General features: G+C 37.2%; 1 protein-coding gene across 5 annotated transcripts; it reads right to left on the reverse strand.

Moving 5' to 3' along the window:
- Window positions 1–10,140: 10,140 nt before the first annotated feature.
- Window positions 10,141–60,696, reverse strand: HACE1 (HECT domain and ankyrin repeat containing E3 ubiquitin protein ligase 1). Of its 5 annotated transcripts, none has more exons than XM_032101338.1 (24): window positions 60,511–60,696; window positions 56,053–56,107; window positions 54,882–54,971; window positions 52,987–53,091; window positions 51,609–51,684; window positions 51,177–51,308; window positions 49,942–50,024; window positions 47,539–47,635; window positions 44,796–44,897; window positions 43,082–43,188; window positions 38,988–39,234; window positions 33,733–34,070; window positions 32,575–32,643; window positions 31,841–31,928; window positions 29,843–29,954; window positions 29,663–29,760; window positions 29,391–29,478; window positions 28,142–28,291; window positions 23,094–23,290; window positions 18,317–18,448; window positions 17,504–17,602; window positions 17,128–17,198; window positions 11,493–11,606; window positions 10,141–11,045 (listed from the first exon to the last, which is right to left on the reverse strand). In XM_032101338.1, exons 1-24 carry the CDS (start codon window positions 60,584–60,586, stop codon window positions 10,943–10,945), a joined length of 2,829 nt encoding a protein of 942 aa, XP_031957229.1. In that variant the 5' UTR covers window positions 60,587–60,696; the 3' UTR covers window positions 10,141–10,942. The 5 variants fall into 5 exon arrangements, with proteins under 5 accessions (XP_031957229.1, XP_031957233.1, XP_031957230.1 ...); XM_032101339.1 differs by having other exon boundaries at window positions 10,144–11,045; window positions 39,084–39,234; XM_032101342.1 differs by lacking the exons at window positions 38,988–39,234; window positions 43,082–43,188; window positions 44,796–44,897.
- Between the last annotated feature and the right edge of the window lie 252 nt (window positions 60,697–60,948).

The raw sequence follows: 60,948 nt of genomic DNA on the forward strand, positions 1-60,948 counted from the left end.
AATAAATAAAAGCCATAATTTAAAGCCACTTTCTTCCAAGCCCCAACATTACAGCAAAATAACAGAAATTGGTTACCTACAAAGAAACTAAACACAAGATTTTAAATTAAAGTGAAGCAGATGGTTAACTTTTTTATCTTTTTATAGCAATTGGATTTTCTTTAAAAAATTTTTCATAGTCAAACAATCTCCAGGCGCTAATAAAACGCTTATTGATTCTTAGTATATACACTTACTCTACAAGATGTCCTAACCCACAGTTTCCATTATTTTTAACAGAAACAGATACCCTTTCCATAAGTTAGTGCCCCTTTGTTTCACGGGAGACAAATTTACAGTAAGTAAATATCTCTGCATTAAATTTACTATGCTTAAGTTAAAATTAATAACCACAGGTGACAAAATAAATTAATTTTATGGTCAGCAATAGAGCTGCAGGGTGGGTAGTGGTAGGAGGCAGCAGAATGTAACTGCAGCATCGATAAAGTTTATGGCCTTTGCTTTCCAAGAACAATCCCACAGCCTCCATAAGGTTTAGATAGACTTGCCCCACAGGCTTATTTGAATCTTCCCTACTGCTGACCATTACCATCTCACCGAGTGCAACAAACAGCACTGGTCAGTGCTTAGATCAGAAATACTGCCTGCATTAAATTTTTTTAATGCCTGCAGTAAATACAGAGAACTGTTACACTTCGACATATTAGGAGTTGTATTAGGCAGAGTGTTCAAAGCCACATGACCACCACTCAATTCATATCAGCTTTGCAGTCAAACCCAAATCCAGGTAGTACAAGGAATCACCTTGACTTACCAGCTTTGAGGTAAGATGGATTCAAGGCAATTCAATTGCACTTACATGCAATTTATGTTAAAAAAATAAAACCACAAGAACACCAAACCAAAAAAACCACCTGTGCTTGCTATGGATTTATTCTCTCTCTGTAGTAATTAGATTTTTCTCACAAAATGAAAGTCAAAATACTTACCACAAAGCTTTTTCTTTGGGAGAGGCTGTGGGGTGGGACGGATGGTGTTACCTTTTAAGTTCAGCTGGGAAACATGGTGTAATGACTGAATACTACTAAGACCACAGCAAGATTGGAGCAAGAAGTGCTCCAGTCATTATAAGTGACTGCTGCTTCAAGTTTAATTTTAGCTGTACTTTATTAACTGTTCAGAGTATTAAACTTTCCTGTTTTCAATCCTATGACAAGGGTCTTGGAGTCTCCTTCGACATCACCAGGATCTTCCTGGCTGCATTTTCTAATATGTGCCAACCTTTAAAACACCTGTCCTAATAATCAAGAGCTGTTCATAAAAACTGGAAATAGCTGTGAAAGCTAAAGGAGAATTAATTTTAAACATTTTTCAAGGCTGATACAGGCATTTGCTTGGTGTATGTGCAGGGAGAGCAGTCTCATACACACACAAAACAAGCAATAGGAGCCAGCTGAGGGGGCTATGGTGGAGCCCATCTCAGACTACTGGTTCCTTTGGTGGCATGAAGTAAATAAGATTTGATGCAGAGCAAAAATATAACTAAAATGTTTCCACAAAACAGAGCTCTTTCTTTTTGACCTGTTTTCTTTGTAACAAATGGAAAGATAATTCTGTCAATAGAAAAGCAGGGAAAGATGAGAGAGGGAGGAAGGAGGAGAGAGAAAAGAAAAAGCAACAGAGGGAGAAGGGCAGCTGCAGCCACCGAGGCTGGAAAGAGGGAGCACATCCCAGAGCTGGCAAGCCTCAGGTGAGGATTGCAGCAGCCCTCCTGCAGTTTCTGCAAACAATTAGAAATGAAAGGAGTCTGTTCTTGTCGATGCATCCAAAGGGGCCTCGACAGTTCTTACAGTCCCTTTGTTTGCCCATCAGGCTTCTCCCTCAAGACATTAATTTTATCCTGTTTTAAGTAAAGCTGTTTTACTGACACATTTGAGTGATGTTTGCAGTCCCAGCTCTGAAACAAAGAAATTATGCATTTAGCAGCCTCTGCACACCACATTTCTGTGGAAACGTCTTCCCCAGTTTGCCCTAGGTACCCTGTGATAAGTAGCAGAAGAAATGTCTTATCAAGACACTGATGTTTTCCCTGGAGACTGCTGATCAGAGCCTTTTCCTACCACAACTGAGATCCAGCAATAAAGAGGAAATACGGTCTTAGGACAACATAAGCAGAAACACATGCTCCTCTAAAATTCAGAATTTTAAGAACTTCCCAAGACTATATGTGAAAATACATAGTGCAGGACAGATGTTAACTTTTGTATTTCAAGATGGTCTTATACATGGAGAAAGAGAATCTAAAGAGAGTAAAAGGTTCCTTAAAGGTAAGTGTCCTCATTTGTGTTACCTGAATTCAGTAAAGATTTAGATAAACCACTGCTCACAACATAAATTTAGCAGTTTGGCAATAAAAAAAAGTCAAAAATGGGAGGAAATTACAAAGCATGTTATTCAAAGGTCAAACTACCATAGACAGCTGTCTACAAGAAAAAGGCTAACATACAAATACTAAATTCATTAGAGGAAAGAGGAATTAAACTAATTAACTCTGTATTAAATACTATTCATTAGAGGCATATTGTATGATCCTCCCATTCCAGTAACTTATACCAATATACAAGCAAGAGACCATTTTCTTGAACAAGTCATTGATAAAAATTATGCTTTTGCCCAAAAGTTAAAAGCCTTTGGAATCTCAGCAAAGGTTTCTGAATAAAGACCTCCCCTTACCCACCAAGTTACATGAGTATAATGAACAGGTTATCCCACATTTGGCCTTTGGCAGCTGGAAGACCTGGTATTCTACACAGACGGAAATCAGATAAAAATGTCAAAATAATTAAGTTCCCTTACTTAAGCAGGTTCAGACATACTGAACTAGTACAGCTTTATGGTCCAGGATCAGAGCAAGTAGCTGTCCTAAGGCAGCAAAATCAATGGAAATATTTTAGATACTTGGCACTCCTTTTTTTTTTAGGGATGGTAGAAGTTGATGTTTGGCATAAATCACCACATGTGTCACCTTCAAAATTGGAGACCTTCAGACCCTGCAGATTCTTTGCTGGTTTACTGCTTTCTATCCTGCCTTCCACTTGCTCAGAAGCCTTCCTGATGCTGTGAAGTTTGATTTGACTGAAGGGGAGGATAATTGCATGAAATTTAAAGATCTAATATTCCACAGGCACAGGGAAAATGAGGTATGTTTTTAAAAAGTAGCATCTCTGTAGAGCTGGAGGATAACACTCTGGATGAAGAGACCAGCACATTTCTGGAAAAATCAGGGAACTCATGTTCCTTGTTCCCCCAATTGCTGGGTTTTTCTTTAAGTGCCACCTACTTTGAACACAGACCTAAAGTCTTTTCATGTACGCAACTGCTCATCTGACAAAGATACAAATGCACAGGGCTTTCTTGTATTAAACCAAAAATCATATCCATAGAAAATACATATTGAAGGTCCAGATTAGAGTCAGAGTCTCTATCTACATAAGACAAAAAAATGCAGAGACTAAGTATAGATTGCATTAGTGAGAGCTTGTACGTATAGGAAAAAGGTAGGATTGACACAAGATGGACTTTTGGGATAAGTTCAACTTTAGGTGGTTAGTCTTGGGACAGAAGTTGCCAGGTGATGTTGAATGGATACAGAAAAAGACTCAAATAAGAGGAGTATGACGCTCACCATCAAGGCTTCTGAAAATTAAATTCACTTCTGCTTCAAGGAGAAAGTAAGATTTGCCATAGGATAACTCCTACTGTTTAAAGCAACTTTTCAACTTTGTCAGAAACTGGAAAGCAACGCTTAGATCCTTATTTATCTGAAAGTCAAGGAATCAGCATTAAACCATGGGGATTTCCCACCTTATCAGAAGCACCTCTCCATTCAGACCATCAGTGTCTGGGTGTAAAAGCCTCCAGCATCAAGGCTACGAAGGCTGACAAGATGGTGCTTCTAGGGCAAGCACCCGAGTCACACTTGTATGGAGCATCCCCACCAGTTCACTTGTTATCAGACATGACTGCTTTCCAGACAGACCACAGGAATGAACATATTCCCCCACACTTTACCAAGCGTATTGTCAAGGTGACAGGGGAGGACAAGACACTGAAGCAGAAGCAAGCCTTGGAGAGAGTTTGGTTGATCCCAAGCCCTTCTCTTACCATTTTCAAAATTAGTGACTGGTGAGGACTAAACAGCATTTTCAAGATAGCGAGGTTTCCTAAACACAAGTTTATGACAGCCATCTGCTCCAGTTTGCTCCAGCTGCCAGAAGGGCTCAGCAGGATGGGCGAGACAGAAGAGCAAGCACACTCCTGAGACCCCACTCAAGGACGGTCCCCAAGGAACAGAACTAAACTCTGGGTAAAAATACGAACACTACATCTGGACACTTCCACATATCCCTGCCAAACTCATCTGCTCTGCACGGCATCACAGAGACACACAAAGGCTGTCTCCTTCCCTCAGAAGTTTGCAGTCTAACACCAATAGCACGGCCTACGTAGAGAGACATGAAGGGATTCACTAAGGTTACAAAGGGGGTCAGTGGCAGATGCAGACATCAAACATGAGCCACGGCAGTCTCCCTGTCATCTGCCTGTCCATTGAACTTTGCTGTCTGTTAAGTACAAAGATACATGACAGAGCAAAAGCCCCTGGTGAACTCACATCAAACCAGTCAAGACTGAGTAACCGAGAAGCTTGGTACTGGAAACAAGACAGAGAAAGAAGCAGAAACAAAACTCACAGGCCAGCAGGACAAGACACGGCCAAAGGTTTGGGGTTTTTTGTTCTGTGAAAGACAGTAAGAAAAACCTTTTCTTCACACACACAAAGTGCACATTGATATGAGCTGTAATTACACACTGCTGGACTTTTAGACAGTTTTAACCAAAGTATTAATGCACCTTATAGAAAGCATAGCTCTACATTAAAGTTTATCACAGTTGTTCACTCATACATTTCTGTAATTTCAGTCCATTTCTCTGGTAGCGTTACCAGTGAAGATACAGGAAATTGTCACACAATACACAGAAACTGTAATGAATGGCAAAGACTGAAAGCATGTTTGCCTGGTCTAAGACAGTTCTTAAATTGCCACAATCCAGTCAATACTGAAGATGGAGATTCTAAATACGGTACAAAAAAAACACTTCCACAAAGAATCACAACCTAAACAAAGACATACAGAGACTATTTCCAAAACAAACATGCAATATAAGTAAGGTGCATTTCAAAATTATGTCAAGGTGCTAAGGACCAAAAGCACAGATATGACTATCAACTCCATGTCCTGCCTATGGAGTTTACATTTGGAGTTTTCCTAAACTGGAGACATATTTCAGCAGCTATTCATGCCACTGTGCTCAATGGGGAGCATCTCACCTGCACAGAAGGGAGCCCCTTTTCACATTCAATTTGAAGTGGTGCCCTTTCAGCAGAAGCTTAACTTGCTTTAGCAAACACTGCCAAAAAAATCTACCTTAAGGCATGGGGGCAGGGGGGTATACCAAAATGATAATTCAGCAGTAGGCTCATTCTGAGCTAGCATCAAACAGAAAAAAGAAAATCCACCATTCTCCAGCAACCCTCCTGGCTGAGCCCAACCAGTCTTCCCAGTCTCAGTGGCAGCAGACTGCAGCCTTCAGACCAGGCAGGGAAGAAAAAAAGATCACAGCTCCAGGAGGCCCCGGCACTTTTCCCATCCGCCAGCTGAATGACATATCTGTTCTCAAAACACTCCTGTTATTCCACATTTATACTCAGGACACGACTCACCTCTTTCCTGAAGATACTTTTCGCTTTCAGAAGTGTGCCTCTACCATTTATTTTCTCTTTTCTCTTGCTTATGGTCCTACACCTAAGAGCATCACTAATATGTCCCACAAATCAGGGGTAAAGCACAGTAATTGTCTCCAGGCCACCTCTCCAGACCTAATCTAATACAAAATTTAGATACCCCATAGTACAATTCCATCTTCTAGCTGACATACACCAAAAAGCCATACTGTTGGCACATCCACAGGCATCCAAATACCAATCAATAGCTGCATCACTTTGTAGAAATAAAGACAGCAATTAGAAGAATTAATCTAAAATAGTGCTTATACATTCACCTAAATATGTCAGAATAAACTTACCAGCACAAGATGTCTATTAGATACCTGTGAAATCTTCGCCCTGTGCATGTTAACTAGTATCACTCTTCAAGTATTCAGTTTTCTTTCCAATCCATGTAATTTGTAGACCAAAGGTGTTTTTATATACTGGACAGCACTAGGGTTCAGTTTCCTTTTACCAGGGGTTATAAATTTGACAAGACAGCAACAATTGCTTTTTAATCTAAGCAAACTGGTATGTCAGAGGCAATCAGTATGGCAAAGCTATCCCAGGAGTATCCTAATAATCCCAATGAATCACTTGGCATTGTATGAAACTGAATAGTTGAACTCTTGGTGCAGAATGTCACAAGCACTTAAAGCAGCAAGCATATACAGCTACAAACAGTGAGCTCAGAGACACTTCCCTTCATAGTGTTTGCACTCCTGCTCAACTTCTGTACTTCTGGCATTAACCAGTTTCTAACCATATTAGTGTATTTTATTTTTTTTAAACTATTTCCCATGGAAAAAACCTGATACACATTTAGGGATGTTATTTGCTATTCCTACCAATACTTATATGTTATAGTCAGAGAAAAAGAGCAGGAAAACTCTGGGTACAAAACTGGGAGGGCTCTGATATATGAGAAAATCTATTGATATAAGGTAATTAATAAAATAAGGAGACCAGTGTTTCTGATGAGAGACTTTTTAACATTGATTGACACACAAATGACACTGATTTCAGAGGAAATATTTAAATGGACCAGTGTAGCCCTCCTTAGTGTTTCGAGCCTAATTTGGAGCATTTCAAACATATTAAGTAAGCATTTAAAAAATAATGTTCTCCACTAAATTATATGCCACATATGGAAAGACATGCAATAATAATGCCACTTTTAAACCCAAATTAAAGGTGCATACTATCTTAATTCAATTTTTCTTAATATATTCTATTAGTTTAAATTACATGCAGATTTTTAAAACTGAAACTAGAAATATTGCTTTACACACATAATTAGAAATGCTTCAATCTATCTAACTGCATAGAGCTACTTTCAAATGAAACTAGCCAGTAACCTTAGATTAGCCTTAGAATTAACCTAAGTCAGTAACCTTGTACTGGGCTTCCTTATGTGGTGATTCCTACTGCCTCTAAACAACATCTAGTCCCACAGAAGTACATTAGTTCTCTTACCGTCCTTAGAGTGCAAAACTGCTGTTGAATTGACAAGTGTGTCTATAAAACATGTATCACAGTCTCTAGTCTATCAGCTATATGACTATCTATAGTAAGTCGGGATAAAAACAGATGTTCTGACTTGAAAAGCACTTATCTTTACAACGCCAGAATCCCTGAGGAGGTTTAATCTAGTTGATTTAAAGCTTTGGTTCTTAGCATCAGTTTAGTAGTTGGCTGATTTTACTTCTTAACTAGACAAATGCTCTTCCATGGACATGCTAAAAATTCTCAGTAATAATAGCTGCATATACAAACTACTGATTTGCCCATAAATTCTAAAGCATAGGTGATCCTAATATTTTTTTCTACTCTACACATGAAAGTCTCCAAGTCTCTGGAAAATTCAGGCCAACCACCTTCCTCCTCTCATTCCATTTTCAATCTTATTTGACTATGGAACATACAGTAGAAGTCATTAAGCTGCATTTCACAGTTTACGGTTTTAATGGTTTCGCAACATTAGATGCACAACACATTTTCAAGCATCAAAAACTATAGACTTTGCTATCTAACATTTCATAAAGATAATAAAAGCTAATGAGCATTCATGATCTATGATGTGACAAGACATCTGTTCTGTTCTGAGATAAACACTCACCCCGCCTTGTTCTGGCACAGTGGGAGACAACAAATATAAACCAATTAATCATTTTAAACTATAAGCTATATTAAGTTATAGTTTCTCCACAGGCTTTTCATACCCTGTTGCTAACAGGACACAGGTGTCCTAAAAACACTCTTTCAACGCAGTAATTATATCCCGCTAACTTCCCATGGTCAGCTGCAGACAACAACACTGTTCAGTTTCAGCAGAAAAAACCCCTGTTCAAAACAAGCAATAACAAGGTTGATGTTATACCAAGAGTCCAGTATCAAGAGCTCTCTTCCCATTATCTACATATTTACATCATGTTTTCTTATTACAGGAGGATTTTAGAGGAATTTCATTCTGATCCATTATGAGGGTAAGGAGTGTAAATGTTGCAAGAAATCCTACAAGACACGTCATAGGGGACACGAGTAACATGGGCACGGAGGCGGCAAGAATAATCTGCTTTACCATTGTGAGGCTGAAACAGGGAGATCTGTCATAGCAAACTGTTGAGAAAATTAAAACTCTGCTCTCCTTTACATTTCAAAACCAGCTGCCAAGCATTTTAGGTGAACTGTTTGAGACCAAATTCAGCTTCTTGTCACCTATAGTATAATATAGAAGTGGAAAAAAACCAAACCAATTCTTTTTTGTCTTCATTCAGCCTTGCAGTATGACTTATTTTGAACACTGCAGGAGCATGCAAGGTTTTGGCATCCTGGAAACTGCTGTATGTTACTGTAAATAAAACATGTGAAACGGAAAAAAAAAAAAATCACAGATTGCATAGCAGTTAACAAACAACATTATTCACAGTAAAAGCTTAAAGGTAAAAATCCCAGTTTAAATAAAGAAAACAAATACCCAATGCCTGACAAATACCTCGTACTGCTCAAAACACTGTCCTCCTATTGACCTACCTTGCAGAAGCTTGTAATAAAATAAGCAATAGAACCAGGGAACGAAGCACAGCCCAGCTGTGCAGGAAAGCAAAGTACTTTTGCTAAACTGAAGGATCCAAGGTAACTGAGATTTAATGTTAACACCCCACACAGCTTCAAATATCTAACCTATGTAAGTAGCCTAAGCCGCCTGCCAGAGAGAAACAGCATCTCCTCACTGACTGAAGCAACAGTCAAGCAGCTTTCCCTGGACTGTCCTGCTGGAAGTCTGCTCCTTCCACTAACTAAGAACTGGTATTCTCCTCATGTTGCAGCCACAGACTCTGCCTCAGAATTTAAACCAACATTTATACAACATGTGCACCAACAGAACCAAAAAGGAAATGAAGCTAGTAAGTTCATGCATAAAGCTTAGTCCAGAGGAAAATTACTGTGGCAAGACTGAATCAGATGACCCAGGGATTTCTCTCTCACTTCCCCAGAGAGGTTATGTATGCTTTAGATTAAAATAAATAAAATCTGAAAAAAACCAGCACTAAATAAGCAGCCTAGACGAATCAGCTGGTGAACTTAGGCTACACATATATTAGCACTTAGTGTAGGAAAACATGAAGGGATCAGCAGGAAATAGTTTCTGCTGTGGACCTGAATCTTAAAATTTGCATGTTTGGTGGGTTTCCTATGACCAAATTAATTTCAGATCACCTCTTCAGATCATTTAAGCCTTGCAGACATAAATTTGATGTTCATCCATTAGCATTTGGTACATTTTTGGATCAATTTTTCTAATTAGTTTCATCTGGACAGAATCCAGTTTGCATTCTCTGAAGCAAACGCATGACAAGCAGGGATGACCAGATTAATTTACAAAGAAAAAACACACCCTCAATTGAAAAAACATACCACACACAAAAAACCATTCCTAGCCTGAATCAAAACAGTAACGTAGTCCTACCCCAGGGTCCCCAGACAAACAGTTATGCAACAGCATCACAGACCCCAAAACGTGCAGCTACTTACAAAATGCTGCTGAGCTCTTGCTGTTAATTTTGGATATTATTAGTGTATCATATTCTAATTCTATATAAAATTTGACATGAGATTGTATCATAGTTTTGTCAGTTAACCTCATAAGCTTAATTTCCTTTCTAGTGCATCTATTTATGTCCATCCATGGACTGACAATGAGTTCTCAAATACTGCTTCCATGACAACTTAAATTATAGAAAGATTAATAAAATCCTGATAGAAAAAAGAATAATCTGCCCACAAAAACACACGAACTTGTCACATTCCGATTCTGGTTAAAATATTAAAATTTAATTAATACCTTTTGAACATACAATTATGTCAAGGAAAGAGTAAAGCCATTCAAACAATGGATATAGATCTTAAACAATATTTACAAATTTTAAACTGCAAGTTGACTATAAAGTCACAAATACTTTAAATATTTAGTAGAATATAGTGTAAATTCTAATATAAACTAGATAAATTCTATCTGCTATTTTTTTCAGTCATAACAGTCTAATCTTTACATACTATATACATTAGAATACTAAAAAGTTATAAAATTTTCTTTCTGTTACAATGCAAAGAAATGGAAAATACATCAGCTCTGTCTTACTGTACAATATTCCAATTGAACTTTCAGTAGTGGTCTGCAAAAATAAATGGCACTTTCACATGCAACAAGGCATAAAGTACAACTCTTCATTTGCAGTATTCCCTCTGAGTGCAAAGTAAACTGAAATGCAAATGTTATTCAGCCAAGTAGCTGGAAATCAAATGTAAACTGTGGAGATTCTGACAAACTTTCTCAGATTGAAGTAAAAAAAAAAAAAAAAGCATGTAAACTGATGTCCATACAGATCTGTAATTTTAAAAAATGAAAATACAGTATACTATGAAGTTTGTTATGACAGTATCAAAGCTACCTTGACAACACAATAATGGAGGCAAAGCTGATGATCCTGTGCCAATTCTGAAGCCCAGCCCTGCCAGTGGGCTGCAGCATCTGTTTTTCTATTGACAGTTTTCAAAATTACTTCTGCCACTCAAAATTGCACATTAACAGTCAGATGAGTTTTCTAGACGTCATTACGCCATTGTGTAACCATAGCTTCCACAGTGCAATGCCACAAGAAGCCTGTCTTTCAGGATTTCTTTACTTGGATATTCAGGTAACTTGAGCATGTTGATACTGAAAAGAAAAAAAAAAAAAAGGACACCACAGTTCAGCAAAAAAAATCAACAGTAAAGATTTCTGATTAAAACTCCTGAAGAGATCACATTTATGGAAGAAAACAAGCCTGTGCTAACTTACAGTACCACTGAGCATTTGAATATATTGCAGGAAATTAAGTTGTTTTTTCACTTCAGTAAGTTGTAATACAATAATTTAACTTTAATATTCCTTTATTAATTTTGCTACCTTTAATTACACAAACTCAAGTCACAAACAATGAGCAAACATAATGTAACATCATTTGGGACAAAACCCATCACTTTCATGTTGGAGAGTGAATACTGCAGGAACTGTTTGAATTTCCTTTGGACCTTTTAATATTCAAAAGACCTGTACTTTTGACTGTGACTGACATGAAAAAGCCCTGGTTTTAAGATATTTTAATTAGAATAGTTAACATACCATGTGCTTGATGTTGGTAAAAGATTTGCAGTGTATGGTACAGCAGCAATAGTAAAATTTTGCAATCCACTGCCACCCATTATATGAGCAAAGCCACCATGAGGCACCCTGGAACTGATAAAACGTACAGAAATTAGAGCAGTGCAATAATGTTGTAAGGCAACAAATTGTAATTTTTACACTGAAAATATCTCTTACTTAGAATAATTTGACAGTTACTAATACTTTTACTAAAGTTCCCTTTTTCTTACTGATGTCAAAATTCTCATTGTTTAAAAGCTTTTAATTACAAGACTGAATAACGTATTAGTCTACTTACATTAGGCATCATATTGTTTGACTGACATTTAAGACAATTCTGCCTGCAAGAGGGACTCATTTCTATAACCAGTTTTTGTAGCAGAATGTTCATAGAATCATAGAATATTCTGAGATGGAAAGGACCCACAAGGATAGAAATCTGACTCCTAACTCTGCAGGGATCACACCCTGTGCCTGAGAGCATTGAAAGCCCTTCTTGAACTCAGGCTGCTGCTCTGACCACTTCCCCGGGGAGCCTGTTCCAGTGCCCAGCCTTCTGGGGAAAGAGCCTTTCCCTAACATCCAACCTAAAACCTCCCTGACACAGCTTCAAGTAATTCATTTGAGTCCTGTCTCTGGTCACTAGAGAAGAGATCAGAGCCTGCTCCTCCACTTCCCCTCCTGAGGAAGCTGTAGACTGCAATGAGGTCTCCGAGGTCCCCCCTCAGTCTCCTCTTCTCCAGACTGAGCAGACCAAGTGTCCTCAGCCACTCCTCATACGGCTTCCCCTCTAGACCCTTCACCATCTTCATGGCCTCTCTGGACACTTTCTAACAGATTTATATCCTTCTTATATTGTGGCATTATCTCAGTTAAGACAAACATGTCTATTTACGTTTAAGAAATACTACATCCCAAAACAGTTTATTCTCTGACTACTATCTGTGGGACAAATGACTGAAGTGTCCTTGACATGCCTGTACATTTACTACTTCAGACCGAATATTTCAAGTAACTAATAAAACCATTACATCAGTCACACTATAGACCAGTGACAATCTATGGCAAAACCAGAACACACTAAAAAAATCTCTAGCATCTTCAGGAATGCAATCTCACTTAATCATATTACTCAATTTTTTTTCTTTACCAACATACTATTCAAAGATTACTCCAGGTGCAAATGGGCAATAGCCCACTGTGCAGACTCCCTTTCTGTCATTCTAAAAGAACAAATAGAATAAAATTCAGATATTCAAATATTTTCATAACAACAACTTAGCTGACATACGCTACAAGATAACATCTTCCTAGCACAGCCCTTGCACCAAAAAACCCTCAACCCCCTCCCAAACCCCACTATAATGAAAGGACAAAGGAAGTCGGATGCATTTGGAACAATGCCACCATTAGGGAGAGAGTGATCATCCTTTCTCTGCACCTGGGGAGAAATATCCAGCTCCAAGCTCCCCACTGTAGGAGGGACAAGGACATAATGCAGCAAGCTGAGTAAGAGCTACAAAGATTGTAAGGGATTGGAACACCTGACACAAGACAAAAGCAAGCTGGGATTGTTCAGCCTGGAGAAGTGGAAGCTCAGAGTAATCTGATCAATCCGTTTAACTACTTGAAGGAAGGGATAAGTAAGATGAAGCAGTGGTTCCCAGTTACAGGATAGGAGGCAATGGGCAAAAATTGAAGTCTAAGAAATTTCCATTTAAACATAAGAAACACTTTTTTACTGTGAAGTCGTCCAACACTGGTACAAGTTGCCCAGAGAAGTTGAGAGGTCAGCATTCCAGGAGACAGTCAAAACCTATCTGGACAAGGTCTTGAGTATCCAGCTGCAGCTTACCCTGCTCTGAATACCATGCTGGTCTAGACAACCTGACATTATATCAGCTAGTTAGAGCACGGTACTAATAATGCCAAGGTTGATCCCTGTACGGGCCATTCACTTAAGAGTTTGACTTGATGATCCTTGTGCACCCCTTCCAGCTCAGAATATTCTGTGAAAGTCTTAATCTCCAGAGGTCCCTTTCAATCTCAGCTGTTCTGTGATTTTGTAGCTAGCGAAGAAAGAATCTGATAAAACAAAATAAACCTTCCAAAAAAAATGTAACAGCTGTTAGAATTCTGGATTACAGGTAGCTATACTAACAACAATGCTCCCATATTCCCCAAATCAAATGACTGTAAAAGACAGGAGCTTTTGGAATAAGTGGAACAGAAGAAGTAATGTTTCCACTCACAGTAAAACTACTCAGCAAAAATGCAAAAGCGTAATGGTTGCTACTGCTGAATGTGAAGGAGCTGGGACACAACTCACAGTAATACCTTTTAAACACACCTTTTAGAACTAGCTGTAGTATCCAACACATAAATCTGTATTATCTAGCTTAACAGCAATGTTGAGCATATAGTTCTAACACTGCTACACAAAGTAACCACTATGGAGAGAAGTGGTTTGTAGCATATTATTTCTGACACAAATGGAATTATGCTTACAGCAACAATTCAGAACTGCTGTAAAGATTGTGCATCAGTAGTCTTATACCACGGTTTTGGCTCACATTCCAATACAGTGCTGCCTCCCCTGCAATGACTTTTTTTTTCCCCTCTGATAAACATCCCACATTCAAATCAGCAATGAAACAGAGACCTAACTGCTGAAAATTTCTTTCAGTCCAGTATTATCTAAAAGTTTTTTCAACGTAACTTACTATAATACTTCCCATACAACAGGACAAAATTGTAAAGTAGGGTCAAGGCTTTGAACATTTAAAAGGAAGAGATTGCTGCCAACTTAAGCCTCCAAGAATGAGTTTTCTCTCCAAGCAAAACACTGCCAATATAGTAAAGAAAACCTTCCAAATAGATGCAAAAAATACCACAATAGCTGTGAACAAGAGCAACAATAAAATTTCATAGCTGTGGAAATTTCTATGTTTACATCTGAATCATGACTTTTCTACCTATTTTTTCACTGACAGGTTTTGCATAAATTTGCTTGGAATGAAAACACTGTAGAGGAGATTTTAAGCTTGATTCCTTATGTTTTCTTATACTTCTGTAACAGCAGCCATATATATCTTCCACATTTAACAACTATGCTGAATTTTCCTTAAAAGAATATAAGCATATTGCTTATTGCTCAACAAAAACCACAGTCCCCAAAGAAGTTGTATACAATCTTTACAGCTGTAGAATATAAATAAAGTAGAATTTATCATATAGAATCTATCAAGCTTCCAGCTGTTCACCAAAAACCCCATCAGAAGTTGCCAGTGGAGAATTAACAATAAATTAGCCAAATTCTATTATAAATGCCAAACAGACCAAGAGAGGGAAAAATAAGAAAAGCTTGTAGAATTGGCAATATCATCTCAAGCAGCTGTCAGCTGAGAAAGAGTAAATGGGATCATAAGTGAACTTTCAGATCCCCAGCCTGAGCCACTAGAACATTTAGGCTTTTTCTTGAGTGTGCTAAGACCTCCAAATATGTTCAAACTTTGCTCACGACAATTACTTTAGTGTTAAAAGACATCTCAAAATTGGTATTAATGACAAATGCAATGTTATTTCTACTGAAACTACCAAAGCAAGACTTCATAAGAGAAAAGGAGAAAGAGATGTAAAAATGGGGGAAGAAGACAAGAGGCAAAGTTTAAGAAATATTTAGAGACGTCAGAGAAACACTGAAGACATAGTCATTAATCTGTTTAATTCACTAGATTAATTTCATAGTCTTTGATTGGAAAGAAAGAACAGTTCCACTTCACACACACACAAAAAAAATCAAGTAAGTGAAAGTATAGAAGAGATTAAAGGGAAATAGAGAAAGAAAAAAAAAAAAGAACTTTTAATGCAGACTGCCAACCAGTACCCATAGAAACAAATTGTTCACTAAGGCCAGAAAAAAACATAGTTTGAAATTAGGTATACTTATAATGTAAAATTTTACTTAAGATACCCAACTACTACGGCCCAACTACTGTACTAGGCTAACTCGTGTTTTAGCTCACAGAAAAGTCAGCATCTAAATCTTCCATTTAAAAGAAAGTAGGACTGTCTGGGGATTTATGTGCGAAAATGCCAGCTGCATATCACTGTTAGAGGTAACTTTCAAAAGTTAAATATGTATGGAAAAATACATCTATTGCATTTCAAACACTGAAGAAAAAACAAAGGGTTCCTCCTAGCTGATACAGAAAAAACAATCCTAAGCAGATTGTTTTTAAATTCCAGCCCGGAGTTCTTAAATCCACACCAACAACTTCTTTCTTACTAACAAGAAAATAGGTAAGAACAAGACAGTAGGTGATGGTGATTTGTGACCAAAACGAATGATGCTGACGCACGTATTAATCAGGCAGTGTAATTGTTTACTTGATAGAAAGTGCCCCTTAGAATCCAGTAGATTATCCCAAATGCCGTGAAAATAGTGAATGCCACTTCAGTATAATTTGGAATGTTTTAAGAATCATTTGAAACATGACCTTACATCTTAAAGATCCTTATTTGCTGTCTAGGTTTAGAAATGGACTAATCCACTAAAAACGAAAGACCAGCAGCTGGCATGCCACATATGTGCAGTTACAACTGCAGGAATCATTTCTTCAGAGGACAAAAAGATCAACATGCATACAACTAGCTTCTTAAATTGTCCATGATCCTTAAAACCAAGAAAATTCATAATAAATCAAGTGAAACTAATAGAAGTTGTAGATCAGGCCATTTGATGATACATCCGTGACTGTGACTCTGAAATTCCTTAATATAAAAGGTAGTTTTGATGATCTTAATTTGTATTTTATCATTGCTTAACCACAAAACTTATACACAAGAGGTCAACTACTCTACTGATCCTAGAATATTAAGGGAATATCAAACTAAGAAGATGGCGTGATCTCTGCCTGCTACCAGAAAAAGACTGGATCACACAGCTCAGGTGTCACATTTACGTCCATAGATCCACTTCGTGAAATGTCTGTACCCACAAGCTCAGCAGCTCACCCAGCTCACACGGGCATTTATCGCTAAAACATTCCCTCACTGGCCCCAAACCATAAGGGAAATAAAAGTGGCTTTCCCTAGAGAACAAATAGAATTTAGGACAGAAAACCTATATAAAGCAAACAGGTTACATTACACAGGTTGCATAAGGTTACGTCTTTATTTATCTTGACACACGGCACTAATGTTAAATTCAACTCAGCTTGAGGAGAAGAATATTCTGTGTATGCTGACTGAAGTGATACCTCATTATCTCATATATTATAGCCTCAGATGATTACCGGAAAAGCCAAGAGTCACATAAATATGCAACAGGAACAAGAATATAAAGCTCAGTTAAATTCACTATGGCCTTGTCAAGAACTGCCTGGACAGCAACAAAGGCCTCTTGCAAAGTGGTCAAGTACAATAAATATGTAATCAATCATTTTGCTGGCAACACAGAAAGCAAAAGTATTAACACACACTTTGTCTACTTTGATCAACGTATAGAACACCCAGTATGCAAAACAGTTTCTAGATGATCTTTTATGGTCTCTCAAGTCTCTTATTTCAGAGTATCTACACAATGTATTTGTTTTACAGAAGAGTCTCTCACCTGCCAGTAACAAACTGTAATAGTAACACTCTCTCTTCCTGAGTTAGTTCTTCCACCACTTCCCAGAACCACTAAATGACAAAAAAGTTAGTTTGTATTTTCCATTAAATACTTGTAGTACTTGAAAATATACTGGTAAAACAATAAATGGAATATATGTGAGTTTGCTAATAAATTATGGAAATGTTTGGATCAAATTCATACATAATTAAGTTACTTAATGCAGAAATATAGTATAAAAAAAACCTCCACATTTCAGCCAAAATAAGCTTCCACAAACACACACAGATAATGACAACAACAAACCCACATTTTTTTTATTAAAATTAAATAGTCTACATTATTAAAAAACAAACAAACGAATAAATAATTTTACCTGAATAACCTGGTCTCCTCTCTCATAGCCACTGGTGTATTCTGTATTTTTTAACCAGTCATTTACATCAATTTCTGGCATACCAGACAACAAAAGCTCCTTCAGGAGAAGAATATAGATTGTGATTAGTCCTCCTGACTAACCACTAATTTCAAGAGGTTATGCTATATTAAAAAGTAATGTTTTAAGCAGTAGAAAGCTTACAGTGTTTTTTCAGTTTACTACAACCTTATGGAACCCACAACTAAATTTTAATACATGGAGATTCTTGAATTTGGGTAACTTCATGTGATCTGTTTAGTTTACATATGCAGTATCAAGAGAGAAAAATTATTGCCAAAGAACCCAAAAGAGAAAACCTCTGAGTCTTGCCATGACTTCAGAGAAAATGTGAGATGTGTTGGTTACAGAAGATCAAACCACCACTAAAGACTTACTGGAATTTGATTCTGTGACTCAGAAAAAGTAAAGGCAATAGACAGCATCTCCTTACTTTCAAAGGACTTCTGTCCTCCTCAAGGAAAATATGCCAAGGCTTAAAGGCCACAACATGCTGATTCCATACTGAAATTACAATTTAAGGCATTTATCACTGCCATGTGAAGTTTCAGGAAGATGGTAATTCTAGGTAATTAGAAAAAGCAGGAATACACATAATGAGATCCTCACTGATAGATGGCCAGGAAGCAAACCCAATGTGAAAGCTACAAAATCTTTATTTTGTGGTTACTGAGCTTTACTTCTACATCATTTACACTCCTGATGAAGTATGCTGAACAAAGTGTTTAAAAATACATAGGCATTTCTGCTTACCAGTTCATATTCATCAAAAAGTTGGATCAAAGATGGTGGAATGAACATATGGAAGCCTTGTAAAAAGGCATTTATCTGAGGCTGAATGGCTCTTGTCATTCTGAGCTCTGTCACAAGCTGGACATACTCAGCCTGCAATGTAGAAAACAATATTAAGATAGACCTCAGCAAAACCACACAGTGCTGGAACAAACACACACACATAAATGGAGTCCTCAATGCATTACAAATCTCTTCCACTGTAAGGTAGTAATAGTCCCTTTGCCCTTTTCACATGGAAGCAACCCAAAATAAGCCCCTTCTGCTCTTCCACCTTCTTTCCTAAGGCAATTTCAAAACAGAATTGTTTGAAATGTTACATAAAGCAGTCAAAAAACAGGGACTCAGACCAAGATAAAGGAAGTAAATAAAACTTAATTTGTCATGCCCACATCTAATGCAAACACCATTAAGCTCAGCTAAGGGCATAAACACACCAATGTTTGTAAGCAAAAATACTCTATTTAAGCAAACTAACATTACTCAGGAAAAAGGGTTAACTTCTGAAGGAATATTTGTGAGCCCAAAAGCTTCTTGCTTTCCCCCCCATCTCTGGAAGTCTAACAGAGTACATAACAAAGCTTGCAGAAGTAATCAGTCTTAATAAGAATTTCAATTTTTTTAAAGAAAGTCTGGAAAAAATCTCCTTAGTTTTTAAAAAATAAAAACATGAGAAAACAATTTCTGCCATAGCCAGGGAACAGACTATATCATGCTTTAGAGATTTGGGGGCTCTGTTCCCTTTAAGAGATGAAGCCTACGAGGTGTTAATGGAAGAAGGCTTTTAGAAACAAGTGCCTTTTAGAAGGGAAAAGTGCCTACATTAAAACTCTATAAACATGTCTCATCTACCCTGACAAAATTACACAAAATTAATAAAGTTTCTTTACTCAAGAAAAAAGTTTTCTACTTGAAAACAAAATTTATTCCTAGATTATTTAAGGTACTCAGTTTAAAGAAATGCTTTGACTTTGTAATCATGACTTTTAATAAGAAAATCATGAAATGTATCTCCCAATTAAACCATCTCAACTATCAGCTTCCTCCAAGAAAATAATCTTACAAAAATACTACTTTGATTTTTAATTTTAGAAAACTTCAACCTAAACTTTTAGGCTCTGAACCTGCACAAAAGCAACCCAGCATTTTTTCTTTCCTTCCTTTCAGAAAAACAGAATGAAGTACGAAACATTTCAAAACAGGATACTTTTCAAAGGCAGTTCTTTACATTCACAGATGTACAGAGGGGTTGTCATCTGCTTTGCAGTTGAAATATACTTTTAAATGCATTATCACCATTTTATTAGAGTGAGAGAACAATTAATTTGTGAAGTGGTCTGAAGAAGAGGAACATGACCTAATAATATCTTCAACTGCAGCACTGCTCCCAAAAATCTACTTTCAGCCTAGTAATCTCCCCAGGCTGCTTCTACTATCAGTGGAGCTGAAGACATCTCCCTTCTCTAAGGACTGAGGGGGAGCCAAAGGAGATTAACTGCACTAGACAAAAGTCAGTCTCTGTGAATACAGAAGGAATCAAGAAATTTTTGCAGTATCAGGATTCAAAATAATGTTAACACTGGTTGTCTGCAATGATCAGAAATGCGTATTTTACATCTCTTAAACTGCTCTTATGTAAATTAGGCTACCCAAAAAAACAGAGTTGTGGAAAGAAAAATTCACAATCTTATTTCAAAAAATCTATTTTAAAAAAAAATTACTTATTTTTTGCATGACAAAAATACCACATCGAACACTTTAATTATGAGAAAAAGCAGTTGCTGTACTTTAGGTGCAACAAGAAATGTTTAAAACAGCCTGGAACAGCCGAGCATCCTGGCTATCAGCACTGGCGCATGATGAAAGACCTGTAGCGCAGAATTTACATAATACAAGTCAGTAAACAACCTGGTCAATTTGTTTTGCTTTCTGTGCACTTCATTTGCATTTTATTCCCCTCTGAAGCCTTAGGAGCACATCACAAAACAGAAATAGCTACATCATTTCAGATCTACACATGCATTCCTACATAGTACAAAAAGTTATGATCCAGTCTTCTTTAAGGAAGGGAGATTTGATTGAAGACACATTAAATGGGCATCATAAACATAATTACAAAGTCTAGTTTGGGTGAGGGGTTGTTCTGTATTTTCCTTTGAGGTAAATAAAGCAGAGATCATGCTTCCTCGATTTCACAATCCCATATACTGTGAGACAAGGATCAGTGGTTATGACAATTCTCAGATTCAAAGAGCAGCTCCATTTTAAAGCTGCCTGGAAAAAAAAAAAACCCTAGTATTTTACTGCCAAACAGAATGGCCAGCTCACAGACAGGTTCTGGGAGGACAGAGAAAGCCATAGGATTGTGGAAATCTGCACCATTTTATATATAACATATAGTCAAACTTTGACTAGCCCTAATTTTATTTTTTTCCTAAAAAGTAGAAAGCTGCAAAACGATACACAGCAAAGAACAAAGATAAATTCAGGACAAAGGCTGACTTTTCCCTTTGAAGTCCCTCCATTACCATGACAAAAGGCAGTTGAACCACAGCTGTAACTGTATTTCAGCTGGGCTACATGGACACAGCAATTGCAAGACATGAATATTTGCATCATCGAGTTGTCCCACAACCATTCACCTATCACACAGTAGATGTAAAAAAAGAAAATCACCCCATTCAAAGAAAATAACATTTTACAAATAGATCTTACTACTGGTGCATTTACTCTGTTTCAGTTTTCAATGAGAGAAGGGGACTGTGGTGGTTTCTGTGCAGGGAGGGGCAAGCATGTGTTTTATTTTGGTTTTGGCATGGGGGATTTCTTGTGTATGTCTTTGTTGTTTAGGTTTTTTAAGGGATAAAAATTCATTCATAATTTATTTTTAACAGGTAATTTGCTAGTGTGCATACACAGCAAATTCTTTTAGAAGCTGAATTTTCTTCTCTCAGAGGTGCAACAAATACAGTCAGTTTTGAACAGTGATCTATTATTCCTTGGGTTAAGGCAGAAAAAAAAAATATATCACTTTCAGGAAAAAAAGTATTTTTTTTATAAAGTAACACAGACACATTCCTATTTAAACTGATAGAACAGCTAAGCTAAAACATACTGCAAAACTATGTCGCATTACAGGAACTGAGAAAAATCCCCAAAAACCACTAAAATACATATCTACAATTTTCAACAACTTGGCCACTGTCAACAACTTTGCCATACTACAGATGGTTTTTGACTTCACATTTTACAACTTCAAATTCAAAAAATCCACTAACATTAACAGCTTCAAAGCTACCACCAGAGTCACCTGTTTCTTACCACCTTTCAAATTAAAGCTACACGAACTCTCCTCCCCTCCTGCCATGCTGAGGAAGGCTTGACGAGACAGAATGAAGGCATCTCCTCTACACATTTTCAACCACCCTTTTTATAATGTGCCCCAGCTCTAAAGTTAACAGAGCAAATTAAGCTACTAATGAGTAGTACCCTCATGTGGACAAACTTCTAATTTTATGCTAATTTATAAGAGGTATTAAACAGTTCTTATGAAACTAAAATTTAAGTTAAATAGGTCTTTTTTTATATACTGGGAAGCTAAGACTGACCAGATAGAACAGTCATCATCCTTGCTTTCTCCAGCGGGTAATAGGGAAATTAAACATCCACTACCTTCACAATTAGACTTGTTTTACCATCTGTATTCTTTCACAAATGAAAGAAAATTCACAAATTATTGCAGGAATCAGTGCAGAATCAGGCTAACAATACGTATTCCTGCTATTGGAATGACACTCTGCCTTAATGAAAATGAGGATTAAGGCTTCAAGAATCCAGTGCCAATTGCTCCAACACAAACTGCAAAGTCCTTGCAACAAAGGCTGACACCACGCGGCCGTTCCCCAGTGCAGCAGCTGCCGACACCGCTGCTGAAGCCAAACGCCTACTGAGGACAGAGAACGGGCTCGGCCAGCCCAACACAAATGAAAATCAAAACACAAAGCAGACATCAGGACCAAAAGTCAGTGCTACAAAAAACTGCACGTCTACCCGTGACACTCCTGCAGTTACTCAAACCTGTTTTGTCAGGAACTGCAGGATTCAATCAGACTTGGGTTTATCCTAATTTCTAGACCATTTTCAAAATCTGGCTGTGTTTTCCCAAATTTCTTTATTTGAACTAATGCTGCAAAGAAATCGGGGCCTTTTCAACCTGTTACTATTAAAGTAAATTTAAAAGGTAGGTTATTTCCATAAACACCAAGTGACTTGCAAATGGATGAAAAAGTTTCCTGCAGACTTTTACTCAGTCCATTATCTGCATGTTAATTAGAGCAAACCAATGCCATAGACTGGCCTAGCAAGCAGCACACTTGGCAACATTACCTATAATTCTATGTTTAGCAATTGCTACTGTTCCACTTTCTTGGTATATATACCCAAGACACAACTTTAGGAGTATTTGTAACTTTTAAAATAAATCCTTCATTTGAACTTGATCCTATTTCCTTTCCACAGTTCTGTCAGAAAGAACCTCAAACCTGAACAGTTTTAAAGGTTTTAAGTACTACTATTTCTACAACATGCAAAGCTAGAAAAAGGGGAAAGAGTGCTGGCAACTGTAATTTTTTTGTATTTTCTTCAAAATAGGTATACCATTTATTCTTCCAGTTATTCAGAAAGTCAGTCTAGTGGCTTTTCCTATACTACCATCTTCTGAATAAACCTGTATACTCACCTTGTTTTCCTGTGTAACAAGTATACTTGCACCCCCAGGCTTCAGTGGCACTTCTTCCATTGCTCCAAACACATCGGTCTCAACAGAGAAGGTCAGCTCTAAACCCAGATCACTGATGTCATTATCTAAAATCCACTGCAAGTTCTTTGCATACTCTGGATCAATAGATGCTACATCCTGATAATTTACAGGTATGCCTAGGAAAAAAAAACCCAGAGAGACAAAACTGCTCAAATAAATAGGATAAAGCAAAAAGAGTTCTAACTTAATACGTGGTAGAAGACTGCCCTCTAGAGAAAAACCAGAATAATGCAGTAATAGGAAAAGGGAAAAAGGGATGTACTAACTACAGCAGAACTGCACTCACTCAGTTTTTAAAATACTACAGAATCAAGTTTCCTCCCTATGTTTTTCCTCCTAGTGAAGAAAATTACATACCACTCAGGAAAAAACACAGTTTTAGTTCACTAATGGATTTCAGTAAAAGCATCTACCCATTCTGAACATAAAATGTTAAATGTTTCCTACAAACTCTTAAAGTTCTCTACCTAACTTTTAGAAACCCAAACACTGTATTTCTCTATAACAGTATCTTTTCCCCCAGAGCATTACTTGCAGGAGGAGACGACCTCCCTGTACCCAGAAAACTCTATTACTCTTCAGTGTTCTTCTTTTGAACTGTCTTTGAAATGAGATCTATTATATAGTTAAAAACAATTATTATAGGAATTTTGTATTTCAAACTGAACTTGCAAATACTTTAGAAGCATGAAAAGGAGAGTTGCTAGAAGTCTGACTTTTATCCAGGTACAGAAATTGACTAATTACAAATCCCTTCCCAGACATGGCACTCAAGCACATTTGAGCAAATGGGCCCAGAACTACGTGACCTTAGTTTATGCAAGAGAGCTACCCTCTTCACTACCCAAGAAAGCAGACCTCGATTATTTTAACTCTGTCATGTTCGATATTTTAACTCTACCAAGACAGATACAATTACCTGGGAAACGGGACAGGGGGTGAGGGTAGCAGTAGGTTTAGAGAAAAGCAAGTTATTGGTAAGTACTGTCTGCTTCACCGTGCAGTGCCGTAAGAGTGCCCATTAGTAGAAGCCTTAGCACACTATGGATTGTGGATGCAGTACCCCAGAGTAACACAAAATTCAAAGGTTAGCAGCCACTGCAAAACATCCAACTGTAAAAAATGTTAAGAGTATTTCCCTGGAAGAGCTGATGGTGTGTACACAAGCTGTAAGGCATTGCTTTTCAAATAAAATCAAGCAACACTCCAGTTTAAGAGAGGGGTAGGTAACTTACTAATTAAATATCACTGTCATCTCTCTGAAAACAAAAAAATCTAGTAGCTGTCTAGTAGTTTCCAGAGGACTTTCACTTTTGCCAACTAGCAAGCATATGGGCATTTGAAATATGAAATGTGGAAATAATGATGTCTCTGAGGGATATAAACAAAATGTGGGAAAAGAAGACTGAAAAGTAGGAATCAGAGACTCCTTTAGAGAAGAAACTTAACTGGAGTGTTGTGATAAGAGTACACTCATAGTCAGCATGTTGTGAGACCAAAGCACTAAGCTCAGTCATTTGGTTGACAGATATTTTACCAATAAACACACTCAATCAGGCAGTTATAAAAAAACTTCATCAGATTTATCAGGACAAAATTTGAATCCCACAAAATACTATGTATCTTTCTCTTGTATACCCTTAATGCCCCTGTAGTTTGAAAAGGAAGAGAAATCTATCTTAGCATAATTGTGAGAAGCAGATATTTCTGTGCAACACAGAACTTAAAAGAGAAAGCTACAGGTAAGCTCTGAGACAAGCTCATTAAATATTCAAGGTTTTAAGGCCTCCAGTTCAAAATACACTGACCCAGAAATTAATTCTCACTTTTGTTTATGCCATTTCAAGGACTACTTTCTATTACAGAGTGGAATGTAAGAGTAGATAGAACAGTTACGAATTTATCCTCTATCTTGTCTTTGTAAGCTGGAAGTGGAAGTTTCCTTTTACAAACAGAAGAGTAATTGGATCCTTAAAGAAATACAATTTCTTAATTTCTGACTGTATTTCTCCCTGTGCTACATCTGGAATAGAGTGCAGCCTTAATAAACATGCAGACCTATGGCACAATGCTTGATTTCACAGCACACATGCAAAAAAGTCATGCACACTACATAGCTAACACCTTACAAAGCACATCAGTCGTGTATTAGCTGGGTTATCACTTAAGTTGATCTTTCCTTGCCTACCAGATATTGTTGCAGAAAGATCTCAATCCACCACAGTGGAAAAAGGTAATGCACCCACCTGAGTCTCAAAAAAATGTATGAACATTTGTTCATAAAGGTTTCAGCTTCAAATTAAGGCACTTTCACTTCTTATCTGTTGACTAAAAAGAGGAGTTCCTTTGAAAGAGATTCACACTGTTCCTCAGATACAGAAGGTCTTAGCACACAACTGGTGGTTGCAGTGCCGTCAACAGATGGCTATATTGTCACTGCAGAAAACAAGGATCTCAGTGCAAGGTGAGAAACCAAAGGAATGGAAACAGTCTCAGACTGCAAGAGATTTCATACTCCTTTACTTAAGGCCTGACAAGTAGCTGAAGGGAATTTCTATGTCTGTAACCAGGTAACTTGTATTTGGCATGAACAACAGTTAGCAAAAATAAAACCCCCTCAGGAGCATCCACTGCTACGCAACTCTGATTCCTTAAGCACGAAGACAGGAGATGCACAAAGCTGATGGAGAAGGCCTCAGAAAGGTTTAAATAAATCACAGTGACTGAGGCAGAAAAAGCATCTACTTTGAGAAGTGGAGGTGTAATTTTTCCAGTTCTCTGATAAGTAACAAGAAGTTATAAAGAATTGTGAACCTTTTGACCTTAAACAAGCTGAATGTGTATAAACCTCTAGAAAGTTCCAGGATGCCTGTAAAACAGCGTGACAAGACCTTATTAAGATCAGTTAGACCTTATTAAGAGACTAATGACTGCTGCTTGGTTTGCAATAGTTATTCTAGCAAAGTGAAAAAAAAAGAAAAAAGTAAGTAACAGGTCATCTTGTCAATTCAGAAACCAACAAATCAGCATATCATCAGAAGTCAAAACCAGTAAGGAACCCAAAATCATTAGTAGTTATTTCTGAAAAAGGTGACGAGAACAACATGTGCTTGTTCTCAAGGTGACACTGAAGAGTAGAAAAGTAAGATTTTCTTTTTTGTGAATACATCACAAGGAAATTAGCCTGTGAGTGTTATTCTTAACAATGAAAAGCAGTGTGGCCAGCAGGTCAAAGAAGATGATTCTGCCCCTCTACCTCATACTCATGAGACCCCATCTGGAGTACTGCATCCAGCTCTGGGGCCCCAACATAAGAAGGACATAGACCTGTTGGAGCAAGTCCAGACAAGGCTACAGTGATGATCAAATGGCTGAAGCACCTCTCCTATGAAGACTGAAGGCTAAGACAGTTGGAGTTGTTTCAGCCTGGAGAAGAGAAAGGTCCAGGGAGACCTTCAAGCAGCCTTCCAGTACCAGAAGAAGGTCTACAAAAGAGGTGGAGAGGGACTTCTTACACAGGCAAGTAGTGACAGGACAAAGGGGAATAGTTTTAATCTGAAAGAGAATAGATTTAGATTGGGTATTAGGAAGAATTTCTTTACTGCCAGGGTGATGAGGCGCTGGAACAGGTTGCCCAGAGAAGTTGTGGATGCCCCATCCCTGGAAGTGTTCCAAGACCAAGCTATAAAGGGCTTTGAGCAACCTGGTTTAGAGGAAGGTACTCCTGCCCAAAGTATCTAAGATCCCTTCAAACCCAAATCATTCACCATTCTTCTACTCACTTGCGATGTGAGAGGCCAAGCCTTAAATCAGCACCAAACTGTGCCATGCAATGATACTTCTACTTTAGAACCACTTTCCTGTGTGAAGATCAACAACTAGGAAATCCTGATGAAGCACTGCCAACATGGTGCTGCTGCAGACTGGCTGTGCTCCACTGGCTCTTGCCCAGCACAGTCCCTCTCCTGCCACAGAAAGCAGTACTGAGGGAGAGAAGTAAAATACGCTCCTCTTTGAAGAAGATCTTGACAAAGATGACTGAGCCTGCACCTTCAATGAACTGCAACAGTGTTCTCTGAACACTTTCAGGGAAGATAAACAATGAACTTGAAGTTAAGAGTTTATCTGTCCTGGACCCAGCAAACATCACAGGAAGACTGTAGGTAGACAAAATGATTACAGAAAACCATCAAGCTATCTTATACTTCCAAAGAAGATTAGTGATTGAACACAAAGGAAATTCTGCATGCAACAGCAAATAAATTTATGTACTTGGAGGAATAACAAGAATGCACATGAAATCACATCTTCTTTCAAGAGAAGTTTTTTCATGACAATGTAGAAGAGAGGCATCTTGTTCAACAATCAAGAGGCACAAAGGTTCTTAAAGAGCAGAGAAGAGCCCTAGACCACAGATACCACCAGCTAACAGAGGTTCTCCTCTACTAAAAAAGTAACATTTCCATAAAAACGTCTGTCCAATCAATCATCTTGAATGCTACAGTAAAAGCATATGAGTTAACTTCTCTCATTAAGGAGACAGGATGAACCTGCATTAGCTCTGAAACCCTATTTCAGGAAATAAGTAGTATTTGTTGGAGCGGGTAGACAGAGAGGTTTTCAACAGCAGGGCTTCACCTTTTCAAAAACCATTACACAAGTGGAAAACTTCAGGTATAATCAAGAATGCCTGACAGATTTTTGCCAGAGTTCATAAACTTTCTCAACTTTGTCTTAAGTTAACTACAGAACAATCATTTCTCAAGAATGACACTACACAGAAGAAGAGATGAATTTCACAACTGTGATGCAAAGAATTGTTGTGACTCTGATGTACATAAAAACTACCAAGACATTAATTTCCAAGGCTTTTTCACTTTTACCATACACACAAAAGTAAAAAAGGAAAAGGTTTACTACTCAGACAACTGTTATGACTAATAAACAGGATTTTAATAAAACCATACCAAGAATATGTTTGTAGAATGACCTTGTGAAGTAGATGTTCACCAGCTGCCTGTGATTCAGAGCCAGCCCCAGGATCTGGCCTGCGAAACGGAAGTAGTTCAAATGATCTGGATTTACAGAAGAGTTGCTGTTTGGCTGGAAAGTTGTTCCTATAAAACCAAAATATTATCACGATCCATTACATTTTTTTTTTATTAAGTTCTTATTTATCAAACACACTAAGCATCTGAAAACACTGCTAGAGTTTTTTTCTTGGGGTTTTGGAAGTCTGTTTAGGGTTTTTTGTTTACACAAAAAAGATGTCAGAAAGCAATGTCTTAGAATGTAATGACATCTTATTACAATGATACTGCTTAGCCACTCTTCCAAGGCACTGTTCTGAAATAATTATCATCAACAAAAGGGTAATTATCAACTGCTTAATTTGGTCCTCCATCTTACTATATTGCTATATACACGTTTTATTCACTCTAACAGGCTTTGCTTCTATCAGCTTGTGAACATGCTCAAAGGAAGGATGAGAATGTATCTACTTCCTTTCATCTGTCTCCAGCCAGATGCAGGCAGGAGACAGTCCAGTCCTGGTCTCCTTGGAGAAGACTACTTCAAACAGGCACACCTGAACCTCTCCTTTTAACTGTCATGAAATAATCTGTGCCTGTACTGTTGACCCTTGCCACTTCCAAGACTTTGTAAGGTAGAAAACAAAACATTTATCACTCATGATGATGTGAAATCTTTTATTTATAAAGACTTGCTTTACATGAAGAACCCAAAAGACAAAAAGTCAAATACAAAGGAGGCCTGTGGAGATCAACATCCGGGTTTACAATAAAAATGAGCTGATTGAATTTATGGATTTCTAAAAGGAGATGAAGGAATACCTCCACATTTCCCTTGCAGATGTGGAAGAAAGGAAAGCACTTTATATACTCCTCTCAGTGTTATGTCCTTCGACTACCAGGCAGAAACAGCATGGCCTCATTAAAACCAACAACTTGCTCTCCTCTTACAGAGGAGAAGGAAACTTCAAAGCAAGAGAAATATTCCACCTATTGTTATAAAAGTGTACAATGAATAGATGATTTCTCTATATATGAGATCAATTCTGTCAGTCCTGCTTTTCAAAAGTAACAATCTTATATTCTGAACCCAGTTAAGTGACCTTTGTTTTTTGGATTACAAAAATGCTTTTATAAAAAATGACACCCTAAATTTAGGAAAAAAAAAAAAAAGGCAAAGACATACCATCAGCTGACTGGGTAAATAAGGCATAATCTGGGTTAACTATTTCACTGGATAAGATATCAAACCATTCACGCACCACACCCTGTCCCTGCATGTCAAAAGAATGAAATATATTAGTACACAAAACTTTCACTGCATAGTTATGCTGAGTAACCACATATTTCTTTTAAAGGAATTTTAAAGTAGGGTTTAGTTCAAAACCACACTTGTGAATGAGAATTATTATTTCCACATGAAAATGCTATAAAAGAAAACCATGCAGTTTTACCCACCATGCCTTCTTCTCCATGAAATCTCACAGCAATCCCCTGCTTTAGTTTTGCACAGTTTGCTTTAGACACAACTTCACAGCTACTCCTAAAAATAGAATCTAAATACAAAATACCAATTAATTTTTTCATCTTCATTCATTATCTTTCCAAGATACACTAATACCATTTGGAACACAATACCTCTGTGAACCAGAAGTATGTCATTTTCATTGACAGGCCTGTGCACCATGTCTGAATCTGGCTGCCCGGCATGCAGATGTTCATAGAACCATTCACAGCGATCTTTAAATGGCTACAAAACAAGGTGCAAACCGTATTATACACATGCATTCCCCTGAATAATTCCTCTCCTGTAAGCAAATGGTTATGCATAGTTCTCAGTTAATTTTTGACATGTGCAGAGTTACCCCAATATGCTATACAGTATTTTGGCAAGAGGAAAGGACCAGACATGCCTTTGAGTGCTTGCTGAAGTTGGGTCTGCAGAAAGACTGGACCACCAGCTATCCAGAAATAGCTATCAAAGTTTTCCATAGAAGAGAAAACCAGCACAAAACTTCTTACAGTTCGGGGGGGCATGAAGGAACTTGGATAAGAAATAAGTCACTGGCTTCCGTAAAACTACTGATAATCAATCACAGCTGAGCACAGAAACACAAGTGATATGAACCAGCCCTAGCTGTAGTTACGTTCATTGGCAATGTAAAACACCCCAAAGGAACCAGAAACCTTACAAAGCAATTCCTAGGTGAGAAGGTTCTAACTTGAGTCAGTGTTTATATTGATATTTTGCAGCTCTTTTGAGACAGGTATGACACAAGTATGGCCTTTCCCATCCCCTGCAATTCACAGCACGTACATGAGTTGATCTAACAAACAGGGTATCATTTCTTGGGGGTCTCCTCATTACTCATGAGTTTCAAAAACACCTGTGGGAACCCAGAGTGCAGAGAATATTTCTCTGCCTGTTTTGAAGGGTTTTACCCCCCTGAACAACACTGTTTTTGACCTCCGTCCTCGGAAAAAACTGCCTACTATTAGAAAATAATTAGAAACTACACTGGTGTAAATTAGGCGATAGACTACTATGTAAGATTGTCACAGGGTGAAAAATTTAGAGGTTTTGGGTTTGTTAATGTATTAAATAGATAAAAGCAAAAAACATCAAAATGGAGGATTGTTGTTGTTCTCCAAACCTTCTTCTTCTACTACTCCGTATTCTGCAGTAAAAGTAGTTTGGGATGATTGGACAAAGAATTCCACAGTTCCTGGCTGTGTTACTAAATAATTGGTAGAAAAGTAAAAATAATGTACGTTTTTAGTAACCATTGGTTGATTTACCTTTAAAAAGGCCGTTTAATCTTGATAACTCCGCCTTCTCCTGTACTCTCTGCTTTGTGCTGTGTCTGGGTCATGCTAGTGACTCTGTTTCTCTGATAAGACTTAATAAACAACTATCTAGAAGCAGCAAAGGCTGAGAGTCCCGTTTGTCTCTGGAACTCCTGGCAAGGACTTTAAAAGATCTCTCCCATCAGGAGAGATTTGATTATGGCATGATCAGTGTCAAGTGGTGCCCCGTGTGAGGACATTACAACAAAAATGACATCATTTCAACAAAAGAATGAATAAACAATACACCTACACCATGTCCCAAAAATGAAACTGGATTAATAAAAACAATTTATCTTTAAAAGCACTGTATGGTTTACAACTAAGGAAATAAAGCTTTAGGAACAGACAAGACAACATAATGTTTCATTAAAGGAGCTGCCACTAACTACGACCAAATCAAGTAATAGTGATGTATTTATCCTCTGGTTTGTCTCAAAATTTAAGTCATTTAGGGGAAAAGTACAGCATTTTAAAGCTCAGTCTATTAGATGTGCACATATAGACTTAAAAACAGAAATTTCCCTCTTTAACTGAAAGTTGGACTTGTAAGACATCAAACATTGGTTATCTCAGATGGACTCATCCATGTATTTTAAAGAATTATTATACAGAAATCTGGCTGCCATGTCTTTTTAACATGATCTTTCAACATCACAGATTCAGAAGCACTAGAGGCCATGTTTAGTTCTTACATCCTCCCCAAATGGATTTTCTTTAAATACTATTTTTAAACAAAACATCTTTTGTATTCACAGAAGTTGTAACTAAGCACCTCCTGACATTTACCTGAGCTTTTATGATATGCATAAATCTGGACATTAGTTCAGGACACTCCAGAAGAAAATGAAAGTGATCAAAAATTATTTTGGGATTTCTGAAAGAAAAATAGGTTAGAAGCCTGTTAGAGATTTAATAATAACGCTTCGTGATGCAAAAAGTCTACATAAAGAACAATGCAATTAACCATATAGAGAAGTTTCAACAGATTCTTCTATTTTATAATTTCTTCCTAACTCTTGTTTCCAAACAACTTATACTACCTCATCTGTTAAACATGGGAGGATTAGAAGCAGCTACTCACACAGAAGTAAAGTTATAAACCTGACAGTCCCAGAAAAACTCTGGAAACAGCCAACTGTACAGAGATGGTTTAGACTCTTTTACGTTGTCACACATTTGAGGAAGAATGGAAGTTTTCATCTACCTTAAAAGGGAAGGCTTTACTTGAAACAAATATAAGGAAAGAATCCATTCAACAAATTACTCTGTTGCTCTATGAAATAGATTTTGTTCACAAATCTTACAAATAGATCACTTAAATATGTAGAAAAGCTCATTTAAGTCTGAGCTCTGAATCATTAATCTACACTCCCTTGAGTTCAGCAAGACCATTAAATTGCATATTGTTCATATATCACAGCAACAATCTAAAAATACAACTCAGTAAGAAGAAAAAAATGAATTATTGCTGGGGAGAAACAGAGGGGTGGATTACAATGTCCATATTTGTTGAAGCTTACCGGTTAACAAAACACTTAAGGACATCATCATGTTTACAAACAAATTCTATAAAACGAGGTGACGTCATCCTGTTCAAAAATCATAAGATGTTTTCGATTAGTGCAACCAAAAAAAATCTGAATTACATAAATTGTTACTTTTTTTTAATAAAGTATTACACAAATAGAAACTGACATTGTTTAACTAGTCATCATGAAACTAAATATTCAACAGCATTAAGATCTCATAACAAACTAATAGAAAAGACAAAAATATCAATAATCAATCATATTCCAGAACATCCACAGAGAACTATGCCCCAGACAAATATTACTGGCCAACTTGAAAGCTTTTATTCCACTCAGTTTGGCAAAGAAAGAAATAACCCCTATGGTGACTAGGAATAACCAAGTTGTCATGTAGTAGGACCCTTGCTTCTAGATTCCTCAGCGAGCTTGTAATACCATCATACCTGCCTAATCTTCTATTCACAAGGGCCAAAGCCACAAATACAATCCACAGCAGTCTTGGACAGACTAGGACCTCAGTTACAGTGGTCACACTTATTTCCTTTCTAAACCAGACCTCAATGATATTAAGTTTACCTAAGTTGAACTGCATGTTCCACACAAAACTACGTTTGCCAACCTGGGACAAGATTCCAGGTGAGCCTTACTTTGAGACTGAACTCCCCTTTCTATATATAATATAATCAAATAAGTTTTGCCCCACCCATCACTTTCATACACTAAGTTAATTCGCTTTTCTTTTTTTCTTCTGAGTTTATAGCTCTTCCTGTTGGATAATCACATTAAATTCAGGGTTAATTTCACATTCAAAACAAACAGCAAATACAGCTAAGTTTCAAAATATCAAAATCCTACTACCTAAAAGTATACGAAATGATTACAAAGAGCCATGAGACATTCAATACAAAGTCTGCCCCAGTGCAGCTACATTCATAGGCAGCAGCACTATGGGAAATTTGCAGTGCTGTTTGGTGCCTTTAGAACCAGAAAAAAAAAAAAAATTCAAATAACTGAACTAGTGAAAGCAATAAACAGCATAGCCTTGACTATCACTAATACAATGTCATCAGCACCAACATTCTTCCAAGTAAGTATGAATGCTTTTAAAATGGTAGTAGTTTGGGTAAGAAGAACGAATCCTCTCCTTACCCCTGAGGCATCTGACAGGAGCAGCACATATAGAAGGCTTGAATGACAGCACTCAGCCTGTTTGCTGTCATGGAGATAACATCCTGACAATCAGCACAAGCTTCCTGCTTCCCAGCAACATCGTATGTTTTTAACTCGACAGCATCAGTGGACAACTCTTTTCTTCCCTCAGCTCCTGCAGTGGCAAAAGAAGGTGTGGGAGTAGCATCCTGGTGATCTGGTCCTTTTTGCTTCAATAAAATAGAAGTAATGTTGGCAGAGTCCCTTTTGTTTTTCATCAGCTCCGTGGCTATCAGAACAAGCCATTCATCCAGAGAATGCCAGAGTAGTTCCAGTGGCTGCAATAAACACGTGAAAAAACAGACAAAAAGGAACATGCTGACATTAGATAATATTAATAATGTGATAATCCTCTTAAGGCAAACAAATATCATGCACATTTTAAAGTTTTAAATGATCCGTTAGAGGTCATGTTAGAGATAAGAGGCAAATACACCCAAAAAATTCTGCATTTGTAGCCAAACAGCACAAAGAAAAAATTTCATATAGAAGGAAAATAATCAAGCAGCAGATGGAAGAAAGATAAACTAATTTATAAAGAACTACAGAAGAACTATAGAACTGAACTATAGAACAGAGTTTGGCTTCACAGTGGTCACACAGCACGCTACTGCCTGACCACTGCAGCCACGCAGAGAAACAGTAACACCCAGGTTGAGTTTCTGGAGTAAGAGAGTGTCAGTTCTTTTAGAAGAACCTGGTCAAAGGAGCTTCCTCTACGAAGGACATGGAGATTTCGAAATCCCAGACAACATCACTGAGATTCAGCTTCATGCACATGTCTAGTAAGAATGTGCTTTATGCATAATCTGAGCTCATGCAGCTCATTCTGATAGTACCTCAGATGTTTCAGAGTAAGGGGCACTAACATTCAGCTTTATGAAATAGAAACAAGTATCAGCAGAATCACATATCAAATTTTAAGGCTATACATTTTATTTAACAAAGACACTCTTTATTCACTACCACCTGCTTAAAACCGATATAATTGAAATCCGATACAGTTCCATCATTACACATTTACTCTGAGGTGCAGGCCTACTACAGAGGAGAAAAAGGGATAAGACCTGTGGCTTTCTCATGAGCATAAAAAAACCCACAAGGGCTAACTGTGTTGTCCCTTAATGGTGTTTAGGGGCTTGTTTCACAAGCCTACAGCCTAGTGAGCAGAGCAATATGAATCCTACAGGGAGGTAATCGACTCAAGTACTTCACAGCATTCCAAGAGTAAGAGTGAACTTTTAAATGCATTCCTTTTTCCATATATCACTGTTGCATCAACATTTTTCACTGATGAAAACATTCAAAGACTTAGCAAACCCTGCAAGTTATATTCTCATATTCTCAGGTTGCTTTTGAAAATAAAGAGCCGCTTACAGCATGCTGTACCAGAAGTTTACACTATCTGGAGCACTGTCAGTGCACGCTCTCAATACACAATAAATTACTTCCCATAAGAGCTGTGCATTTAAAAAAACTGCTGAAATTCACCATTTAAAAATTTACCACTATGCTTCCATTTTTTCCAATAAAGAGTGTGGGGGAAAGCCCGCTTGATCTCTAATACTGGTAGGCTTTGCTCAATATTTTGCATGTCACTCACTTAATCCTTGTGCTCCTAGTGACCACACATTTCTCTAGATGGTGATCTGAACACCTCCAGCAGAGGTAGCATTTTCTATATAATTGTCTGCCATACAGGACCAAGTTATCCTCCCTCCAAGACCCACCTGGCAGACCTTTACCATAAAACATAATGTAAAAAAGCTTTCTAATGGAAAATAGGATTAATTGGATACACAGAAGAATTAAAATGCAGCTGTACTCAACCTATAACTCACAAGAAACTAGGTCATTATTTACTAGAGTACTAAAATATACTTTTCTTCCCCCAAACTTTTCAATGTTTAGCTTGCCAGACACCATTTCCCCCAATATCTTGTGATTTATCTTTTACTTCCCAAAGACTCAGCAGAACTTTTCCACCCAATTTGTTTTTCCAAAGCTAGTTCTTCACAGCTTCTGATCATAAACTCATTTAAAAGTCTAGTCAAGCATAGCAATTTTAACATTTCATTTTCTTTCTTTCTAGTCCAACTTCAGGATATAAAACACTTCTAAATATTTCCCATCACCTCCATATCCATGACTGTCAGCATTTTATGTTGGCATCCATGACCAGACCTTTTCAAGTGGCATATGGACATATTCAATCAAACCACTAGCAATGCTTTTTTCAAACTACTAGTCAGCATTCTTCAGTCAGTTCTTACCATGAACCTCATATTAAACAAAGACATCCACTCAAACTTCAGTCATATTTCCCAGCACGGAAAAGTTTCTCTGGAATTATACAGCGGAGTCTGATTGAGTACCAAGCCTTTACAGCTGCACACCTTACCTCCCAAATGCAAGAATTTACCTATGCAATGCTTTCCTCTTTACTCATCTAGAAAGCAAGACCAGTAACCAAATCCATATTCAAACTGCAACACTGGAGCAAAATCTTTTGCCAGATGCCAGATAGCTTTTTAAGAGAGAGGGTGCAGGAAATCACTAATCCATGAAGTGACTTTGTCACAGCAGAGAAGTTACCTCAATTCTAGAAAAGAACAGTATCTGAAACAAGGAAAAAACATTTAAGCACTTCCCAACCTTGTTCAATTACAGAGAAATTTTGCAGCACATTTCCCTGAGATCACACTGAAAAGCAATTGGAAGAGCAATGCATGGAAAAGTAATGAATGTAAACCTGGTCAAGATTACTACCCAGAGTTTCTCAGCTTGTTTCAAGCTTGGGATACAAAATTCAACGATTCTTTTGTATCTTACAGGATCAGTACAAGAATGTGTATCATTAGCTAGTGCTTCCACTTTAAAACATCTGGCTAGGCCTGAATCACATACAGGGAATTCCACTAAAGCACAGACAGCCCTGTGATTTTCTTGACCTTGTCAAGCAATAACATTCCTCAGTAGCCTCAGATCAAGAATACTCACATTTTTAATCCCTTCCCAGCTACAACACAGTGACGACTTTTCAAAATATGTTCAATCAGTACACTGATACAGAAAAATTTAACGAAGCATTAAGAAAAGTCAAGTCTTTTTTACCTCCTCCCAAAAGGTGAAAGAGACCATCACAAGCACATTTTCAAAGAAAGGACAAAAAAGCTGAAGGAAAGGTAGGAATAAGAGAGAACTGGAAGTCACCCAATTCACTCACCACTATTATCTAATCTCCCACTACTCAGTCACTGTAAATTCAGGGAAGAACAGACTAAACCAACCACAACTGTACATTAACTTAGAATTGCCAGACCTGTGTGCCCATTCCCAAACAACAGTAAGTTCTCATCAGCAGCATATACTTCTGAGTTTGAAATTTAAAACAATCTTTAAAGTACAGTGGGCACAACAGTGGCCCTACTGCAGGGCTGCCTCACTCATAAAACTTCTAAATAAATCACAATGATTGCAATAATAATTTTTAAATCATCCTGAAACTTTTGTTTTGTTAGGAAATGCAACAGTAGTATACATTTTGCTTATTTAATAAAAACATACATGTTGTTTTCACACAAGTAAGAATCACTGATATTTTCTGGGACAACTGTGGCAGTTGTTTAATATAAGTTTAGTGCACAAGACTTAAATCCACAGTAAATTAAGAAAAAATTCTTTTATTATACAAAGCAGTTTGGGCACACAGATAAGTGATTCTACTGAAATACCACTTCCTTTGCAAATTGCAATTGAATGTTTTTGCTTATTTTATATTGAGTTCTGAAATTATGCGGAGCTGAAAAGCAGGAAACCTTTCCTTTTTTTCCCTTTTTGGGGTTAGTAGCAGAATACCTCCCTAAAGATAGTTCTTGTATGAAGTGTGTCAACATCTGCTTGTTATTTAATCTTAGAGCAATTATCATTAAAACTGTTAGATAGTGCTGCCTTTAATAAAATAATTCTTGTGATTTGGGTAGGACTATGTTTCTTCAAAACAGAATTCTGGTTAAACCCACATTATGCCAATCTTGCCCTATTTTGGTGAACAACTCCAAAGGACAATTATTACATTGCACACTGTACAATGCATTACATTTTGCACACAGTATTTTTCAGACTCAAGCACTAGTTTTATATTCATTATATAAATCAATTTGTTCTTAAAACTATTTTGCTGCCAGAAGAACAAACATTTGTGCTTGAAGTTTTTTTTTTTAACAGCCTAATGCTTTTCGTCTTTCCAAGAGTAGAAATTTAAACAAAAACTGAGATACTTCACTAAATAAACTGGAATTAAGAGTATCATCTTTCACAATCTTACCAATACAGCTCTGTCTTAAAAGCCCTTAGAAGTAACCTAATGAACATATATCATCAAATAATTGCAGTTATTTCAAAATACTGTTTTCACAACACAGTGGAAGAAATGCAAAGGTAAAGAAAAATACTCAAGTAATTACTGGCATCTAAGTTTCTTGATATAAGCTGTGCTGTGTAAGAGTATGGAGTAAGATGGGAGAAGAAAGACTACCCTGCAGCTCTTATTTATTAGGTGTTCTGAAAAGTATGGCAGTTGTATATTCAGTGAAGACTGGCACACAGGAAACTGGGACTTCTTTACAAAAAGGCAATCTATGACTTTCTACAGAGGGATTCCTTAACAAACAAACATAAAAAATCCAAACACCTTCAGGAATTAAACTTCTAAATGGCAACCACCTAAAGCATGTGTTTGAAAGCAGCTATAAATCAATAACCTTGCAAGGGTAGTAGTGAGCTGATGTGTTTCAAAGTACATAATAATAAAATCCAAGAACAACTTGGGAAAAGATTTCATTATCATAGTGAAAACAACAAACAGATCAAGAATTCAATTGTTTCATTGTCTTGTGAAGCTGGATAAAGCTTGTTGATCAGAACTCCCAGTGAATCTCCAACTACTATTTTGAAATTACATTAATATACCATATTTTGAGATTACTACACTCTTAACAGAAATAAAATTTACCGAAGTCACCTGGGTAACTAAACCTTCAACATCTAATAAACAATCTATTAAATAAGAAATAAACAGAAATCATAACATGAGATGTGCATCAGTGGGTAAATTAGTTCAGTGGGAAAAAATAATACAGAAGGAGAGAGGTAGGTTTAACTTAAGAAGGGATAGGGACATCAACCAAACTTACTTCCTGTTCATGAGATGTCTGATTAATGAATGCATGCTTTGTGAAATTCATCTCTTTAACGTCTATCTTCCTAACAACATCATATACTTTTCTGACCTTGAACACCTGACTTCTTGGAGTTTTATTTCCATTGTAGCCCATGTCATTTCCATTACTGGGGGAGGATGGGCCAATGCGAAAGACATGGCAAAATATCCTCACGATCCTTAAGAGACTCTTCATTTGAGCTTCATAATTACTTGACAAGCTGGGGGAAAAAAATGGAATGTTTAAGTTTCTTTTCCTAGATGAAACAATTTAGTATAATAAGGAGTAAGCAATCTAATGGTAGGGTCTGATACACATGCTGAAACAAACCCCTAAACTTCAAACCCTATTGAATTTGAACTTTCATTTCCTGCACCAGCCCCAGAAGTCAAATATAAGCATTAGGATTTTACTAACATGTACATGTAATTTTAACTAGAAGTAAGAACAGCAAATTCCAGATCTTTCAAAATACTTCCCTTTTTTTTAATGCACTTCTTATGAACCCCTGGGAGGAAATTCAACTTACTACAGTAAGAATCTCAGTGCATGAAGCAAATTGGGATACCCAGATGAAAATGTTTTTCAGCCAAGAAAAGAGAGCATCCAAAGGTAAAATCATACCAACTGATCAGATATGCTGCCACAGCCCATCCTCACCAGCTATTATTCTAAATGCCCATAACTGCCTTAACCAGACAAGGGATCAGGATGGCAAGGATGCCATTATTTCTATTCAAGAAAAATGTAATCTAAAAGATACTAAACAAAACCACAATGTTATTTATCCAACAAATATACTAAAAGTTTTAAGTGTCCTTAATTGAACTGGCAAACACTGAACTCTCTACCAAAACAGTGCAGAATATGAGATACTCATGACTTTATGCACAAGCAAAACACTCTCCACTAAATTCAACTTGGTTTTTTTTCTTAAACCCCAAGTAGTAAGAATTCTTCTGTCTTGAATGCATAACAAACTGCAAGAAATTAACTTTTTTTCTACGAAAACCTACTAACTTATAAATATTATAGAAACGAGCACATACTTAATTCTATCCCTAAAGTACTTGCAACTTAAAAGCATGATTCCTAGCCAGAAGATCAGTAAACACCAGAAAACTGACATCTTATAGGGTGCTGTAAACCTTTGTTGCAATTAAGAATCTGTTAATTCACAAACCAGAAACATAATCAGTTGTAACAGCTAGAGTAGCTTTATTATGATCTCATTCACCCTATGTCATCAGCAAATGACCTATTTGTTTTCAGCACTGCATTTTAATGACTGTCAGTGACTTGTTAACTTTAAAAAGCAATATACTAAGAATTTTACCAAACTAACATACAAAGTAAGACTTTCTTGTGACAATTATACTTTAACCAGGTAAGTTTTCAGTCAATCAGTGTAAGAAAGGAACAGAATGAGTAAACAGTGCTACAATAGGAACATTAAGTTTTAACCAGGTAAAGAAAATCCCCTGACTGGCAGTCTGCAACTGTTACCAGAAGCTCTGGACACAGCTAAAAATTAGCATTTGTAAAATGTTAGCTTATATACCAAAAGAATCTATGAATACAAGAAGCTAACTCAAGAAGCTAACTTAACTATTGAAAAAGAAAAAAAAAACCTAACATTTCAGCTGAGGTTTATCATGTCTCAGCAGCGGTGTTTTCGTGGTGAGATTTCCTGGTCTCCAGGATAAGGACCCACATATACAGAAAAACCTTAGAGAGCTTGTAAAAGTTTCCTGAAACTTCTACTGGCACGTTTGTAAACACTCAGCTAGGCCTAACTTGCACCAGCAAGACCAAATCATGTCACATATCAATTATTTTTTTGGAAAAAATAAATACATGATGAAGATAATTCTAACTGGAACAGGGTCCTTGCTCATACTCAAGGCAAAATCTTCAGGCAGAAGCTTAGTGGCACTCCTGGATACTTGTTAAAAGCATTACAAGAAACAATTTTAGACACTTTTGAACTAAACAACAGACAAACCCAAATGCAATGGGTTGTGGGTTAGTAGCCAGGAAACTAACAGGAATGATATTAGTTTAGCCATGCAAGAACATCATTACTGGAGGTTTTCATGTACAAAGTACATTTTACATACTTTTGTTGGAAGAAGGAGAGAGAGGAAAGAGGCCCAAGCTCAGAATATTCACCAATATTCTGTACTCACCAATTCTGTATTCACCAATATTAAGTACTACCTTAATCCTCCTTCTCTTTATAACAAAGCAACTGAAAAATATTTCTTGAAGTAGAAATTCACTGTTTCTGCCAGGAAACAGAGTTGGAGAGAAGAGTGACACAGTTTTTGCGAAACTGTGTCTGTGAAGCTGTCTTGGAATTGTTTTCTTTTTCTGTCATTTCTGTTGTGACATACTACAAAGTACCAAAGAGAAGTGGACCAGTAAGAGTCCACAGGACACTCCAAGTACTGGCATCCCTAGAAATGAGTCCTCACCCAATGTAATGCAACCCCTTCAATCTCCTTCCATCTGCCTTCAGCCTCCACTAGCCCACCCATGTACAGCAGTACAGGAGCACACAGCGGCTCAAACGCAGAGACAGTGCAGGCACAGAGCTAATGCTTCTGCATACTGAGGGAGCACTGCTCAAATCTGACGAGCAGTAACACTAATAAATCAAATCTAAACAACAATCACTTTAATTTGCCTCTGAAGATACTGAAACAGAAACAAATGCTACCTTGTATGATGTAATCCTGCTACCACAACTTCCAATAACATCCCTGTACAGAGCAAGTTTGAAACCCTTTCCTGCACAGTGGTTTTACACTTTATCACAATTTATTTGTGGGAGATCTACTGGCTCTAAGGAAGTCTGGAGACAAAAAGGAATGTGTTACAAGTTAAGCTGATACACGCTGAAGCTCAGCAACAGCTAAAATTCTTCAAAAAGTTATCTTTGCAGAAACAAAATTTCTTTAATGTCTGCACACCTTAACCCCAAATGTTTAAAGGGTTTCAGACCTTTATACTAATTCACCAAAGCGAACACCCTCCAGAATAAGACTTATTAATGGTGTAATGAATTTCCTACCATCATCCAGGAGTTCTGACCTGCTAGCTACAAGCTCCATTCAAATGTAACATGACTGACAGGGAAGAAAAGAAAGGCACCTAGGAATAAGAATACACTATTTATTTTCCATCTCACTGATGGGCTCCTTGCACCCAGTCAAAAAGAAGCTCCCCAAGTCATAATCCTCTACAACCTAATGCTGACAGGTTTGGTTTCTCTGATTACAGAACACTCTTAAACCTCTCTTTTCCAAACATCATCCAAAACATGTTAGTAAGGAACTTCACTCATGTTTTCAGACTCTTGACTCTTCCAGTAAAGATTTTCTTAGCTTCTAGTAAAGCATAAAGGTTACACCAAAACCTCTTAGCTTTTGAAAACAGTAAAATGTTACTGGAGTTCCAAAAAAGACAAGGTGTTCTGCACAAACTCCCTCAAACAGATGCCACAAAAACTAGGAAAACATACCATTTGCTTGCCTATATCATGCATCTCCCCAAGTAACTGCTGCCTGTGCTGCTGAGATAGCACACTGGGAGATGAAATTTTTTATCTCATATGTATTAGTAGCCATGGAAGGCAACCAGAGCCAGCAAACATGAGACAAGTGTCTGAAGTTACAAAACTCTCCTCAACCATACTAAGGAAACATGTAGAAGAGTAAAAATGTGGAAGGGAAGAAAAAGTGAGAAGGGTGAAGAAAAAGAAAGAACTATTTGATATTGTCTAAAAAGCTTCCCTTCTTAAGGCTGACATAGCCAAACTAATCATACAAAAAAAAACGCTTCTCTGCAACTCAAGCTTCTAGATGTCAGCAGCTATACAAGGACACCAACTTTTTCTCTTCAAGTCTTTGTGAAGACAGTAATCTAAACAGACATTATCATATAAATCAGACTTGAGATCCATCTACTCCAGCATGTGCTGAGCATCAGATAGTCTGGACTATTAAAACTCTTAAGTGGCACTAACTACCAGGTAGTTTTTCAACCTGTGACCTCACACTTACCTAAGCAATTTGTGACCATTTGTTGTAGCAACTTCAGCAAGACTTGTCAGGATTTTAAGATACTGGCTTTCACTCTGCTGAGACAAGTGTTCCAGAACTTGCCGCAACTGAAGGATTAAAACAAAAGCAATTGCATAGTGTCAAGGAGCATCAGATCAACCATAATTTATCAATTATGTAGAACACTATCACCCAAGTATTAATATCTAGCAATAATAATATACATCTCTACTGTACAACCTCTAAGCTAACCTCAGTTAAGGCTTCATTATGATTTACAAAGATTACTGCAAAGGTTACACATCCTAGTGTTGATGCATGTACTGCAGTGTATTTAACATTACAGATTGCTACAAACACTTAAACCTGTATTCAGAAGAACAACCTATGACATTTAAAATATGAGTCCTGACTGTGGTAACGCATACCCAGTTTCCTTATCACTTCCAGAGAATATAAACTGGTGATTATCCAAGACTGAGCAAACAGCTCAGACTTGGCCATAAAAAAACCATTTTCAGTACATGATTACACTTCGGCAATGAAGCAGAACTATACCACGTATTATCTAACACATTTTTCATGCCTTCTCATTAAGATCTTGTTTTTGCTCACACCTCCACCATTACTCAGACAGATGAAAAATTTATTTTTCTCACCTATTTTCTTCAATTCTACAATATACAAAAGGTCTTTTTGATTCATTGTTTTAGTTCTCTCTCTTTTAATTTAAATCATCTATAGCATCTCCCCTTGTATCTAACATACACTTCGAGAATTCTCACCTGTGTCATTTTCCTCTATAAAACTCAACCTGTCTCATAAATTTAAACAGTTTCTACACAGACTTGGAAATCCTTAATGTTATAGTGGAAGTAATGGAGTTACAGAGAAAATGAAAATGTCAAGAATCAAGAAAACTAAATTAAGTGAATTGCCAGCCAACACATTACTAAATCATCTTTTTTTTTTAGTCTGTAAGGTTGTTTGCAGTCATTTTAAAACAAATAATGTATTAAAAATCCACAGTGAGCTAGATTTGGAAGGGGAAAGAGGTACCCCATGCTTCCTTTCCCCTACACAATCAAGAAACAAAAATTTTTTCCTTGCTTTTTCTTTGCTTTAGATTGTACTACCCTACAATAATAAAAGAAGCAAGGTATAAGAGAACCATTTAAAAAGAAACAGAGTAGTTTCATCTACAGAAATAATAATCAAATGAAATTGTGGATGCAATCTTTTACACTCTAATTGTACAAGGCATCTTCATACAGATGAGTGCTCATACTACAAATTTTTAGGTTAATTCTGGATGATTCAGCCTCAAGACACATCCTAGAATGGATGTCTGAAGGTAACAACTAAATAAAGGAAAATAGGCCCTGTTAAACAAAGTAATTAGATATGTAGAATGCTCTAAGTATGCTCTACCAGCACCTTTGTACTGAAGCTTGCAATGTCTGCTCTTTCAACTGTCGAGATCACTTTGCCAAACGTGCAAAGTTAGAACACTAAATGAAAACAGATCCTACACTTAATTCCAAATTCTTGTGTTTACAATTATTTGAAGACTGTACATTTTCCATGAGGAAAGAAAGATACCTAGTGGTCAACTGCTGTGGCACTGACAGTCAACTGCCACTCATAGTAAGCACTCAGCTCTCCACCACACACAGACAGATCCCTGGCTATAAAACACATCATCCCGTATTACCATGTTTTCCCGCAGATCTTCATTCTGTGTCATTTGAATTATTGTCTGGAAAAGTCGAGGATGGTACTGTATTAAGACTTCACAAGTCTCTCCATAACCACCCTAAGAAAACATTTTCATTAAAAGAAACATTAGAATTGAGAGTTAGACTATTACAGGCAATAAAATCTATTGAGGATTACAGTATTTTTTAATGCTGAATGGAGAAATCGTATTCTAAAATAAATTGAAACTCAAAAATGTAGCAAAGTTAGGTATCCCAAAACTTGTGGGAGAAGACAGAATCAAATTTTTTGAGTACACTGGCTCACATATATCCACTCCTGTTTTTCTGGTTTCGGAAACATTTTCCTACTTAACAAACTAAAGTTACAGCTGCACAACACTTCAACAAGCAATTACCAAAGATTAAAAAGAGGGCAATATCTCACTTCTCCTCCTCTTGCTGACATGTACTTAATTACACCCAGAATCTAATCTTTCAAAACAAACATTTTCTAAAGGTTCATAAGACACATATCTGACTTGCTACAGGAAGAAATATGATAAACCCATGAAAGGGTGATTTAACTTCAAAATCAATACACAAGTATGATTCCACTTGTGCCTTAGACTAACTTCACACCCTTCTGAGAAAAAAATGTTTTCTGGAAAAAACGGAACTTGATTTTGTGGCTTATTTGTATCAAATCTTATTTAACACAGTTGCATTTTTAAGCAGACACGGAACACCTGAATATGCATCAGCTTCTACTCTGGAAAGGTGACCATATAATGTATCAACTGCTGCAACTCCAGCAACTCCTCTTTGAATGACAGTTGACATTACCTCAGTGATAACCATACTTTAAAAAGATTAATTTGTTTCTGGTACCAAGAAATTAAGTATTAAAAATAAACCCACCCAGAATCAGTAAGAAATAAAAGTCAAATCTTCCAGAACAAGGCAATGTTGGCAAGAAGTATATGAATCTATAATTTCAATCTTCTAAAAATATGTATCGACTTTGAAAAACAAACCTGTAAGCACAGAATAAGACCCTCGGTATAAAAAGAAAGAAAACATTATTGTTTTCTCCATTCTTACTTGGCATCATGAACTTGTACACTGCATGATCTCGAACACAGTAAGATCATCACTACAAAACAAACACCAGGTGTCACTACTCACGCCTAAAAAAAGTTAACGGAAGTTTTATGTGTAAAGAGGTGCCCTAGGGATTGCAAAACTGGAGACTGAAGCAGAAACTCAAAACATTAATCATAAAAAAAAGAACTGTACCACTAAGTACACACTGGTACAGAATCACAGAATCATTTAGGTTGGAAAATACCTTTAAGATCATCAAGTCCAAACATCAGCTTAGCACTACCCCAATGTATGCTACTAAACCATGTCCTCAAGTGCCATAACCACAATTTTTTGAACACTTTCAGGGATGGAGACTCCACCACTTGCCTGGGCAGTCTTTTCCAATGCTTTACAACCCTTTCCATGAAAAAATTATTCCTAATATCTAATCTAAACCTCTCTTGCCATATACCGTCTTACAGGTCTGTGGCTGCAGAAAACCTTGGAACTGATCAGACTCCACGTGGCTTTATGTAATGATAAAGTCATTCCGTCATAACAAAGAAAAAAAAAAAAAATCTGAGTTTCACAATCAAGTCAGCAGTGAGATTGTACAGCGATCTGGCACTCCTCAGTAACCAGAGCTGAGGACTTACTTGGTTTGTTATATCCCAAAAGAAATACCGTAAGTAACCTAACTTAATCAAGGTCTTCCACAGACAGTCTATGGAATAAGGCTGTCAAAATTAAACATTCCAAAAATATCCCACAGGTACTGGAGACAGCATTCTTGCACATACACACAACTATTTCAAGTCTTAGGCACATAAGGAAACCTCAAGAAATTAAATAACTTGAGGTTGAAATAATCTGAAAATACACAAAAAAAGATTAGAAAATTTCAACTTTATCCTGACAAACTAATGATATGCATCAAGGTAGTGTCATGTCCAGTCAGTCCAGTGATTTGGTTTTTTCAGCTTCCAGTTCAGATTTCTAGTCTGATTACCAGCAGAGGTTCAAAAGCTTCCATTCATTTGTGTTATTTACACACTGACCTTCAACTGATCCGACAGAAAAAAGCTTAAGTGTTCACAAATCAAAAAAAGTCACTTCAGCAAGCAGTACAAGCAGTACTTGGTAGCAAACAAGACAGACTGTGTTGCAGTTGAAAATGCTGTGTTAGTTGAAAACATGTAAGAATTTTGCTCCTCATCCAGATATGGAAATACCTTTGAAAAGTAAGAGTCAGCACCATGTAAGTTTTGTTTGGTTTTAATAGCAATATCTCTTCAAGAGAAAAGAAAATCTATTCTTTGAGGGAAAAAAAATGATCACACTTTTCTGCATGCCTTTAGCTCTTACTTGTTAAGAGGCAAGCACCTAAATTGTCTATTACCATTATACCAAGGATTCCCAAACTTTCTAGTCAACTGGAGTTCTGTAAATGCTTTCTCATGAGGTCAATTCTTGCATCTGACTTATGCAAAGGGTAGAAATTATGAACCTGCCTGTTGGATCAATTGAATGGTAAAAAAATTACGCTTTGCATTTGTTTTGCCGAAGGACTACCATCATTCAGAGGCCTTAAGAACGAAAAAGGTAATAATGATCAGGTGACACTGCAGTAAGTCACAGAAGCTGACAGAAAAAGTATTGCTAACTTAATACCTGTACACAGAGATCCAGTGGAGTAACACCATTCTTGTCTGGTAAATATTTGGCTCCTCTCATCAAAAGAATTTGTGCAGTGTCTCTCTGACCATGGCTATTCAAAAGAAGAGAAGAAAGACAGTTAATACAGCATTTATGCTCTACTGTGAGTCATAAATCTGTCTTTACTGCATCTAACAAACAAAACCAACATAAGATAGAAGAAAACAGTTACTGCAAAAGAACAGTGCAAAATTAGGTAAGGCCCATTTATGAAGTCAGAGTCACCCTCATCATTCAGAAATGACTCATCTTAGCCTCGCCTCATAAATATCTATGAGCTGCACTTCCTGCAAAAAGAGAGCTCTTTCTAAATTCATATTCCAATTTACTTCACAGAGGAAGTTATCTTTACCAAGTTCTTTTCTCACTTCTACCATATTTGGAGAAAAAATAACCTAATTGTACTTTAACCATCAATAAAATATTAGTAAGATTTTTTAATTTTATTTTTTTTTGCACAAGAGATAAATACATCACTCAAATGGCTCCAATTTCTTTTATCTGGTATATATAAATGTATTGCCTAGCCTTTAAAAGCGATGAGTTTTACTTTTGCATTCAAAGTCTAACTCAAAGTCTATTTCACAGTGTATTCACTAATCTGCTTATAGGTTGTATAGGACCCTTAGATCCCTTGAGTCAAAAATTTCCCAACTATTCTGACACGCCAGCATTGCCTAGAAAACGGCAAAACCAAAGATTATTTATACCTCTCAACACTTTCCCAAACCCTTTCTTCTGAAAAAAAAAGAGAAATTGAGTACCAGTGATCAGAGGTTTACTTCACTAAAAACACATGGAAAGATTACTTGACTATTGCTTTCACCAGCATTAAGTGCGTATACCACCAAACATAATACAGAAGCATCTAAAGGGTGGAAAACTGATAAAAACACAGCAATTAAGGTTACAGATACAAGTTTTTTCAGTGATGTGTTACTTCTCAAGCTAGTTTGCAGTACACCCTTTACACAAATGCATATGAGTATTTGGCATCCTGGAACATATAGAGGCTGCCTGCATCCTCAGCCTGATAGGCTGAACCTATCAGTTCAGAAAGGGCACAAGTAAAGTGACAATTAACAGCTGAGGGACAAGAGGTAGCTTCACTGATCTCTCAAGAGCTCCCAGATGAGTTCTCCTCAGTCCTGTCCTTCCAGCCCACGAAGCCAACAGGTTAACCTGATTTACCAGACTTTGTCCCAACGCAAACAAACATTCAGGGTCAGAAAGCAGCTAAGACTAACGATTTACTTGCAGCATCTTCACTGTAATTCTCTAGACTAAGTGCACAACCCAACACATTGACAAAACACGTGTTTCAGACTCAGACATTGAATACTGATACCCCTTCTGCAGCTACCACCTGCCACTGCTACCACATCCTGCCCTCCCTGTCAACAGGGACCTACAACCTTTCTTTCCAGGCTTGCTGTAGTATTCACCATGTACATTCTACCCTGCCAACTGCTCCAATTGTTAATTTCTAAGGAATAGGACTGCTGTACTTGCAACATTCCCTTCTTACAAAAAACCTCCAAGCCAAGACAAACTGCTTACTTCTTTTAAAGTGTGTGCAAATACCAGTCCCTAAATCAAGAACAAAGGCTAGCAGCTATTTATTCTCCACTTCCCTTCTTCTCAACTGCCACAAGTCAACATACACTGTCTCCAGAGACCACGGCTCCCAGAACATAACTCTTAGCAGGCCAGCAGGTCAGTCCATTTCTCCTTTTGCTTATAGTAGTAACAGTTAATATTATCATAACTATTTAACCTGTAACCAAAGCACAGGGACTGCAAAAATTGTAAACGTTCTAACAAATTGCAGAAACGCTCTAATTAAAACAAAAGATCATTTATCATATATGATTAATTTTGAAATATAACTAAACTTCGAAGAAAACAGAACTGATCAAAGCAACAATGGAATTTTAATTCAACATTGTAACTTTAATGCATATATGCACACTTCATGTATACTGTAATACCACAATGTACATTAAGCAATAGCCAAACTTGCCTTAAAGAAGGCTCTGGTTTTACTATACTCAAAATAACCTAAGTTGGCAGAATTCATTTTTTCAGAAAAGGGCTCAGCAGTCATCAATTTATGACTCATGCTAGAACATGCACAGGTATGTGTTTAACGTGTCTGTTAGAGAGAGGTACATAAGGTTGCAGTACTAACCTAAGTATTTACATAAGACACCAAACTACACTCAAAAATGAGACAAGATTAAATACCAGTCAGCTTTTATATTTCCTAAATTTTGTAATTTCTAATCAGTGTTATTGCAAAAAGGAAAAAAAATATTTCATTTTTAGGCCAGTATTCAAAAGTTAAAAGTATATTACCTGCAAGCAAAATAAAGCGGAGTTGCCCCAGAAACGTTCGGCCTGTTTATATCTGCACCGCTGTCCAGCAAACACTGCACCGTCTACAAGAGACCAAAACATCAGCATTAAAAAAAAGGAGCAGTGAAAAACCCTACTGGCTTGCAACTACTTAGTGCCATGCATGTCTAATTACACTGAAGGATTTGATTTTCAATAATGAATCTCGGGATCAAAATTCCTAAATGTTAAATGGAAAATCATGGCTGTCAGAGCTCATAAAGCTTCCTTTGAACTTCCCATTTTAGTAACAGTATCTTATCTAATCCCAAAGATTCCTGGAGATACAAGCCATTTAAAAATTACAAATTACAAAATAACTTCAAGTTAGGTACAGCCATATACAGCCTTATCATAAACTGAAGTTTCAAATTCAAACTAGACTAGAAGAAATAGGCAAGCAAATTCTAAAATACGAAAACATTGAGCAGACTCTCAAACAACTTTCGTTACATTTCAGTCACATAAATTTGCTACATTTACAGGTAACAGTTTTTCAGAATTTGGTCTTCCAAAATCCAGCACTGACAAGGACAACAGAAAGGATCTGGGTAGAATTATAATTTTTTTTTTTTTAGCGGTACATAATTCTGGTGGCAATCTGTATAACTCTAAAGGGCTCTAATGCAGTTCAAGTAAAGCATCCAGACTTGTACTCTGAATATAAACAGTCAGCCCTAACGCAAGGTCAGGCATAAATATTAGTCACACAGATCAATAATAGAAGAGTTTATTTGAACTTGTTTACTTCTAGGGTTAAAAATGTAACTGACCCAACTCTGTTTTCATTTTTTACTCATGGTAAATTAATATTTCAGATTTCAAAATCATATAATAACTGGCACAATTATGAATTAAACATATTCTGAAAAATAAGGAAAAAACATTTTCAAACCTTTAACATTATATAAAAACTTAATATTAACAAGCCAATAATAGCACTACAGAAGAGCTGAACAGTATACAGTAAGTCACCTAAACTCCCATGAGCACTGAGATCAATCACCTCCACAAGAATAAATAAGTTGTTCCCATGGAAGTGCATGCAGTCGATACTAAGACACACAACTGCACTCTTCACACTTCTAGCCATTATCATGTGCATCACTAGGCTGAAGTTTATAAAAACACCACAACTTTGAGGCGTTACTAAGTTCTTCACAAATCCATTGTGTTCATACAACTTCGAAACTTACTGTCTTGTGTCCATTTTGACAAGCTACATGAAGGGCTGTCTGTCCCATGGCATCTTCAACATCTACATTACTGACATGCTGAACAAGATCGTGAAGCAATTCTGTCCGTCCATTGACAGCCAACCAATGAATCTAAGTACAAAATGATGATACACGTTTCCTTTAGCAATGATACACATATTCCATAAAAACTGTTTTAAACCTGGCTGTATTATTGTCAACACTTTCACAGAAAGAAGCTTTGAATATATTAAGAGAAGCTTTGAACAATACAATCATATGCTTAGGTATTTTGATCACATCTTTTGATTCTTGATGGCACTGGACACACAGCAGTTTTGTTTTGCATGTAAGATGGCAAAAGCCTAAAAACCGAGAATCTCCAAATTCTTCATTCATTTTAAGAACATCATGATAATTAATAGCACTTACTGCAGTCAAGCCTTCATTATTACAAATGTTGACATCTGCACTGTATTCCAGCAACTTGCTCATACATTTTTTCTGGCTACAAGCAAAAGAATACATTAAAATCCAGTCAGGGAAAATCACTTACTAAGACTAAATATCTTCTTAGAGCTCCACTCACTCTAATTTGTCATTGTTCTAAGCATAGCAGGTAGTTCCAATTTAATAAGGAGTACAGTACTGAGCATGTGAAAAAGAGAAGTGATCTTTACAGAGACTCAGACAGTGCAAGAGTAGCAAACAACAACACAGGGCTAAAATCACAGCTGTTTTTGGAGAAAGTACAGAAGCACTTAACCACTACTCTAAACAGTTTCAGCTCTGCATGAGCTATACTTTCAAGACAAAAAGCCAGAGTTCAGCTAACAGAAGTCCATGAAGTCCACCATTGCCTGTACATGTCAGTGAACATGTTCGCAATACACCACTAAATCATTATTTAATGAGACAGTCATTGTAACACTATGCAAATCTTTGGTAAGTACAATTACTGTCTCAATAAAAGTAGAGGTATTTTTTCCTAATTCATGTTTTGCTTCGTCTTTTAATGCTCACAGTCCTTTACCTTTACAGATTTATTTTGCTCTTCCTTTTTATTTGGTACCTCTCACACCTTTCTTATACCTCATTTTCACATAACTGTCTCCTGTGTGTATTTCTGCATTTCATTATGCACCACTTGGCTGCTTCTTTCCTCCCCTACAAATAGACCTCACACACACCTAGAAGCCACTAAACACTATCTCCTCCCCATGTGAAGTACCAGCCATGATACAATTCAGTTATTGTATCACATACATGTTCTAAAAAGAAAAAGACAACATTACCTTTACAGCTGCATGCTTTCACATAATACAGTTCAAGTAAGATCTTAAAAAGATACTTGCTCACTGGTTTGGGTTTTTTTTCTCTCCTCCTTTCCTAACATTGTGCAGGCCAACTCTGTATTCTTTTCCTTGCAGTAAAGATTTTCTTGGAAACACTATCTGAGGAAAAACTGAAGTCTCTGAACCCCTCCAAGCACTCCCAAATCTTTTCTTACTCAGCTAACTGGGAAGGTGAATGCATTCCTTGTTCAACTACTGTTGTAAGAATTATTATGCCCATGATTAACAGAAAACACTAAAATGACTGGCACTGGAATTGGTATTTCAGATACAACTTACTATTTATAAAAAATTATTCTATGAATACTCAAAGTAAGGATTTTAAGCTCCGTGTTCTCTAATTTCAACAGTGAAAACCAAAGGGGTTTTTTTGAACTATGCAAAAACATTACAGAATACGCCAGCTCAAGCTATGCACAAAATTTTTTAAGAGTTTAAGTATTTTAAAAACTTACCCATTCCTTGCTGCTAAATGAAGAGGAGTACATCCTGAGATGTCCTGATAGTTAGGATTTGCTCCTTTTTTTAATAATAGAACAAGGCATTCAACTGATCCACAGCTAAGAAGAAAATAAGAAAGGGAAAAACTGTAACAAGGATATTTACAAATCTGTATTGGCATAAAGACAACAGCAATATTATGCACAGATCACACTCACTAGAACAGCTTTACATAAAATTGTTTTATACTCTCATAGTTCAAGCTACACAAAGCTAAAGGAAAGTCACTTAATACAGCGAGAAGTGACCAAATATAACTTGCAGCAATGAATAGATGGCAGCCTTCTCCGTGATTTTAATGACTTTAAAACACAACAGTAAATCTTTAAGACTGGTAGTTCTTTAAACCATAAACTGTTTAAAAAGTTTTGCTTTTGATTTCCTCTCACCTCTCTCATCCCTAATCTATTAACAGGAGCAAATTCTCCATTAAATATTTTGGGGTTTGTTATGCTTCAGTGTCCAGAAGTGATGTTTAAAGATTGAATATAATGAAAATTCTGAAATTCATACAAATACTTCTTTGCTATTGATTTTGAACCTCTAACTCTCTTTTACTTTACATAATATAGCAGCTCTTCAGGATAACCAATGACATCAACAAGACAAACTCTGCACTACGTGTTTATCTTGCTCCTGAACTCTTCAAGAGGAAAAGCTGATTGAAAAGATAAACAGAGTATTTTTCTATCTGTTGCCACCAGCTAATCCATTTTTGCAAATCTTCCCAATGTCAGAACTGCTACACAACAACCCAAAGAAACTGAAGACTAACTGTACAGTATGTTGCAAAACCAGCAGCTTGATGACTCCTTCGTGACCCAATAACTAAGTAAAGATAATAGACAATCCAGAAACTAAGTGTAACACAATTTCTTGTCTTTTAGAATCAATAAATACAGTATATTTTCATATATACTTCTAAAGCACATGCTAAAAATTTGCTTGCATTGTTGTAAGTACTTCCTTAAGTAAATTTTATATAAGCAGTATGTAATTCTGAGATTAAATAGTTGGGAAACAGCTATTTCTAAAATAGTCTGTTTAAGAAGCTGGGATTTCCACCTTTACTGCAACCAAATCCCTGCTATATATATGCAATACTAGTACTATTTCTTTTATTTTTGCTTTTTTTTAACAGTTTAAATGTAAGAACTTTCAAGATATTTAAAAGGGGAGCCAAATATAGAGCATTCATTCATCAGTTTAAACTATCTGGTTCATTTCTATTTATGTTATGTTAACCTGTCTGTTTCTTGGCAGAGTTACATATAAAATAGAGTTATCCCCACTGAAGAGCTATACAAACAATAAATAATATAGATCAAGTATTTAATATTTGCACTTAAGCCCTCTATCCAGGATACAAAACTTACTAGAAGTGAGTGCCCAAGTTATATTCCCTTCAGTTATGGTCACATGAACTACTCTGGAACAGCTGCTTCCCAACAAACATTCAAATGCTTCCCACTGTTTTAGAATACCTCAAAAACAATCAGCACTTGCAGACGAGAGTTCTCTACCTCTACAAAGGCAAGAGTAACCCAGCTATACAGGATGCACACCATGGCTGCATTTCTTCAAAGACTTGAGATTTCACAGAAAGGTAAAAAAAGTGTCTAGCCATACTTCCTTCAATGGAATTTGGAAAGCCATTTGATATCATGTGTAAAATCTGTCCTCTTTATGAGGCAGGCACATTACTAGGAAAAACAAACAAGATAGAGAAAGGAAGTGTGAAAACAAAATGTTAACTGATACTACAGAGTTTTCCAGCTTACATTGCTGCCTTAGATTTCTGGCAATATTTTCATTGTTAACTTCTGGACTGGACTCAAGTAAGTCTTACTTTGCTGCAATATGAAGCAAACTTCTCTTCACACGTCCAAAGGCATAATTCACATCAAATTTTGAATTTGACAGCAGCTCTGAGACAGACCTTCAAACAGAAAGATAATTTTTAAATTTTAAAAATAGCTCACAGTATTCAAGCAAAGTTTATACTGTAAGTTGTACACAAGTACTCTATTTCTTACTTAATCACTGTTTCTTTTCCCTCCAACTAATCACTAAGAGATCAAACAGTTTTTAAGCATTTGCTGATTAACAATACCTCTCCACTTCTTACTGTACGTAAAAAATGAGCTGTGACACTGGGAAAGTGTTTAAAATGTAAACTAGTAAGAATTAGACCAAACAACCAAATCACTTCTTTACAAATACGAAAAACAAGCATTTCAATAGCTTTGGTTTGAACAAGACATAAATTCCCATTTTCCTCCTTATCACAATCACCCCAACCACATATCCAACAGTTTTCCCAAACACTGGCAAAGTTCAGAGGGAAGACTGGGATGTGAAATCATAATGATGAAGTAGAAGGATACACAATAAGTATAAAAAATTTAAACAGGACCTTTCAACTTTCAGTAATGGGCTGATCACATAATTTAAAACCCTTGCATGCAATCTCAAAATATTATGTAGCAGAACAAATGCCTGCTTCCCTACAAAATTCATGTGAAGGAAGCACCACTTAGCTGGCATTATATAGCCTCCAGGTTCCAAGCACTTTGAGGACAACTGAGTAAGAGAAACAGCTGCTCATCTAAGGAAGTCCAGAAGTATCAATCTCATTGTCCAACTCTTACTTCTGAGATGTCCAATGAGACTAAGAGCTTCTATGCCATCCATAAATACATACTCAGCACTAAGACACAGTTACAAAACAACACTTTTGTTCTTATCCTAGGACAAATTTCCCTACGTGCTTCAAACAGAACAAATCCCAGTTCCAGTCTATGACATAAACCAAAACAGGTTTCTCAGGTGAAAGTATGCTGGGATGCACACAGTCAGTGACTAACTTCAAATTAGAAGATAACTCAGCAATTCAGCAGCAGAACTTCTGAGAGTGCTTTAGGAGCTTTAGGAGCTTTAGGAGCTACAACTTTAGCAAACATGCTGGGTTTTTCAGACCTTAAAAAAGAAAGAAAAGGTAAATTTGAAGAAGCTCCCACCTGTGCTGGTCAGCCATAACCATCGGCATCAGTGTATAGACAGCAGTTTCATTATCTGGGAAGAAATTTAATTACTTCATTAGCATAAAGATACCTTTTACATAAAATAAATGTATCTAGCAACGCTTATTTACCTTTTCAAGTGTCCACTGTTTAATAGATGATTATTTTTACACAGATTCTACACACACAAAATTTCGTTATAAAGAAAAAGCCATCATACTTAGATAAAAGAATTAACAGAACTGTGATACATGAAATTTCATGGCTTCTTTATTTTACAAAGTAAAAATTACAGAATTTTCAGTGGAGCATCAATTTCTTTGAATTCATGATTCTGTTAATTAAATCAAAGTTTTTAAGAAATGTGCATTAAAAAAACCCAAACAAAACAGAAACAGTTAACTATTTAATTTTAAAAAGAAGGAAATTTCCTGTCTTCCACAGAGACTTCCGTAGTTCTGAGACTATGATTTTGTAGTAGTGACTTCTTTAAATTAAGTCATAACCATTCCATTTTGTCTCTGTACTTGAATACCTCAGTGCAGTAAGTTTCATTTTAATTTTTAATCTGTAATCAGTTTCATATTTCACACTTGAAGGCAATGAAAAAAGGCTGGAACACAAAGATCCATGCCAGTGGTGGGAACAGACTGACATTCAGCTACACAGTCTCTGCCATAACTACTGCTGCACATACCAGCACACTGCATCAGTGTGGTGAGCCTGTTTGGTCACTTACATGCTTCTTGAAGTAAAATATTATTTTTAGATGATTAATTTGATAAAACTTAAAATTTTTTAACATATAATAATTGTAAATACTACTAATGTGTAATAATATTTTTTTTTTATTACGGACAATTATTACCATTTTTCCCTTCAACAATTTACCCATTTTTGAGAGTACAATCTCCACAGATTGTTCATATAGGTGCCAACTTATGACAGGAGGGGCTATGCTTTCCGAGAACCCAGGTATACAGTTTCAGGATACGGAAATACAGGACTGTTCTCACAAAATTTTTATTTTCAAGTTTTTCCTCATCACCTTCATTGATCCAAAGTTACAAAGCAATCAGAACAGGAAGAATTAAAACAGTCCCAAACAAGTATAGCATTTCATGTCTTTTACAGACCATGCCTCTATACATTCATTCCTTCCACTAGATAGGAAAGGTGACATTTGCTGAACATTAAATAAAGATTCTTCAGAGTTATAAAGTGGAATCCAAGAAACTGTTATCATACTGCAGCTATGCTATTTGTTAATACTGTTCTACCATGCTCCAAGATTACTGCTGCTATCAGCTATCTGAAGTTGTGTGTCCCTAGCTAACAAAATAAAGCAGCAATGTTAATCTGTTATTACCTTTGAACACTGAACAGAGGCAAGTCAAATTCAAATCACACAAATTCATCAGCTATAAAAATTTTAAAATAAATTTTTAAAAAATCAGCATTGCTTACAGCAAACACGTGGTGCAAGAGACACAAGTCTCTCAAAACACCAAATTATGATTAAACACTGCAGAGAGTCACCAACCATCATCAAGTTCAAGAGTTTGAACTCTCTACAAAATGTTCCCTATGGGAGAGTTCTGTGAGCATCAGATAACTCCATCTCCAACACACATCCCTAGAATTTGATTGCTGGGGGAAGAACCAGCTGGAAGGGGACACAGAGAAGTAGTCCTGAAATAAAATTAAATAGATGCTAAATAAAGGTATCAATAGTGTAAAGTATTTGAGCAGTTTTTAAAAAATCTATCTGTGATTAGCTTCCAGTATACACAAATAAAAAAAAAAATCTAGTTTTTGGCAGGAAGATAAAACTTTCCAAATAAAACAAAAAACCGAACTCAAGAACAAGAACTAAATTTAAATATGACATCCTCGTATATTTCCACAATCAGGCCCTATAAAAGACACCAAAAAAGGTGAAAAAAACTTTTAAATATATCAGCACACTTAACTGAAATGTTTAATAATGATTCTAATTAAATTTAACTATATGGCAAGTTTAGCAATCTAGAAAAAGACAACAGTTAAATACAAGTGTAGCTGGGCCATAAAAGGCATTTATGGCACAGTTACAAAACTAAGCCTTTTGCTATTCTATTAACAGAAATTACACTGTGGAGCACATGCAGATTTTCCCAGAGCTTTTCTGTACCGAAGTAATTAAAAGGGTGCGGGACTAAGGAGCTTTTATGCTTACCTTTGGTGATTATTTTCTCTAGGCATAAAATAACTCCAATTTACATAAACTACATGACAGCAGGTAGAGAAAAAGCATTATACACCTCATGGACTCACCAAACTTATTTGCTATCTAACTTGCTTGCATTTCAAGTCTTGAATATATAAAGACAAAAAAAAGGCACACAAAATGCACTGTCAGAGCTTTGGGCTACAAGACCTAGTTTTCAGGCACTGAGCCATAACAGTAGAATCCAGAAATTTGTGTCAAGCTCTCAAGTGTCCAGGAAAAAACTGCTGAAGGATACCTTGGGAGAGTGATTAAAAAAAAAAAAAAAGTTCTATTTGCAAGCTCAGGGTATTCACTGGCACTGGACTCAGGTGTTAATACTTTCTTTAAAAAAAAAACACTTAAAATTCATCATTTAGAATCCTGCCCTGGCAAGATACACTTATTACTTTATTTCCTCAGAGATACTATCATGAACTTGGACAGAGATCACTGTCCATATCATACCCTAATGGCTGCGGCACATGCAATGGAAGTTCAATACCTGGATTTAATGCCTTCTTCAGCATAAGTAAATTCAAACATACATCTCCATTTCCTATGAGAGTATTATGACTCTCACTTTAAGGATGGAGGGGCAAACTATGTATCCTTCAAATTAAATTTCAAATTAAAGTTATTCAAACACAATGGGGGGGAATCATAATTCAAGAGGCCAGACACAGCATACAAGAAGCCACCAAACCACACACAATACTAGACCAGTGTGGAATATTCCAAGCTGATCCTGTCAGTACATGTTTGGAGCAATATACTACAAGCCAAACCTGCTTCTCAAGAAGAGTTTGGGCAGACCTGCATGAACCTAAGGAACACCAAGCTCAAGAAAGAAGGTATGTAATGAGCTAAGATGGACCCAAAGTTTGATGGCCATTGAATGGAGACCTTCTTGGAATGCAATCTGAGACTTCAGTGTGTTAAGCCCATTTATCTCCTTATATCAGTCCCACTAATTTGTTTCATGCAATTCCTAGGGAATGCATAGAACTCACATTCCCTCTGCATTACAGGGAGATAGAAGTACTTGTTCCAAAGGTCTCAGGGGTCGCACTTGCACTGCCATTCCATAACACATAACTACCTCTGAAGTGCAACACAAAAATGCCCAAGATGTGAAAAAAAACATGAAATTCAGAATCAATTTGCCTACATTAGTACAGAAGTAAATTTAAAGCAGCTCCAACTGACACAGGTTGTGCACAGCGTTAATCATATTGGCATCTTCAATTAGTTAAACTGGTGTTACTCCATTATTTCTGTAAGTTTAAGCTTAAGTGAATAGTATTACCTGAATTTTAACTGCTGCCATTCAAAGGCTTACAAGCAGCAGCAAAATCCTCCTGAAACTTGTCTGTCAAGTGAAATTTATGAGCAACTGCACTGGAAGATAGCAGAACTGTGACAGGTGACTTAAGTGAAGGGTGTAGAAGCTCAGTTCAGGAGGACACCAGGAAGTCCAAACAGGGAATGTACAGAAAAAACAGATTATTACTCTCTCTCCTCCACCAGTGGAGATGAAAGCTGGCAGACAGGCAGCCAAAGACTCATCCATAAAAGTAAGCCCTGAAGAACGTGAATTCTCAGCACATGACTCACAAGAGCAGAAATTTTGCGTATCCAAGAGTTTTACAGTTAGTCCTCCCAAAAACTGGACCTGGCTGGAACACCAAACCACTTGCCATAAGAGCCTGAAGCTCTCTTTTCAAATCCATCCTGATACAGGGGACCAGCATCCACGTGAGCTGGTTTAGAGACAAAAATTAGGCTGTGACTGGTGACAGTGACTTACAATACCTTTTCAAACAAAATTCAGCGCTATTAAAAAAACAAACGAACAAAAAACACCCCAAAACCCACAAAGATCTCTCATCACTACTCTGTCATCGACGAAACACTTAACGAAGGATTTAAAAGCGAATACAGACGGTGTTCGGCACCCCCGGGCACCCGCTCGCCCGGGCTCAGGGGCGGCAGCAGCCGGCAGGGATCCCCCGCGCCCCGCGATGGAGGCGGCGAGGGAACGAAGGGGACACCGCTCCCGCTGTCACCACGACAAATAAACAGAGCTTGTCAAAGGCGGAGAGAGGAAGCCCCTTCCCCTTCTCCCCAGTCGCCTCAACTCATCCCCGCTGGCCCGGGCGCGGAGGCCGCCGGGACCGACCGCTACATCAGGGCCCCGCTCCTACCGTCCGGCAGCTCCACGGTGCGGGCGCGGCGCAGGGACCTCGTCAGCCGGTTGAGCTGCTCCATGGCTCTCTCCATCCTCGGAGCGCCCAGCCCGGAGCCGCGGACACCCCCCGCCGCCGCCGCCTGCCCTCAGCCCATCCCGGCGCTGGCGGCGCCGAGGCCTCCCAGGCCGCCACCACCCCGGGACGGTGCGCGCATGCGCGGGGCGGAGCCGGGGGCGGTGGCGGTCTCCCTCAGTTCGCGTTTTTCCCGAAGGAAGGAAAGGGATGCGGGGGATGAATTTTCAAAGCCCATAGAAAAAGAGTCTTAAAATATCTGCTTGTTACACATAAAAATAAAAAAAGTGCTTTCCTTTGAAGCCGCCTCTGCTGGGTGATCCTGCCCGTGGCTCATTTCCCCGGAGCCACGGGAGCGAATGGGGCTGCAAATGCAGCTGA

The sequence above is a fragment of the Corvus moneduloides genome, chromosome 3, assembly GCF_009650955.1.
Source record: "Corvus moneduloides isolate bCorMon1 chromosome 3, bCorMon1.pri, whole genome shotgun sequence".
NCBI lineage: Eukaryota > Metazoa > Chordata > Aves > Passeriformes > Corvidae > Corvus > Corvus moneduloides.

Bases quoted from the DNA above. Each gene is read 5' to 3' on its own strand.
- HACE1 (XM_032101338.1), bottom strand. From the start codon at position 60,586: ATGGAGAGAGCCATGGAGCAGCTCAACCGGCTGACGAGGTCCCTGCGC. The intron at 43,189-44,795 runs GTAATACGGGAT...TTAATCCTTCAG, and splicing joins AAGATCTGCGGGAAAACATG to TTGCGGCAAGTTCTGGAACA. The intron at 29,761-29,842 runs GTATTGTGTTCC...TTTTGTATTTAG, and splicing joins CATACTTCTGGTTCACAGAG to ATTCTATTTTTAGGAGTAGC.